The sequence below is a fragment of the Thamnophis elegans genome, unplaced genomic scaffold (genome assembly GCF_009769535.1).
Source record: "Thamnophis elegans isolate rThaEle1 unplaced genomic scaffold, rThaEle1.pri scaffold_72_arrow_ctg1, whole genome shotgun sequence".
NCBI classification, from domain to species: Eukaryota; Metazoa; Chordata; class Lepidosauria; order Squamata; family Colubridae; genus Thamnophis; species Thamnophis elegans.
The window spans coordinates 1-53,934 of NW_022473904.1; the positions used below are offsets into that span (position 1 = coordinate 1).

The following is a 53,934-nucleotide window of genomic DNA, read 5'->3' on the forward strand; positions in this document are numbered from 1 at the left end:
CTTTTCTCTCTCTTTTTCTTATTTTTATATTATTTTTCCTCTCTCTCTCTCTCCTTCCTTTTGTCTCTCTGTCCCTTTTTCTTTTTTTTTCAATCTCCATCTTTTTTTTCTTTTCTTATTTATATTTTCCCCCTCGTCTCTCTCATTCTTTGTCTCTCTGTCCCTATTTATCTCTCACTCTTTTCTTTCTTTTATTTATTCTCTTCTCTCTCTCTCCTCCTTTGTCTCTGTCCCTTTTTTCATCTCTCTTCTTTTTCTTCTTTCTTATTTATTATTTCTTCCTCTCTCTCTCTCCTTCCTTTTGTCTCTCTGTCCCTTTTTTCTTTTTTTTCCATCTCTCAATCTTTTTTCTTTCTTTTTTCTTATTTATTATTTCTTCCCCCCTCTCTCTCTCTCTCCTTCCTTTTGTCTCTCTGTCCCTTATTTCATCTCTCACTCTTTTTCTTTCTTTTTTCTTATTTATTTATTTCTTCCTCTCTCTCTCTCTCTCTCTCTCTCTCCCCTTCCTTTTGTCTCTCTGTCCCTTTTTTCTTTTTTTCATCTCTCACTCTTTTTCTTTCTTTTTTCTTATTTATTTATCTCTCTCTCTCTCTCTCTCTCTCTGTGTATGTGTGTGTGTGTAGCAGTGGTGGGTTTCAAAAATTTTTGGAACCTCTTCTGTAGGTGTGGCTTGCTTTCCGGGTCCACTGGTGGAACCTCTTCTAACCGGTAGATTTGACGAACCGGGAATAGGTGCGAACTGGTAGGAACCCACCTCTGCTCTGTTCCTATCCCCTCTGTTCTCCATCCTTCTAGTACCACCACCACTACCGCTCTTTGTTGCTAAGCCCAGCCCGCCCTCCTCCTCCTCCTTTTCTTGAGGAGAGAAGCGGGGCGCTTTGGGGAGCGTGCGCGTCCTCGCGCGCTTCCCCCCCCCGCCTGCGCGCGGGAACCTTTTCCAGCGTCTCCTTTCCTCTTTCTCTCTTTTCCCCCCCTCCCCTCCCCCTCAATCGGGCCTTTCGTTCCCCCCCCCTCCCCCTTACTCCTTTTGTCCTCGCGACAGGAAGTCCGCGAGGGGAGGGTGTGTGTGTGTGGGGGGGGGGCAAGCGGCTGGGGGAGCCAGCCAACCCGCCAGCCTGGGCGAGCGCGAGGAGGAGGAGGAGGAGGAGGCGGCTGAGGCGAGCGCGAGGCGAGCATCCCCCCCAAAACGCTCGGCGCGCGCCGCCGTCACCACACCTCTCTCGCCCCCTCCTCCTCCTCTTCCCCTCCGCCGCCGCTTTTTCTCCCCGCCTCGTCCTCCCCACGCCCCATTTCCTCGCCCGCCGGGCGCAAGGATGGGCGGCCGAGGGGAACCGCCGCCGCCGCCGCCGCTGTCCCTCTAAAGCGAGGGGCGGCTATAATAGAGACCGGGGGTGGGGGGTGGGGAAGCCCCATTGCTTCAGCCCGCTGCCCTTAGGAAGTCGAAGGCCAGGCAGGCGGCCGCCCGCCCGCCCGGCTCTTGCATCTTCTTCCTCGGCGTCGTCGGCAGCAGCATCATCCGCAGCATCCTCGGAAGCCGTCTCGCCGTGAAGTCGGCGGCGCCGGCAGCCGCGCGGGGCCGTCCGTCCCTGCATGGGGGGTCTGGGGTCGCCCGCCTTCCTTCCCGCCGGCCCTTGGAAGAGGAGGCGGCGGCGCCGGCGGCGGCGGTGTCTCCCGCCCTCGGCCTCCCCGGGACTGACGACTCGGCGAGCGGAGGATGGCGCTGGGCTTGGCGCTCTGCAAAGGGCCGCGGGCGTCGCGGCTGCCGGTGGGCGCCAGCGCTTTGGGCTTCCTGGTGCTTTACTGGCTCTACATCTTCCCGGTCTACCGGCTGCCGGACGAGAAGGAGATCGTGCCCGAGGTGCTCCGGCAGCAGGGCAGGGCTTGGCGGAGGAACCACAGCGCCGCGGCCGAGTTCAGGTGGGCTCTCCTCGCCGCCGCCGCCTCCTCTTCCTCCTTCCGAGGCGAAGGGTGGGCAGCCGGGATGGGGACATTCGTGGCATTGGGTCTTCCCTGTTTACAGTCAATGAAATGGGAATATCCCCCACACACACACAAAAAAAAATCAAAGACCCGTTAAACAATATTAATGAATTGCATGCGAAACTCCTGTTTTTGCAAGCTATGGAACTGGATGTAGTGAGGGTTGAGTTTTCAATGTGATTCTCCACTGGGGAATAAGGTGACAGGCTGCCTCATTTGGCTGAAAAATACATCCGTTAACCCCAGAACAAGCAGTCGTAAATTGGGTGCAAAGCTCACCCAACAAATGTCTTGCTTAATTAACAACAGAAATGTTGGTTGAGGTCGTAACTTGAGGATCACCTGTATTTGGTCTTGAATCTAGAGGGAATTTGTTCTTCAAACTCATAAGCTTGTCCAAGCGATCGCAGAACTGAGAAATAGTTTAACAGGTATAACAACAAGGAGCTAATGATTGACTTTTAATGCAGGAAACCCTATACCGTTCCAGACAAATGACTATCCAATTGTCCAATTTTATACTCTTAGCCTGTAATGAAACGTGTCTACTTTAACCCTGCAGTTTTGTATCAGGATTTTTTCAAAGGCATTTTTGTAGGAGTGCACCAAATTTGGGCAGAAGGAACGTTGTGGATCTTATTTTTTATGAAGAGACTGGACAAGTCCCTTGTCTGAAATGGTATAAGACCTCCTGCTCGAGCAGGGGGCTGGACTAGAAGACCTCCAAGGTCCCTTCCAGCTCTATTCTGATTGTAATTGTAATAATTGTTATTGAGCCCTGGGCCGCCCGGATCATTGATATGACCACGCAGGGGGGGGGGGGGTTAGTCCTCAAGACAGAGCACGCCCCCCTGGCCAGTGTGCGGCGTGCGCGTTCGGAACCAGACAAAGAGCCTCGAGTTGCGCAGTGAATCTTGAATGGCACCGCTGCTTTGGGTACTTTAAAATGCGTGTCTCTGTCATGAAAACTAGGAGCGCCCGTTTTAGGAAGATCCAGCTCCCCCCTCTTTGAAAATCTTTCATCCCCTTGGGGAAGGAGCTTGCCAGCAGGATTTTTTTAAAAAGTTGTGTCCTTGCTGATAAAATGCAGGGAGGATGAAGGTCCCCTTTGCCTAACCAAGGCTTAAAGATCTTTTCTTAATGACTATACATACTTTTTTTTAAAGGTCTAGGAAAAAATATTCTCTCTTTCAAGAGTGGGTCTGTTTCAACCCTTTTACTCTACCGAGGTTTTAATTTCACCTTTTTTTAAATTATTGGGCTGCTCAGATAATGCGCACCGGCTGGTTGAATGCAATGTTGCATAAACCTTCTAAGCAGATCACACCCATCCCAGTTAAACATGACACCTATGAGGGCAGTGTATTTGAACAGGAGGGGGTTCACTTAAGCTGAAGGTAAAAACCCTGGTGATCTTAATACATGGAATTAAACACCATTAATGCAAAGGTGGGGTTACTTTAAAGCGATTCATCCAAATGTGTTTTTTTTTCAAAAGGCAACTGCACTTCCTTTGTTTCTTTTTTAATTAAAATTTTTATTTTCAAAACAAACATACAAATCCTCCTCCTTTACATACTGTAGAAAGTATATCAGTTGGTTACAAAAGGCTTTTGTGCATCTCTTCCACCGTCCTCAAATATAATTCATATTAATTCTAATATCTTAACTCGGATATTTATTATATTACCATCATCATACCTCCACTTTTATTTGACTATATTTAAAAGTCCTTCATCATAAAATATACCAAGAGTTAATATATAACCACATACTGGCATTTCATTTACTTATTTATAAAATCCTCCATTAACATTAAATCCTCACATCCTATTCTAGCTAAATTGTTTTTTCTTGAAGGCATTTCACTTCTCATTAAAGAAGCTTCTTCGATCCCAAAGGTGTTTGTTTTTTTTTCAAAAGGCAGATGGACTTTCTTTGTTTTTCCTTGGAAAATGTTGAAGAAGCTTCTTGGATGAGAAATGAAACGTCTCCAAAGGAAAACCAGAAAGTCCAGTTGCCTCTTGAAAAAGCACCCTTGTGTTATAGAGGGAAGGAGGTACAAAGGGGACAAAATTAAGGGTTTAGATATAGACAGACACTTAGATAAAGAGATAATACCCCTAGTTAGAGAAGAGTACAGGCAAAAGTTGAACTCACAAATAACTTCTGGGGAAATCCTGCAGGTAATCAAACAACTAAGATTAGGAACAATGTAAACTGCTTAAAGTTTGTGTAATGGCAAGAAGCTGAGTTCAACGCAGAGATTTTATTGACCTTTTTTTTTCTTTTTTCTTTTCTTTTCTTTTTTTAATTTCCTTGGTTTCAATATATCTTAGACTGTGTTTGATAAAAAGCTATACCGTGTACAGGCTCTGGGAAGTCGGGGGGGGGGAGGGAGGTGGGGTCATAGGGGGGAGGGGGGAAATATAGTATGTGCTAGATTTTAAAGTAACATGATTGCACTTGTATACTGTTGCCTTTTTAATTCTAGTGTAAAAATAAGAAGCTGAATATATTGATAGATAGTAGAAATACACCGAAGGGAGGAGCAGAGGGAAAGAAGAAAGAGGGGTAGAGAGGGTGGGAGAGAGGATCAGAAGGAGGGTGAGGTGGAAGGGAGGGAGTGTATTGGGAGAAAGGAGTGATAGAGGGGGAGGGGAAGTAGGAGAGGGGAATGTTGGAGGGGAGAAAGGAAAGTTGGAGGGGGGTGAAAGAAAGGGTGTATGGAGGGTTGAAGTGGTATGTTGGGTTTGTATTTTGGGGAGTATTTTTGACAAGGATGGCTGTGTTTATTGCTCAATGTTATATGGCCCCGGTTATGCACAGTATATAAGTGACTGTATGAAATGAAAATGAAAAATGAAAATAAAACATATTTGATTGAAAAAGCACCCTTGGGACAACCGTCACCTGCATGATTAAGGATCTCCGTAGACATTTAGCTAAGCTTCTTGGATGAGAAGCAAAACGTCTTCAAGGAAAAACAAAGTCCAGTTGCCTTTTGGGGAGGAAAAGAAAAACACGTTTGGGACAACCATGACCTGGATGACTTAAAAATCTCTATAAACATTAAATTCAGGTGTTCTGCAAGACTCTTATACAAGATTGCAGGAAGTGCCTGCTTTAGCTTTTAACATGCTCTTGCTTCTCTTAGTCTGTATTTAAACAGTTAAAATCTCACTTCCTTTCTGAGACACGGCTAAATTAGCGGTGTCTTGGGGCAGTGAAATCTGTGCTTAAAAAGCATCCTTCCCTTTATGCTTTCTTTTGAAAGAAAGCTTACCTCAGCAATCCTTTTTCTAGGTGAAGCAACGCACTGTTTAGATAGCTGGTTTAGTTGGCGAGATAAAAACACCCTCTTTGTTTTTTTCAAAGAATTTTTTTATTTTTTATTCTCTTACATGCCATTTTAAGTATCCATTCACATTGTTGTTATTCTTTACATTTATCATTCTTATATATTTATTATTTCATTTAATAGATTATAATATGTAGTTTGGGTTGCTTTATTTACCATCCCTTCCTCCTGTTGTATCATCACCTTCTTTTCCCTTTCTTTTCCCCACCCATCCTTTCCTTCTCTATTTTCTTTCTTTCTTTCTTTCTCCTCTCCTTCCCCTTCCTTCCTCCCTTCCCTTTCTCCTACTCCTACTTTTCCCCTTCCTACCCTCTCCTTCTTTCTCTCCCTTCCATCCTCCTCTCCTTACCTCTTCTTTTCCTCCTCTCTTTACCTCTTCCTTCTTCTCTTACCTCTTCCCTACTCCCACTCTTCCTCTTCCCCTTCCTACCCTCTCTCCTTCTCTTTTTGTCCTTCCCACCTTCCTCTCTTTACCTTTTTCTTCTTTCCTCTGTCTTTCTTTCATTCTCTCCTCCTCTCTCCCTTTCTTTTTCTATTGTTATTAGTGTATATTTCAAAAAAAGTGTTTCCTTGGGATGGTATTTCCTCCAACCCAAATATAATTTAGTATCATTTCTTATTCCCTTATCTTCGCTAGTCTACCCTAGTTATGTTCCCCCCCCTTTAGATCTTGCTCTCGAATATATACTTACATATTTAATATTTTCTTTTCTGTTTCCCCTTCTCCTGCCTCCCCTTTTCCATTTAATAGTGTGTCATCTGGGGTACTTTATCTTCTCCCTACTTTCTTTAACACCATCTTTAAGAAGAGAATCTGTAGCTCAGGATTGATGCTCTCTGAACTTGATTGTTTGTTTGCCTTTTCATTTGTTTGGCAAGCAAATAACTGAGCACAAAGAGCACCACAAATGGACTCCACAAATATTTTCCTTGCATTCTCTCCACACTCGCCACAGCCTTCAGAGAGCACCAGGAACTCCACAAATAGTTTTTTCCCTGCGTTCTTTCTCTGCTAGGCACAGTCCTGAACTTTTAGGATTGAGTCCATGTTGAATAGGAAAACCCGGAAATCTAGACCCATAGATCCTTTCTGTTCAAATGTCGAGACAAATGTTTACTTTAAGATTATTGAATCGACCCTTTGCTGAACACAATATGTTGAATCATAGATTAAGCAAACAGACTTGAGTTCTTACAGCGTGCTAATTCCCACTTTTTTTATTGAAAAAAAATCCACTTTAAAATTTCTTACGCATTGTGTAGTTTCTTCAACAGTGTAGTTTCTTACACACTGTGCTCGCAGCAAATCCCTTTGGACCAGCTCTTTTCCGATTTAGGATATCCTGTGAGACCTTTAATTGACGTAATTTAAGCTTCATCCCTAATGATGTGTTTAGGGTTAAAAAGAGTTCAGCCAAATACTGATTAAAATCGCTGCATTTCACTTTTGCTTCTGTTAATTTGTTAGAGCGTAATCTGTGCTTAGACTCTGGCGTGGGAAAGGTAGTTGTAAAATAATTATATAACATGCAACTATCATCATGTCTGCATCTGTCTCTTTGGATGTTGGTACACATGTTCGCTTTTGAATTCAGCTTTTTGTTTTCATTCATTCCACATAGAATACAGATGATGCATTTGGGGACAGTTACCTCTCTAGGCAGCCTGTATGGGCGGTCCTCGACTTACAACCACAATGAAGCCCAACATTTCTGTTGCTAAGCAAAACATTTGTTAAGTGAATTTTGCCCCATTTTATGACCTTTCTTGCCAGAGTTGTTAAGTCAATCGCTTCAGTTGTTAAGTTAGTACAGGTAGTCCTCAACTTACGACCACAATTGAGTCCAACATTTATGCTGCTAAGTGAGAAATTTGTTAAGTGAGTTTTGCCCCCTTTTTGCAACTTCTCCCACCACATTTGTTAAGTGAGTCACTGCAATTCTTAAATTGGTAACATGGTTGTTAAATGAATCTGGTTTTCCCATTGACTTTGCTTGTCAGAAGGTCGAATAAGGGGATCCCATGATTTCAGAACACTGCAACTGTCATAAATGTGAGTCAATTTAGGCATCTAAATGTAAATCACGGGACCATGGGAATGCTGCAACAGTCATAAGTGTGAAAATTGGCCCTAGGTTACTTTTTTCAGTGCCATTGTAACTTTGAACCATCACTGAATGAACTGTTGTAAGTTGAGGACTACCTGTAACATGGTTGTTAAGTGAATCTGGTTTTCCCATTGACTTTACTTGTCAGAAAGTCACAAATAATGATCATGTGACCTGGGACACTGCAACTTTCGTAAATATGAACCAGTTGCCAAGCATCTGAATTTTGATCAATTTTGACCTGCAACTATTGCAATTGTGAAAAACGGTCACGTTGCTTTTTTCAGTTCTGTTGTAACTTGGAACAGTCACTAAATGAACTGTTGTAAGCCGAGGACTACCTTTACCATGCTAGTTGTAGTATGCACCGCAGCATTCCATACCCCGGAATAATATTTTTCATTGTAAACTTTTTATTTAGGAAACATTGCTTGGATCGCACTGGAATAGAAACATTAGTAGAAAGGTGCAGGCCAGATGTCACAATAAGGATGCACTTGTGAAAAATGGGTAGATTTAAGGTTTGGCTCATTCAATGAATTTTGCAGTCTTACCTTTTAATAATAGTCCCCACATTGTTTTTCATTAAAGAAAATAAATTGTGAAGGTAACCTGATGGAGAGTGAGGGCAGGGGTCAAACGAGTCATCAGTTTGGAATTGCTACACTGCCAGAATAAATTTAAGTCCAGCTCCCTCCCTGTGAAATTTGTTAACTTCACAGATTTCTGTGAATTCAATCGGTTGAATCCAGAGCCATTTTGCCTTGACCATTAGTAGACCGGGTTCTTGTAGGATGAAATAAACTCTTAATACTTTAGAACTCTATTCCATCTCCTGGTTTCTTGCGCCTGACACCTGATCCCAAAAATATATGTGCCAGCTTCCCCAAAAGGAATTTCCAAGGAAAAAATCTGGCTTCAGTTTTGTTATGTCTGGAATCATACATAATTGAAGATTTTGATTAATTTTTTTTACATAGATGAAAGATAAGCATGAAAGTACATAATGATGAAAAGTTAGAAAGAAGAAAAAAGCAGGCAAAAAAATATAATAAAAAGAAAAAGTGCAATTACTTCCAATCTTCTTTGCAGCAGTTATAAATGATCTCTCCTCCCTCTCTCAGATTACTTCACAGAGACATTCCTTCTATCCCACATTCAATTTTTTGTTCGATCACCAAATCCAAAACCCATTTAATTTTTTTTTCTGTTTTCAGAAAAAAGGTCCACAAAAGCCCATTAGCCAGTTCTGCTAATGTTGCCATCTTTATAATCCATTGCCATATGTACCATCCACAGTCCTCCATTGTCGGTATTTCATTATTTCTCCATTGTTATGCATTTAATAATGCTGGAGTTACCATATAGAAAATCAGCCTTTCATAAATCATTTCCATTTGGCTACCTGTATGTCCCAATAAAAACAGTTCCTATTTCATCCCAATATTAATCTTTAAAGAGATTGTGCATACTTCTAGCCATTGGGGTGTCCAAAAGGAATTGTCGGGTGGAAATAATGTAAAAATCGTGGAGTTGATGTTTTGATCTAGAAGGGAAAAAATAATTCCCTTGAAAGCTTAAAAGGGACAATAGCTTTAAGGGACACTGGTAAGAAAATGTCTCAAATTAGCCTTCCATTTCTTAAGTCAGCAGCCTCAATTGGGTATAGCACTGAAAGTTCAAGAGGAAATGTTTTGATGCTTACCTTAAATAAGTCCTGTTTACAGAATGGATTGTGTGAAATCATGTTGACCATCTGTTGCAATAATAGCTTGGAAGAATTTACAGATGGGGTGTGTGTGTGTGTGTGTGTGTGTGTGCGCGCGTGTGGGGGGGGGGCTCGGCAGTTAAAGATGTTGAGCTTGTCAACTAGAAAGCCAACAGCCTAGGTTGAAGACCAGAGTATCACAGGATGGAGTGAGTTCCCAGTTCTTGCCTCAGCTCCTGCTCACATAGCAGTTCGAAAACATGCATATGTGAGTAGATAAATAGGTACCACTTTGTTGTGAAGATGACAGTGTTTTATGTGCCTCGGCATATAGTCATAGCTGACCACGGAAATGTCTTCAGACAATGCTGGTTCCCTCGGCTAAGAAATGGAGATGAGTACTACCCCTAGAGTCGGACACATCTGGACAGGGAAAACCTTTACCTATATGTTCTGACCCCCTCCTCCGTCCAGTAACGAAAGCCGAGACACGCTTAATGAGAATGTCCTTTAATAACAAGACCAGATTCTCGGTGGCTGAAAGCCAAGTAAACAAACAGATAAGGACCTTGGCAGCAAGTCCGTCAAACCTTGGCAGCAGTTCAAACAAACTCTGGCAGCAATCCAGCCTGCCAAGTTAGTTTCTCTTTAGTCCAAGCGTTGACTTCTGCAAGAAGGGCGTGGCACAAGCAGTCTCTTTTATAGTCTGGAGAGGAGCCTAATGACCATCAGCTGAGCGTAATTACCTCCTGTAATTACGTAGTTGTTCTTGATGCCGAGTAGCTCTTCAAAGGCGTGCATCCCGGAACAACTCACTGTTGGTTTCTGGATCACTCTCCCTTGTCTCCTCCCCAATGGTGGCCAACCAGTCTCTGCGCCCTGCTCAGAGTCAGAACCCTGTTCAGGATCCTCCACATCCTCCAGGGCCGACTCATAGGGCCCCTAGCTGTCGGAGTCTGGTGGCAGCTCCATACATACACAGATAGCCCAACTTCCAGTTCCTGGCAAAAATCCACCTCAAAGCAAACAATACATTCACTTAATGACCATGGCATTCATTTAACACCCGCTGCAAACATGTCATCACATAGTGACATGCTTTAAAATTGTGATTACTTATGCCCATTAAACTTAACCCTCATTGGATCATGTGAGTCATCAAAAGCATTGCTGCGCTGAATATGGATAGACGTTACGAAAATGGAATCCTGTCTGAGGAGAGAAAAATATCCATTGGAAAGTTGCAGGTAATAGGCCTAGGAGTGAGCTTGCAGGCCTTGCTGAACCAAAGTTTTAAACTAATATAATTGCAAAATGTATCAGACTAACATTTCCAAATGTGCTGACTTGTGCAAAGTCTGTACTTGACGTAAATATATTTAGTACAGGAAGTATGAGTGGGCGGGAAATGAGGAACTGAAAGTAACAGGTATCTGAGAACTTCAAATCCACATGGGGGTATGTGGAGACTGCAGGGGACAGGACATATCAGATGGGCACATTGACCTTGCAAAAAGAGGAAGTTACTATGGCTATATTCCGGTTCCACCACAAAACTGTGCTCGACGAAACCGCGTAGCTGACGTCATCAACAGCGCGACAACAGCGCGGAGACAGAAGCACGCTGTAAACGCTAAACCTAAAATTAACCCCTAAACCTAACCCCCCTAAACCTAATCTAAACCTAACCCTTAACCTAACCCTAAACCTAATCCTAACCCTTAACCTAAACCTAACCCTTAACCTAAACCTAAACCTAAACCTAACCCTTACCTTAAGTTGAATCGGCTTGCTTTCAAAGCGCTATTTAAAGCGCCCTTCTTTCTCCGCGCTCGCTGTTGTCGCCCTGTTGATGACGTCAGCGACGTGGTTTAATCGGGCGCGGCTTAGTCGAGCGCGGTTTTGTCGTGCCACGGATATTCCATAGGAATAGAGATGTGAAAAAGGTATAAAAATGATGGTTTGGGATCAGGTCGATGCCATTGATGGTAGCTGCTCCTCATTGGACATAGCTGCAATCTCTGGTCCGTATTGGCAATACGCCCAAGTAGGTACAGTCTTACTGAAGTCCTAATATAAAATTCTGGCATTTTTCATGTTTGAACTCACCATGGAAAGATAAACTTTTTGATTCAAAGCAGAATTGTGTTTGCATGTTTGCATTTCTATTTTTAGTGTTTTTGAATTCTTCTAACGTGTGAGCAAAGAAAATATTTTTTTTCTAGAATCAATTTTTATTAAGTAAAATGTTCTACAGTTTAAAAGAAATTTGAATTGGGGGAGGGGCAAGAGAACAAAAATGGAGAAAAGGGCTGAGTAAATAAGGCAGAAAGAGTGAAGACAGAGTTAACGTGGTTCTTACACATGATTTACGCTGGGGATGTTGATAACATGTAATCAGGCAACTGTGTGTACATCCTTCAGCTGCCTTCCTCTGCCTGCCAGAGAATTGCAAAATTTCATGGGAAAACTTCCTCTTTAAGCTGCTTTCAAAATAAAATCCTTAATTGCTCTGTTCTCCCCTTCTCTAAAAGCAGCTTCTTCTTCCTCTTCTCCTCCTCCTCCTCCTCCTCCTCCTCCTCCTCCTCCTCCTCCTCCTCCTCCTCCTAATTCATTTACTTTATTGCATTATTTCTCCCCCCTCTCTTCAAGGCAATAATAAAACATTCCTATTTTTTTTTTAACTAAGAAAGAAACCAGTTGGATATAAAATATAAAATGATAGCTGATAGTTTGGAGAACACTGGATTGTAGTGTAGTAACATGTTACGTATCTCTCGATCTTAACTATAAGAAGTTAACTTCTTCTATAGTTATAGTCCTTGGCTTACAACCACAGTTGAGCCCAAAATTTCTATTGCTAATCAAGGCAGCTGTTCAGCAAATTCTGTCCTATTTTACATCTTTTTCTTGCCAAGCTGTTAAATGACTCCCAGCAGTTGTTAAGTTAGTAACATGGATGTTAAGCGAATCTGGGTTCCCTTTTACTTGCCAGAAGGCCACAAAACGTGACCACATGATCCCTGGACACTGGAACTGTCATAAGTACATGCCAGTCGCCAAGCTGGGGATGCTGCAACAGCGGTAATTGTGAAGAGTGGTTATAATCACTTCTTTTAGTGCCATTGTAACTTCGGTCGCTAAATAAATGGATGTAAGTCAAGGGCAACCTTTACTTGATTTACCTTTGCCATTGCCACATCTGGGGTGGTTCTCCCAAGCTCCGTTCTCGCTGGTTGCAGGAAACTGTCCCAGCCCATAACAGAGTTCGGGACTCGTCTGCCTCACTGATGTCAGACTCTGAAGGCAGCTGATAACTGGCATACAGCCCTGGCCCCCTCTCTGCCTCTGATGCAGAGCCCTCATCAGAGCCTTCCCCAGACTCCAGGACTGGCCCATGTTCCTCCCCAACCTCCTCACTGTCCGACTCGGCTGCCAGCTCTGCTGGCGGGCCACAACAGGAGTATCGCTGCCTTCCGAGGTGGTGTCAGAAAATTCTTCCTGATGTCCACTCTGATTAAATCTGCTGTTCTTTATCCTGTTTTCTGGAACCGTTCTGAACAATTCTGCCTTGTCTTTTAATGACAGCCCTTCACATATTTGAAAATAGCTACCTTGTCTCCTAGCAAAGTTCCCATCTCTGGGCTAAGCACACCCAGTGCATCCAACTTTTCATTGTGCATTTTTTGCTGCAGGCCCCTGATCCTCTGAAATGTTCTCCTTTTATGCGTGTTCAGGTTGAAGTCTTGCCAAAATGCAGTGCCCATAATTGGATGCAATCGCATAGGCGCAGCCTAACCAGTACAGAAAAGGGAGAAATTATGAGTTATATATCTGCAAGGAATTACGGGGTTATAAAAACTATCCTTTCATTACCTCTAACCCCAGCTCATTGCATTTCTCTGGAATCCTTTGATTGGCCGCTGTTGGAAATTTAATGGAATTGGAAATACCTTCATTCTCAACTGCCAAGGCTGGTATAGGCAGTTAATATTTGGCTAAGCAGGAAGAGGGGAATAGATAAGTTGCTATTGGCAATCCTCAGAATATATAAGGAGTTTTGACTTTTAATTATGGAGGTAAAATTGAAACAAGGGCTTCTTTAGCTTAGAGAACTTTCACAGTGGATGTTTGTGTGTGTGAGGGTGAAAGAGGGGGGAAGGAGAGGGAGAGAGGGAGGGAGAGAGAGAGAGGGAGGGGGGGAATATAAAATTCTATGTTCAGCTTGCTGAATTCTAGGCAACCCGATTATTAACTAATCAACAATAGTGCTCAGATTGTGAATCTGGGCACCTATTGCATAGCTACATTCATACCTCATGCTTAACTTATTTATTAAATACATCTGGTTTTGCTTAATACCTCAAGAGTAAACCAGATCTGGACAAAACACTAACCCATAAAAATGCACCAACCTTTTGCATGTTCAAATGCACTTCATCATTCCTCAATATGGTTACATGAATCTAAATACTATCTTGAAGGATTCAGATGCAGGGAAGAAGGGCATCTAGGGTCCACTTAAACAAAGAGTCAGTCCCATTGAAGTCAGTGGGTCTTTCTTTCGGGAAAAATGCTGCTGAGAGCGTAAATCAGCATTAGCTAGGACTCATCTTCTGCCCTGTAACACTACAAGGTTGGATCATTTTGCAATTCTCCCCACCTTTCCCCTAAGTCAGGGGTCGGCAACCTTAAACACTCAAAAGAGCCACAAAAGTCCTAACCAGAAGCCCCCCGTTCAGTTTTGGAGCCAACCAGAAGTCTGGTTCCCCCACCATAGAGTTTCCTCCTAGTGTGGCATCCTTTTTCCTCTACCTGTCCTAACTGAAAGCCCTATCAATTGTGGAGCCGATTGGTGACAGGGAGCTGCAGCAGAGGGATAAAAGAGCCACATGCGGCTCCAGAGCCGTGGGTTGCCTACCACTGCCCTAAATCCACATGGTCCAAATTTCTGCTTGTGAATCTCCTTTTTCTGCATTATTTTTGTGATGATCCCCAGGTGCTTTAATGCAATCCATTTTTAGCAAACATATGATGCTAAGAAGGCTCAGAAGCAAAAAGCAAAAGAAAGAAGGGAAGGACTTATCAGCTGTCTGATGAATTAATCATCCCATTAGTCACAGATGGCAGGAAATGGCTAAGGTCGTTGGAGGCATCGTTTCCAAGTTGCTTAGAGTTCCAGGGCCCAACCTCTGGAATTATTTTAGATCAGAACAGAATGAGTCCCAAGGGGTTCTCCTTTTGCATTTCTATTTCAAAGCAGGGTCACCTTTATTTACCAGAAGGTGTCAGCTTCATAAGTCTCATCTTAAAATGGAGACTAGCTGTTGCAGGAAGTGAGTCCATCTGCTCAGGAAGAAGAGACAGATGGAAGCTTACCATTTAGAGTAGAATAGAATAACAGAGTTGGAATGGACCTTGGAGGTCTTCTAGTCCAACCCCCTGCTCAGGCAGGGAACCTTACACCACTTCAGACAAATGGTTATCCAACATCTTAAAAACTTCCACTGTTGGAGCATTCACAACTTCTGGAGGCATCTTCTGTTCCACTGATTAATTGTTCTAACTGTCAATTAGAAATTTCTATTCCAAGTGTGGCCTTACCAGGCGTTATAAAGTGGTATTAACACTTCACGTGATCTTCATTCTATCCCTCTGTTTATGCCGCCTAGAACTGTGTTGCACTGTTCCCTCTAAGGTGCGCGCCTGCGCGGCCGCGCACGTCGCAAAAAAATCCCGCGCAGCAGTTTCTATCTGCCGCGCAGAGATTTCTGTAAAGGAAACGTGGGGAAGTCCTTTGCAGGCGGCTACAACTGGCCGCCTGCAAAGGACCTCCCCAGACTTGTTTTGAAGAGCACGGCTCTTCAAGTCCATGTTCGGGGCGGGGGATCCCTTGGAGAGGGGATTCCTTCCTGCGAGACCCCGCCCAGAAAATGCGGAGAGCGGCAGTGGAGACCCGGGGCTGCTTCTGCTGCGACTGCTGGACTCTGTGGGGCTGGGAAGGGGGGGGAAGAGCGGCGGGGCTGGCGGTGGCCGGCGGTGGCAGGCTGGTTGGCTGCCTTTCCACCGCTGCCCCCTCTGTGTGGCGGCTTTCAACCTGCTCCCCCGACTCGTAACTCCTCCTGTTTTCCCCCTCCCTCTTACATGCCCCCTTGGTGCAGCGGGCTACTGCCGGCGAAAGGAGTGGGGCAGGCGACATTGCACAACCGGGTAAATTATAAACCACAGATTTTAATCCTATTTAATTTTTAATGGTATCAAATTTAGCTATAAAGTGGCCTTACCTACTTTTTTTTCCCTGGGCCTGCTAAATTCTGGTCCCTGGTGATACAATGAGTTAAATGCATTCTGGCCTGGATTTCCTATTGTGCAATTTGTGTCATGGACTTAATCATTTTAAATTCCATAAAATGCCAGTACACATCCTTTCTGCCAAGAGATCAGAAAAAACAATGCTCGAATCTTCTGATATTTAAATGATTTATAATGTTGTTTAGATATATAATTTGGATTACATTTGAAAGCTATGCATTGATTAAATACTACAGAATACAAGCAGTTCTTTCTTTTTTGGTTTTAGAAAAGGATAATTCCCCTTTTAGCCAGGCTTTTTGAATTAGATTATGGTGATGTTAACATCAGTTTTTAAGTAGATTTCAAATTTTTTTAAAAAAATCTTTTAGCTGCTTTGAATACCTTGGAGATGAAAAGATGGCGTACAAACTCAAATAACAAAAAAATAGTACTTTCATTTTGAAAAATAAATGCAAGACTTGATTAATTTCATATCTTTATTTAAAATAGTTTTGGCATGGCATATGGTTTTATTGATTCAGTTGGAAATGATGTGGATGTTGTATCTGATTCTGAGGTATATATATTGTTAAGTAACATAACATATAGCATATAGTCCAAACTTGCTAGACTATTTAATTGATCTTACTACTTTAAAGGGGGAGAGTTTCATGATAAATTATTTTATTACATTTATGTTGCATTTATATATTATATTTATTACATTTATATTTCACATTATATATTTGTATTTATTTTAGTGTTTATTGTCAATTTTGATAGATATTATATTGATATATCAATACTGATTTTAATCATACTAAATAACAATTACTGCTATTATTTATCAGGATTAAATATTTACAGTTTTTAATATTGAATTAGTCGTATTTTAGAATAATAGGATTATCTTTTAATAGGATAATTGGCAAAATCTAATTCAAATGTGATGGGTTGCATTCCAAAGAATGTGAGAGGACAGGTTGCCTGCAAAATGCCAGGACCCTGTTGGTGCCATGTCTCTCTCTAGCCAGTCTAACAATGTAAAAGCTGAGCAGAAGTCTTTTTTTTTTCAGGGTGAGCGGAAAAGTATAGTGTTTGAGTAGCACATTTTCATGCCTGGCATTCATCAGGCTGAAACCTCGCTCGCAATCGGCGCTTGACGCTTGGAATGTTGCGCAAATGTCCAGCAGACGTGACAGCAGTTAAAACTGTGGCTCTCTTAGGTGCTCAGGCATGAAACTGTGCCGCTCAAACACTATACTTTCCCGCTCACACTGAAAAAAAATTAGAGGGAACATTGCTGTGTTGGCTTAGAACTGTGTAGGATAGGGGTGTCCAACCTTAGCAACTTGTGGACTTCAACTCCCAGAATTCCATCTACTTGGAGTCCGGAAGATAAAACGGATACTGCAGTCGACTTCCATTATAATATCCATATGTAACTGGGCAATGTTGGGCAGCTAAAGACAATCTCAAGAGCAGAAATCCAGGAACCTTTAGATCACTGGTCACCAACTGGTGGTCCGTGAGAAAACTTTGTGGTCTGCAGAAAAATTATGTGCATTTTTTATATTGTACGAAATACTATTTATCTTTTTTTTAAAATCATGTTGGTGGTCCATGGGAATTAAAATTATGAATTTAGTGGTCCCTGAGCTCCAAAAAGTTGCCAACCCCTGCTTTAGATCATCATTTCTCATTTTTAGCAGCTTTAAGATGTGTGGACATCAGCTCCCAGAATTCCTCAGCCAGCATGCTGAGAAACACTGTTTTACCAATAAAGAAGAATGCTTGTAGCTCAGGGTTGAAATGAGTGGTCCTCGGTGCTCTCCGAACTTGGCTGTTTCCTTGTAGACATTTCACGCTAGCCCTGATGATGTTACCTAGTTCGAGTAATGAAATGTCTGCAAGAAAACAAGCTCAGAGAGCACCAAGGACCCCTCAAACACTGCTTTAGATGAGAAAACAGAGGCAGAAGTAACTCCTCATACAGCTCTGGATTAGTTTTAGTGTCCACAGACTATCCTATAAAAAGAACATATCTGGATCATGGTCCTACCACCAGTTTTGGGTTGAGAATTTGCCTGATTCTGCTCCGGAAAGCTTAGAAATGCCTCTTACCAGTGGTAGGATTCAACGGTGTAACAACTGGTTCACAGAGCATGTGCTTTGCTCACACTGGGCTTCAAACAAAGGAAATATAGGACAGACTAGTGGAGGGGCAAATGGACAGGACCGACTGATCACCGGAAATACTGGTTTGCGCAAACTGGTTGAATCCCGTCCCTGCCTCTTACCATAATATCTACCGTGGTTGTTTTACCGTATCTCCTTCCTCTTTTCTATCAGGAAACTTCTCAAAGATTGTTGCGATCCGAGCCATCTCTTTGCAATGACGAAACAAAATTCACCGGTGGGAAAGAGCATCTGGTACGATGGCGAATTTCTATACTACTTCACAATTGACAACAAAACCTTCTCACTGTTTCCAAAGGTTAGTGACCTTAGATGTACTCTTGTTGTAGAAGGCTAGTTTGCTTTTCCCAATATGTTCTGTGAACATATAATGATAGTTTGCTGAACACATCACCATTGTCAGGATTGCACATCATGCCTTATTTAAATTGCTGAGTATTAAGATTACATTACATTACATTACATTAAATAGAGTTGGAAGGTCATCTTTTAGGTCATCTAGTCCAACCCTCCAGCCAAGCAGGAGACCCTACACCATTCCTGACAGATGGCAGTCCAGTCCCTTCTTGAAAGCCTCCAATGATGAAGCTCGCATAACTTCCGAAGGCAACTTCTGTTCCATGGGTCGATTGTTCTCAGTATCAGAAAATGTCTCCTTATTTCTAGCTTGAATGGCTCCTTGATCAGTTTCCATCCATTATTTCTCATCTAGCCTTTCGGTGCCTTGGAAAATAGCTTGACCCCTTCCTTTCTGTGGCAGAGTAATTATGAGTAAATCATAATTGGTATCACACTGTACTTAATAAATCATCCCCTTTGGATATTGTAGCTGCCACCTCACTGGAGGCTTTTAAGAAGAGATTGGATAACCATTTGTCTGTACTGGTGTAGGTTTTCCTGCCTGAGCAGGGGGTTGGACTAGAAGACCTCTAAGGTCCCTTCCAACTCTGTTATTCTATTCTATAAGCAGTTTATTAGGGTACCCTGATAAAGTGGGATTTCTCTATGGAAAAGGAGTTTGAGAACAGTACATAGATGACTTACTCTCTGGAGAAAAATGTAAGACACCCTTAACACCCCTCGGGGGTGTTTTATTAAGATATAGCCTGTTGTGCCTTAAAATGTCTTCTACTGTATGCCTTAAAATGGCTTCTATTGTACAGTGCTATGGAGTTGCCTTGGTAATGACTTCACAGTACTCCACATGGGGGCTCCCTCTGGTAAAGGAGAAAACCCATCATTAGAAATTACGTTTCGTCCGGACATTTTCCTCCTATAAATAAATACACAGGCAATGTCGGAACTCCTAAGGAAGAGCTTCTTAACTCTCTTCCTCTCAACCAACTATCTAAATTTTACTGTTTTGTGCTCCTCTGGAATTCAGCCCTTCACCCCTGGGAATCCAGAGTACATTTCACCACACCGAAATTAGTAAATAAATACAGGTACTCAATGTCACTCGTGTCCGGGGTGGCTGTGGTGGCCAGAGCACTCTGCCAGTGAAAACGGGCTTCTGAGCTCCGTTTTTGGCTGTGGCAGCCTCCTGCAACCCTCTGCCAGTGAAAATATGCAGCTCTCCCAAGCTCCATTTTCACGGGCAGAGGCACCGCAGGCCGATCTTTTACTGTTTCCAGGGTGGCCCTGTGGGGCAGATCTAAGCACTCCATGGGCCGTATCTGGCCCCCTGGGCCTTGAGTTTGCCACCCCTGCCATAAAAGTTTGGTAGAATAAAAGTTACCAAAGCATGAAAACATTAAGTGTAAGTTAAGTGGACAAGGGACCATTTTAATGAATACAAAGAGATGGAAGAATGGCAGTCTTCTCTATGTAGCAAACATGCACATAAAGAAAGCACACAAACACACACACATTCTGTTCTACCCTCCATCTTTTCTTCCCAATGTGTCACTGACCACATCGTTCTGCCCCATTCAGCTGACTATGTAGGGTTAATCATCCACAGCAGTAGGACATTATGAAGGACTCTGCCAAGTAGTGATTAATAGTGAGTGATTCATGATTGTGTTCTCACAAAGTCAGTACAATACTGTTTCAGAATCCCGAGTGCTGTTGTAGTTATTTTCCTTAAGTACTGGAGGGGGGGAATATCCGGGTTGTGTGAGAAGGTTTCATGGGACCATGAGAAATTTCTAGTCTCAGTTTAGAGAAGGCTAAAATTTTATCAGTCCCACAGTGTAGGCCAAACCAAGAAATCTATTACAACAGAAGGCTAAAATTTGTTAATATTGACTATAGTATTTAGCACTAGCACTTAGAGAATTATACAGCACTTTATAGTGCAGTGGTAGTCAACCTGGGCCCTACCACCCACTAGTGGGCGTTCCAGCTTTCAGGGTGGGCAATAGGGTTTTTGTCCAATACTGAAGCACTTCCCTTTTTTTAAATTTAATTGACTTAAAAAAAAATCATAACATTATTTAAAAACATTAGGTTTTCATAAAATCACCATTACTGTGGAACCGGTGGGCGGTTAGAAAATTTTACTACTAACAGAGATACAAAAGTGGGCAATAGGTATAAAAAGTTTGACTACCCCTGTTATAGTGTGTTATAACCAGAGGTGGGTTACTGCTGGTTCAGCCCGGTTCGGCCGAACTGGTAGTGGAATTCAGGCCTGGGTCGCAGAACCGGCAGCAATCCAGGCCTGACATGCCCCCGAACCGGTTCCCTAGCAACCGCTGATGTCGCCCCCATGTTAGATTTTAGTGACTGCGCGTGCACAGTTCACTTGTAAATTGTTCTGCGCATGCATGCAGAACAATTTCCATTGAACAGCGTGCGTGTATTGCGCGCGGGTTGCAAATCGGCAGCAACCCACCCCTGGTTATAACCCTCTCTAACGGTTTACAGAGTGGCTTTCAAATGGAATTTGAAAGCCATGGAATTTGCAGTGGCTTTCAAATGGAATTTATTATATTCCTAGTTCTCTTACTTCATTTTCTAAAATGAAAAAGTCGATTAAGGCTGTTGAAACCTGCTGCTGACAAATAAACACCCATCCACACGCCATCCTACTCTAAGTAGGTATTTGGGGGAAGATAAGTATTGCTTTCCAAAACTGGTCCAGAGTTTCTTTTGTAAAAATAACTCCTATTTTAAAAGTTTCAAATGATGTACCATCTTTTTTTGAGCATAAGACACACCTTTTTCCCCTCAAAAAAGAGGGTGAAAATCTGGGTGCGTCTTGTACACTGAATACAGCGTTTTTGGATTCCCAAAACCCCCTTTGCAAAAATGGCTGTGTATAGCCTTTAGGAGGCTTCCAGAGTGCTCCTGGGGGCTGGGAAGGGCAAAAATGAGCGAAAAATGGGCCAATTTATGCTCATTTTTGCCCCACAGCCCCCAGGAGCACTCTACAAGCCTCCTAAAGGCTATGCATGCCCTTTTTTTTTGACAAAAATGGGCCCATTTTCACGAAAAATGGGTCATTTTTTGCGGGGTTTGCAGAGTGCAAAAACTTTTTTTAAAATTTGCCTCTTCAAAATCTTGGTGCCTCTTATACTCCCAGTGGGTCTTATACTCCGAAAAATACGGTAGTACTGATGCAGATGGACCCAAGGGTCCTAATTTGATTTCAAACCTTAAGTAGATTGACCCTTATTTGCTTCTATCTCTGTTGCAATATTAGGAAAGTATTGAAATTCTTGTCAAATGTATTTGTATGTTTACTGACCTATGTACCACAATATTTTGTAGCGCAAGGCACATGAAAAGTTCCCCAAACTAGCAGATGGTGTAAGATACGTTAGCCCTAACTTTATATGGAATATATGCTATAGTATAACATCTTCTTTTTGTATCCTGTTTTGATGTATTGTACCTTGATGTATGTAAAGGAAGTTCTAATTGTAAACCTATAAAAACTTTGGGCGTTGCCCGGAGTTCGGACTTTATCAAGTTATTACTCTGAACCATTGCTAGCAATAAACCTGTGTTCTCCACTCTCGTGGTCCTGTCTCCTGACTTTGGGAAGCAGGTTTTCCCGCATCAGTACATTTTTTTTCAAATAACCATAGCTTTATTGACCCTAATCCTTGGTATACCATATTTTTTGGCATATAAGACACCAAGATTTTGAAGAGGCAGATTTAAAAAAAAAGTAGGTAGGTAGATAGAGGGATAGAGAGGGAGAGAAAGAGAGAGAAATACAATAGGTGGGTAGGGAGAGAGAGAGAAATACAGTAGGTAGGTGGGTAGATAAAGGTGCTGCTGGGGACGGGGGGGGCAAAAAAATGGCCTGTTTTTTGCTCATTTCTGCCCTCCCCAGCCCCCAGGAGCTGTCTGAAAACCTCCATAAGGCTATGCATGGGCATTTTGGTGAAGGGGTGGGGCTTCAGGAGGCAAAAAATGCTGTATTCAGTGTATAAGACGCACCCAGATTTTCAGCCTCTTTTTAGAGGAAAAAAGGTACGTCTTATACTCCGAACAATACGGTATTTCTTCCTGGATAAAGAGCCTTCTTGAAAAATTATTATTTTTTATTATTTGCCATTGCTGTCGAGCTGATTTTTGCCTGCTTTTAAGATAGAGGATCACTTCACTTGCTCCTAGCACAGCATTCCATCATGTCTCTATAGAGACCACCACAAAACTGAGTTATTGCCAACTTGATGGCACATAATCGGGCTTAATGTGTAAACTTAATCTAAACTTTTGAAGGGAGGACTTTGGGGAGACATTTCTGGTTTACAGTGCCAGGAGCAGCTTTCCAGCAGGAGAAATCATGACTTTCTCATGCTTTCAAAACTGAAATTGTGTCTGCATCACGAGGCTGAAAGCAGAGTCCTTCGCGGCTAAATCTATCCCAGCAGCAAAGCAGTGGTGGGTTCCGGATCCCTTTCCAACTGGTACGGTTGGAACGGGCCTGGCGTCGCTCACATGGACGCACGCGGCGCATGCATGCGTTATACTTGCCTGCGATGCCTCCGCAAACCTTCAGAGTCCTTCAGGATTGGGCGGCATATAAATTTTATAAATAAATAAATAAACCTCCGCAATGCTCCAGCTGCTCGGCGGAGCATCGCGCAGAAGCTGTACAAGCCATGCACGTGTGCAGAAGCGCCAAAGGCTTAAAGGACAGGTAAAGAGCTCAGGTGGGCCCTCCAGAGCACCGTACTGGAATGGTACCCGGTGCTCCAGGCAGGCTCTGGTACCCCCGTACTGGGGCGTACCGCCTGCAACCCACCACTGCAGCAAAGGGTCCCGCATGGAGTTCTTACAAAGACATACAAGAACCAATATCCATCCTTAACATGTCCCCGGTGATAACAGGTAGTCCTCCACTTAACAACAGTTCATTGAGTGACCATTGGGAGTTACAGCGTCACTGAAAAAAGTGACTTATGGCCATTTTTCACACAATCATTGCAACCTCACATGAACAAGGTTTGGGTGGCAACTGGTTCATATTTATGACGATTGCAGAATCCCCAGATCATCATGTGACCCTCTTTTGCGACCTTCTGATAAGCAGAGTCAATGGGGGAAGCGGGATTCACTTAACAACCAGGTTCTGAACTCTAACCACTGCGATCATTTACTTGACCACTGTGACAGGAAAATGGGGCAAAAGTCACTTAACAAATGTCTCACTTGGCAACATAAATTTTGGGCTCAAATATGGCCATAAGTCGAGGACTACCTGTACTGTCTATTGCAGCCCCCTCATATTTTTTTAACGCTGCCTTAACACTACTACTACTTCTTCCCTTCCTCCTCGTCTGCTTCTGCTTCTTCTGCTTCTCCTCCCCCCCCCCCCCCGCCTCTCTCCTCAAGCCAATAATAAACCACTCCTTTATTTCTTTTTAACCAAGAAAGCCAGTTGGATTGAAAATACAAAATGATAGACGATATATTGCTGGATGACTGCCCCTCTGAAAGCATGCCACATATTGCTAGAGACAAGTATGGATCTTTCAGAGAATTAATGGTGTTTACGATGTGGCTAGACTGAATGGGATGATGTCTAATTGGTGATGTTACCAGGCAGGGGGAGAAAAATCTGAAGCTACAAAAAATTACAGTACGAACAAGAAATGTAAGAAGCATGAAGAGAGGAAAGCTGAACAAAATGAAAGATGAAATGATTATCAATTGGCACCTAAGAATCAGCAACAACTTGATAGTATGCAAACAATCACTCAATCGATTATGTGATGCCAGAAAATAGATAAATTCAGTTAACTTAATTAAATGTAGGTAGTCCTCAACTTACTAACGCTAACCAACCTAACCAACTTACTCACCTTACTAACCCTAACCCTAAACCACAATTGAGCCCAAATCCTTCTTGCCAAAGTTGTTAAGTAAATCGCTGGGGTTGTTCATTAGTAACACGGTTGTAAAGTGAATCTGGCTTCCCATTACTGTATTTTTCAAAGTATAAGACACAACTTTTTCCTCCCAAAAAGGAAGGTGAAAATCTGGGTGCATCTTATACACCGAATACAGCATTTTTTGCCTCCCAAAACCCCGCCTCCTTTGCAAAAATGGATGGGCAGAGGGTTTGGGAGGTCTGCAAAGTGCAAAAAACTTTTTTTTTTAGTTTACCTCTTCAAAATCTTAGTGTGTCTTATACATCGAAAAATACGGTAACTTTGCTGGTCAGAAGTTTGCAAAAGGTGATCACATGACACACACACACACAAACACACACACACACACACACACGGGACACTACAATTGTCATGAAAATGATCCAGTTGCCAGTTGTCTAAATTTTGATCACCTGGCCATGGGGATGCTGCAAGGGTGAAAGTGCCATTCTAACTTTGAACAGTCATTAAATGAATGGTTATAAGTCAAGGACTACCTCTATTTAGTTGGAATATGACCGTGGCATAGTACAGGACTTGTACTTTTTCCACTGTTTCTCAAACTTAGCAATTTTAAGACATGTGGACTTCTACTCCCAGAATTCCCCAGCCAGTTGATTTCTAATCATCGTTTCAAAATGTATGCCTTTTATTATACAAGAAATCTAAGCATCTAAAGGGATGCGGTGGCTCGGTGGCTAAGATGCTGACCTTGTCAATCAGAAAGATTGGCAGTTCAGCAGTTCAAATCCCTAGTGCCGCATAACGGAGTGAGCTCCCGTTACTTGTTCCAGATTCTGCCAACCTAGCAGTTCGAAAGCATGCCAAAATGCAAGTAGAAAAATAGGAACTACCTTTGGTGGGAAGGGAACCGCGTTCCGTGCACCTTCGACGTTTAGTCATGCCGGCCACATGACCACGGAGACATCTTCGGACAGTGTGTGGCTCTTCGGCTTTGAAACAGAGATGAGCACCGCCCCCTAGTGTCAGGAACGACTAGCACATAACGTATATGTGAGGGGAACCTTTACCCAAGCATCTAAGAAGAAAGGATTTTGAATTCCTGCACTTGTGCCCCCTTATAAATTAATCCTATGAGGAAAATGACTTTATTCCAAGCCAAGGCAATTTTGAAGGGTTATTGTTTGCATTAGAAAAACAGAAAAAAAAATCTCATATGTTTCCTAACTATTAAACAAACACAAAGGGCATTATCCTTCCCCAATATATTACTGTAGATAATTTAGAAAGCATTTCCCCGGGCTTCTTCTTGAAACAGAAAATAGGTTTACAAAAAATGGCTCTGAAATCACCATGGATACCAATCTTAGTGCCCGCTAGGCCTCTTATCTCTCTTTTTTTCCTAAGTAAAATAAAATGATCAAATAAGTACAACAGTCCTGATTTATTTTTATTTTTTACAAAGAGAAGCACCAGCCCTGATTTTATTGCAAAATTACATTATCTAACCAGGACAGCAACTCTCTCTGGGAGGTTTGCTGCAAATAATTTCTTTGATGTTATGGCAGGGAAATTTATAGACTCAACCTCCAAAAGGTAACAAAGATGGGACAACTCTATTTGTTTGCTTGCTTGTTAATTTAGATTTAGATATGTTCTCCCGATTCTGGGCAACTAACAACAAATAACATAATAGCAGTGACAACATAACACAGGCAGCCCTCGACTTGCGACATCAATTGAGCCTAAAATTGATGTTGCGAAGTGAGGCATTTGTTATGTGAAATTTGCCCCATTCTACGACCATTTTTTTTACACAGTAGTTAAATAAATCACTGCAAGCTGGAAACATAGCTGTCTGTTGTGGCCCAGCAGGAGCCGTTGGAGCTGCCACCAGATTCCAACAGTGAGGGGCCCTATGAGTCAGCTCTGGAGGATGTGGAAGACCCTGGACAGGGTTCCTACTCCGAGCAGGGCGCAGAGAGGCTGGTTGTCCACCAGGAGGCACCTGAGCCTTGGACCAGTGGGGAGGAGACAAGGGAGAGTGATCCAGAAGCCAGTAGTGAGTTGTTCCTGGATGCACGCCATCGAAGAGCTAATAGGCATCAGGAACAATTACGCAATTACGGGAGGTGATTGCACTCAGCTGGTGGTCATTAGGCTCCTCTCCAGACTATAAAAAGCTACTTGTGCATATGCCCCTCTTTGTAGAAGTCAACACAGAATCGAATGTCGGAGAACTTTGTATGAGCTTGGCAGGCTGGATTGCTGCCAAGCCTTATCTGTGTTTATTGCTGCCCAAGCTTGTCTGTGCTGGGTTGCTGCCAAGGACCTGTCTGTCTGTTAATTAAATGCAGTAATTTATCTCTGGCTCGGAGTGTGCTTTGGTGTGGAATGAGGGGGGTCAGAACAGTTGTCTATGGAGATTCTTGGTCATCCCGATCATGGTTGTCCCCAAGGTGCTTTTTCAAGAGGCAACTGGACTTTCCTGTTTTTTTCCTTTGAAGACATTTTTACTTGAGAAGCAAAAAATCTTCAAAGAAAAAAACAGAGTGTCCAGTTGCCTCTTCAAAAAAGCACCTTTAGAAAGACGGTTGTTAAGTGAATCTGGCTTTCCCATTGATTTTTCTTCTCAGAAGGTTGCAAAAGGTGATCACATGACCCCCCCCCCAGGACACTGCAATTGCCGTAAATATGAGTATGAACCAGTTGCCAAGCACCTGACTTTCGATCATGTGCCCATGGAGATGCCACAACAGCCATAACTCTGAAAAATGATCTTGAGACACTTTTTCAGTGCCACGGTCACTAAATGAACTGTTGCAACTCGAAGACGACTACTACTGATGATGATGATGATGATGATGATCCACTGGAATTCCACTGGAATTTGTGCAAATATTAATATTAAAACAGCAACAAACTGGTGGGAACATAAGCCTGAAAAAGTCACCGAAAATCAGATGGTCAAGATCTTGTGGGATTTTCGCATACAAACGGACAAAATACTGGCTCATAATACACCAGACATCACACTGGTTGAGAAAAATAAGGTTACAATCATAGACATCGCAATATCAGGTGATAGCAGGGTCGCCAAGAAGGAATATGAAAAAAATCGCAAAATACCAGGACTTAAAAATTGAAATTCAACGATTATGACACAAACCAGCAGTGGTAATTCCAGTGATGATCGGCACACTGGGTGCTATTCCAAAAGCACTGGAATTACATTTTAAACAGTTAAAAATTGACAAAATCACCATCAGTCAAATGCAAAAAGCTGCACTGCTTGGATCTGCATGCATATTACAAAAATACGTTATGACGTCCTAGGCCCCTGGGTGGGGCCCGACTAGTAATCAGTGCCAAATCCAGCGAAACAACTGGCCACTGTGATACAATTCTATTGTTGCAATGATAAGAATAATAATAATTCCCCAGGAAAGCACTAACTTGATGTATTTGTGGGGCTTGTGTTATCCGAGGAGGATGAGCACCAGGCCAGATGTTCAGCTATTCAGGTCAAGTATGTCATACAAAATATCCCAATAAAAAACAAAGGGAAATCGCAAGAAATAAACCTTACTTCAAGATCAGAGGTTTATTAATTCATGAGCAATTTGGAACATGAATAGCCAACACAGCAATGCAATTGCACAACAAGCCTGTTTTGACCGAGACTTCCTGAGAAAGCATAACTCACAAACTTAGACCAAAAAAACCTCCTTTTATTTAAACGACTGTGAATTATGTTCATTCACAGCCCATAATGATTCACAAACACTCTGTAAAGAGTCCCAAATGTCTGCTCATAGGTGCCACCATCTTTTAGGGTAAGGCTGATAAGCACCCACCTTTATCTCCCTTGAAGTGCTGCCAGAGACCTAATTGCCAATTAGTTTTGCAAGACCGAACGGAGCACAGAGTCAAAATGGAGCTTCAGAGCTTGAATTGACTATATGAACCAATTGCTTCCTGCAAAGGCTCATGTCTGTTTGCTTCTCTTTTACGTCTTATGGGAGGAGCCAATCATCCCCAAGCCTTACTCCCGAGTCACCCCTTTTGTCTTAACCTTTCTTGCCTTCTGGCAGCTCGGTGCATGCGCACACTAGGAACAGGCTCACACTGTTCTTCTGCCTTGCTGATGTCAGATTCCAGAGGCAGCACGTCACTACCAGATGGCCCTGGCCCCCTCTCTGCCCCCTCTCTGCCTCCGATGCAGAGCCCTCGTCCGAGCCTTCCCCAGACCCCAGGACTTGCCCATGTTCCTCCCCAAACTCCTCATTATCTGAATCAACAACACGTGACAGATAGCAAGTCGCACAAGGACTGCTATTTGGCAAAGGACACCATTCTCATCTCAAGCCACGTTTCTTATACCTTCTTTTTTTACCGACCTACACATTCCATAGTTTCACTTCCTTGTTCTTTCTTATATTCCTACTGACTGTCACTCTCTGCAAACACCCATGTACATTTGAAGTTCTCAGCCATGTATTACTTTCAGTTTCTCATTTCCCACCATCTTAATTCTCCCTGCTCTAAATATATCCGTTTCAAGTACAAACTTTGCAGAAAAGGCAGCTGACACCAAGCCAGCACATTAGAAATGCGCCTGGTACATTTTGCAATTAGATTAGTTTAAAACTTTGGTTCAGTGTGGCCTGCAAGCTCACTCCTAAATCTTATTATCTACAACTTTCTCTTCTCACAAGTGTTATTATCCGAGGAGCCAGACAAACAGTGTCTCTCTCTCCCATCAATAATGTGGGACGATATAGATGCAATTTGTAGAAACCCACCCTGGATCAGTAAATGTCTGGGTAAACAAAGGCAAATCCAAATCAGCCACAGAGCCAACCAGAGGGAGCACCGACCTTCAACCAGTCCACATAACTTCCCCCTCCCCAAGCAGTTCACCTCCCAATGATGTTGACCTGATGTAATCTTGCCACAAAACTCTCACCTGACCCATAACAAGACCCTCCCTTGACACACCCACACCTGAATCCCTTATAAACAGAAGAACACAGATATCCCTAAACTCCCCGGAAGAGGTTTCCTAGCCTGGTAACCAAATGTTTGGAAACGTGGCACGACAAAACCGCGGTCCACTAAAGGGTGCCCGATTAAAGCGCGTCGCTGACGTCATCAGCAGCGCGACAACAACGACCGCGGAGAAAAAAGGGCGCTTTAAAAAGCGCTTTTAAAGCAAGCCGATTCACGTAAAGGTAAGGGTTAGGGTTAGGTTAAGGGTTAGGGTTAGGTTTAGGGTTACGTTAAGCGTTAGGGTTAGGTTTAGGGTTAGGTTAATAGCAATAGCAATAGCAGTAGACTTATATACCGCTTCATAGGCCTTCAGGCCTCTCTAAGCGGTTTACAGAGAGTCAGCATATTGCCCCCAACAATCTGGGTCCTCATTTTACCCACCTCGGAAGGATGGAAGGCTGAGTCAACCCTGAGCCGGTGAGATTTGAACCGCTGACCTGCTGATCTAGCAGTAGCCTGCAGTTAAGGGTTAGCATTAGGTTTAGCATTAGGTTAAGGGTTAGGTTTAGGGTTAAGTTTAGGGTTAGGTTAAGGGTTAGGGTTAGGGTTAGGTTTAGGGTTAGGTTTGGGGGGGTTAGGTTTAGGTTTACGCGTTAATTTTAGCTTTACCACTCACAGCGTGCTTTTTTCGTCGCGCTGTGATGACGTCAGGTACGCGGTTTCGTCGAGCATGCTTTAGTCGACCGCGGTTTTGTGGTGGAACCGTTTGGAAACCAACCCACAAGCTCGGAGAGAAAACCTTCCCCCTCGAACGAAGACCAGCCTAAGCGTTTGAAGTTCCTGGACAAAGTCTGGAACGACTAGCACATACGTGCGAGGAGAACCTTGTGCCTTACTAAACACATTCAGGAAGGACCTAATTGTGCTTCAGCTGGTAAAGCTGCTATGAAGTCTAGCAAATGAGTTAGTGCACGATGGCTGTTTTTCTAGGACATCCTCCCCGTGATAAACCTCTTGTCCTTGGTTTACTGCCGAAATTGGATGGTAGGTTTTGAGGCCGAATCCCTCAGGCAGCAGACTAAAAGCTGTGGACACCACTGTAAGGATAACCTGTGATAGCTCCAGATTCACACAGAGCTCAGCAGGGAGGCGAAACTGGAAGGCTAAGAGAAAAACTTGCAGAGCTAAATTATTGAGCCAAATTATCTTTATACGAGCAAAGGGAGGAAAAGTCACGTAATGGGAAGTTTGGAAGCAATTTTTTTTTTAAAAAAAAAGCAGGGCTGTAGATGATTTAGTTCTTTCATAAGTATTTAATAGGGATGCAGACTTTTTTTTAAATGATTTGTTTGTATTTTACAAGCAGCTGTGATTTTTTTTGGTGCGGGGAGCATGGGGGGGAAAGATGTGCTCTGCATAGAAAAGGTTTTAGTTTAATCGATAGATCCCTTGTTAAGGGGCCTGGGAAATTACAAGATTGTGCTTTATGGGTCACACCAGAGGTGGCATTCAGCCAGTTCTGGAGAACCGGTAGCGGAAATTTTGAGTAGTGCGTAGAACCGGCAAACACCACCTCTGGCTGGCTCCACCCCCATCTATTCACTGCTTCCCGAGTCCCAGCTGATCGGAGTCCCATCTGAATGGCTGGGTCTTCTTCTGTTGCCCTGCACAGGAGAACAGAGCTGGAAAGCAGGTTAGTGGAATGGGGATTTTACAGTAGCCTTCCCCTGCCACGCCCACCAAGCCATGCCACGCCCACAGAACCGGTAGTAAAAAAAATTGAACCTCACCACTGGATCACACAGAGCTAGAATTAAAGTATGAAATTGTGGGTTTTGGAAGAAGGTTGGGGGGGGGCGTGTTAGTCTTTCAAAAAATGGCAGTGTTTTTCAAACTTGGCAACTTTAAGATGCTGGCTGGGGAATTCTGGGAGTTGAGGTCCCAAAATATCTTAAAAGTTGCTAAGTTTTAAAAACACTGCATTAGGGCCATTGAATGAATGTAATTGAAAGAGAACAAAACGAAGAAAGCATTACTTTTGAAAACACATCCTTTGTCCCTAGAATTCATTATCAAATGCAGTAATAGCCACTACATTGGGTGGCTTTAAAGGGAGATCAGATAACACATCCTTTGTCCCTAGAATTCATTATCAGAAAGAGCCAAGGTGGCGCAGTGGTTAAATGCAGCACTGCAGGCTACTGCTAGATCAGCAGGTCAGCGGTTCAAATCTCACCGGCTCAGGGTTGACTCAGCCTTCCATCCTTCCGAGGTGGGTAAAATGAGGACCCAGATTGTTGGGGGCAATATGCTGACTCTCTGTAAACCGCTTAGAGAGGCCTGAAAGGCCTATGAAGCGGTATATAAGTCTACTGCTATTGCTATTATCAAATGCAGTAATAGCCACTACATTGGGTGGCTTTAAAGGGAGATCAGATAAACTCATGGTGGACAGGTGTGTTGACAGCTATCAATCTTGAACATTTGATGTTGTTTCTGAGTTGGAGCAGCATGCTAGCAAGGACAACGTAGAAAACACCATCGTTTTTGTTACCGTAAAAAGGAATGGAGAGAGCAAATGATGGTTGGCGTATCAGAGTCAAATATTTAGTGGTTTTTCTTCTATTTAAACATGATGGAATGATGGAGAGAACAGCAGGGATCTGAAGTATTAACATCAGAAAAATAAATTTATGGCCCCAATTACACAGTGGATTAAAGATGTGATGGTATTTGAGACTCATAAACAAGTTGTTTACAGACAGATTATAAATGGATAATTATAATGAAATATGTTTGAACAAACTTGTGTAAAGATAGATAGATAGATAGATAGATAGATAGATAGATTTATTGATTTATAGCTACATAGTATTGATTGTATTGTTTTTTTCCCCATTTTGGTTACTTTTTAAATCTTTTTCTTTTCTTTTTAAATAAACAGTCAAGAATGGAGTGGTATTTCAGGGGTATCCCCATGGTAATTTTTCTGCCTTTCAGAACATTTTCTTTGGAATATGTCTTAGCTTTCTTCAAAGGATATGAGCTTTTCAACCTGAAAATATTTTATTTTGCATTTAAAATAGTTCCTTTATTTAAAATGAATAGTTCTATCCCCTGATTTACGGTAATCCCAATCTGAAAGGATCTAAGAAACATAAAATATGAGTCTACCTTGTAAAATTGATCCATAAATGTGACAGAAATCTCCAATCATGTGTATGAGAAATTTGTGACTTCTGTATTTTTCTAAATTAATTGTTTGAGTTGAGCAAAACAGAACAGAATAATTGAGTTGGAAAGAACCTTGGAGATCTTCTAGTCCAACCCCTACTCAAGCAGGGGACCCTATACCATTCCAGATAGTTGTCTAATCTCTTCTTTAAAACCTCCAGTGATGGAGCATCTACAACTTCTTTTTTTAAAACATGTTTTATTTGCAGTTTTCTTTTCACACCATACATATTTTATGGACAGCGTATTGACTGGGTCAAGTCTTTTTTAAACAACATTAAAAATAATAATACAAATAGGTACGTGTAATCCTAATCTTCCAACTTCAACAGCTCTTTTTATAATCCTTTATCATTTCCCCATTGATTCATTTAAATATACATAACATTTCTATACGCCTTGTATTTGTTATCCCCCTACTAAATACTATTATTTAATGTTTTACGGATTACTCATTTTTCCACCACAACTCCAATGTTCCAAATGTGTAGGATTACTAATAATGCCAAATATTAACAATATTTAATAAATCCTGGGTGTGTATCTCAAAATCCCCACAATTTCCAACCCTTAATATTTTAAATTCACAATATACTTGAACACCTACAGCTTCTGAAGGCAAGCAGGGCCTCTGATGAGGATTGCTTGGAACTGTGATTAGGAAACATCTGGAGGATTGCCAGTTGCCCACATCCACCACAAAAGAAGAATAGGCATGTCAAATCAATCTTCGCATTTGGCTATTCACCTTCTCAGTGGTTCCAGGTCCACTGTATTGGGTTGATATTTAAGTATAGTTTAACTCACTACATGTGGTTTTGCTGTTATGCCACAAGTTCAGTTGTTTTCCTGCTACTGGGAAAGAGGAAGGAAATCATGTAAAATGTGTGTATCCAGCTGCAAGTGTCACCTTTCCCATTGCCTCCAAAATGGGCATCCTGTGCAATCCATGAGGTCTATTTTCTGACCTTCAAAGGCTGCTTGTGGTTCAAATCCTACTCCGGTTGTGATTTTAGGAAAAGTTGATGTTCAGAAGCCCACAGACAACATAAGAATATAAGTGGTGCCCTGCTGGATCACCCTCGTCCCATCTTTACCTGAAATGTATAAGGTTTCCTGCCTAAGCAGGGGGTTTGTTGCCGGGCTGGGATAGGGAATGATTTTATATTACTAGCCAATAACCCAGCGTTGCCCGGGTATTTATTTATAGAGGGAAAATGTCCGGACCAAACGTAATTTCTAATTTTGGATTTTCCCTCTTACCAGAGGGAGCCCCCTTGTGGAGTACTGTGAAGCCGTTACCATGGCAACTCCACTGCCCTGTACAGTAGAAGTCATTTAAAGGCACAACAGGCTGCATCTTAACAGAATAAACACACACCGAGCGGTGTTAGGGGTGTCCTACCCCCTACAGTATTTTTTTCCAGAGAGTAAGTCATCTGTATACCAAGTTTGGTTGAAATTGCTCCAGGCCTTCCAGAGTTATGCTGGAACACACGCGCGCGCACAGAGAGAGAGAGAGGAAGGGAGAATTATAGATAGATAGATAGATAGATAGATGATAGACAGACAGACAGACAGACAGATAGATAGATTAGATATTCATTTGATTCTTTTTATTAGTTTTCTTGTTTTAAATGAGGTTTTACATTCTGTAAGCCGCCTTGAGTCGCCATGGGCGAATAGGCGGCAATATAAATAAATAAAATAAAGAAACAAAGTGTTATTCTATTCTAGTCCAGCAGTCCACAACTGCACAAGGTCTCCCAAGAGGTAGTCTTCAGAGGCCGTCCTATAGCCATTGAACCCAGGACTTCTTGAATTGAATTGGTCCAATCAACCACCGTTCATCTTGCGTTGATGAACTCCAAAATTTAACAGCTTTAAGTTAGATACAAAAGCATGTCTCTTGAAGACCGAAAGTCTGTTGTCCGGCAATACTGTGCTCCCACCACCCTCCGTCCAAAATCACCACATGCATCACTGCTTTTCGGGTGTGATGGTGTCCCCTGTTTTCTCTTTCCAGGTGATTCCATTCCAGCTGCCATTGAAGAGGTGCTCTGTGGTGGGCAACGGAGGGATTCTGAAGAACAGCCGCTGCGGCAAGCAAATCGATCAAGCGGACTTTGTCATGAGGTAAGTCGCCATTTTGGCTACGCTTGCCTCTTCTCCCTTCCACTGTTTTTTCACAGTACAGGTAGTCCTCAACTTATAACCATTAATTTAGTTATCTTCGAAGTTATGACGGCACTGAAAAAGGTGACAAGACCATTTTTCACAGTCATAACTGCTGCAGAATCCCCGTGGTCATGTGATTTACATTTGAATGCATGAAAACTGGCTCACATTTATGATGGTTGCAATGTCAGGGGAAGGATACTGTAAAATCTCCATTCCCTCCTCCCTCCAGGGGAAGGATATTGCAAAATCCCCATTCCCTCCCCACTCCAGGGGAAGGATACTGTAAAATCCCCATTTCCTCCCCACTCCAAGGGAAGGATACTGCAAAATCCCCATTCCCTCCCCACTCCAGGGGAAGGATATTGCAAAATCCCCATTTCCTCCCCACTCCAGGGGAAGGATACTGCAAAATCCCCATTCCCTCCCCACTCCAGGGGAAGGATACTGCAAAATCCCCATTCCCTCCCCACTCCAGGGGAAGGATATTGCAAAATCCCCATTTCCTCCCCACTCCAGGGGAAAGATGCTGCAAAACCACCATTCCCACCCCGCTCCAGGGGAAGGATACTGCAAAATCCCCATTCCCTCCCCACTCCAGGGGAAGGATATTGCAAAATCCCCATTTCCTCCCCACTCCAGGGGAAGGATACTGCAAAATCCCCATTCCCTCCCCACTCCAGGGAAAGGATACTGCAAAAAACCCTCTCCTCCTGATCAGCTGGGACTTGGGAGGCAGAGAACAGATGGGGATGGGGTCAGTCAGAGATGGTATTTACCAATTCTCTGAACTATTCAAAATTTTCGCTACTGGTTCTCCAGAACGGGTCAGAACCTGCTGAATAGCACCTCTGCCAAGGACCCCTCAAATGTATGAATATATAATTATTATGTATGAAGTATAATTTATTATAATATGGTTTTCTTTTTTTTCTTCCCTTCAGATGTAACCTCCCTCCCCTAAGCAAGGCATACAGCAAGGACGTAGGATCAAAAACTCAACTGGTAACAGCGAATCCAAGCATAATTAATAAAAGGTAAGAAGCAGATTGTCTGTTTCTTTTTCAATTCCTTGCTAAGTACAGAAGGAAAAAAGTGAGTCATCGTGGGGTCTTTTTAAAAGAAAAGAAAAAAAGAGAAAGAAACTTTAATGTCAGACTGTTGTGAGCAGAATTATCTTTCTAGTCGCCTGTGTACAATCAACAACAATCTTAAAAGGTGGGTTAAGAAATGAAAAGACTCAGAGCTGGCAGCAGATTAGGACAGTGAGGAGGTTTGGGGAGGAACCTGGGCCAGCCCTGGAGTCTGGGGAAGGCTCTGAGGAGGGCCCTGTGTCGGAGGCAGAGAGGGGGCCAGAGCTGTATGTCAGTTATCAGCTGCCTTCAGAGTCAGACATCAGTGAGGCAGAAGAACAGCTGGAGCCTGTTCCCAGTGTGTGCATGCACAGAGTTGCCAGATGAAAGGAACAGCTAAAGAATAGGGGTCGACTTGGGAGTAAGGCCACAGGTGGACGATGAATGGCCCTTCCCAGAGGAAATAAAAGAGGAGTTTGTAGGAGACAATTAGTTCGCTTCATTGGTTTGTGACTCTCCGAGACTCCTTGCCAAGTTTTGCAGATATCGGCCTGTCAGCTCTCCAAGCCAGATAAGGTCTGTGACTGTAAATCCTCCCTTGAAAGACTTTGCTGGATGTGAATGAGCAGAATCCACAGTCAATTGATAAAATTGGTTTTTGTTAGGACAAGGAGTTTGCTTCATGTTCTTGGGAAGCGTAGGACAGAACAGAAAAGTTGTAAAATAGGGCAAACTCACTCAACAAATGTTTCACTGAGCAACATAAATTTTGGGTTCCATTGTGGTCGTAACTCGAAGACTACTTGCACTACATATTTCTGGTCCCCCAACCTTTCCAGCTCTGCAGACCTGCAGCGGGGGCAAGGGGATGGTTGTCAAGAGCTGAGGTGGCGCAGTGGTTAAATGCAGCACTGCAGGCTACTGCTAGATCAGCAGTTCAGCGGTTCAAATCTCACCGGCTCAGGGTTGACTCAGCCTTCCATCCTTCCAAGGTGGGTAAAATGAGGACCCGGATTGTTGGGGGCAATATGCTGACTCTCTGTAAACTGCTTAGAGAGGGCTGAAAGCCCTATGAAGCGGTATATAAGTCTACTGCTATTGCTATTGCTATATTCTTACATGCGCCTGCCACTTGTGCAAATGGAGCGTTGCACGCTTGCCTGGCCCAGTTCCTGATGGGCTGCAGCCTGAAAGTTGGGGACCCCAGTTATATTCTGTATATAATACTAGATGCCTTCACATCTCTGAATTATGGAATAATTTCCCCGCCTAAACAAACAAGAACTCAAAGCACCCAAATTCACTATCAAAAAAATGACTTTGGAGGAGTGAAATACAAGGAAGTAGCTGAAATTCTGGACTTCTAAGCACTGAAACGATTTGAGACCACACCAATATTTAGATTCCTCCCTTAAAAACAAAACCAAGGTGAAACCATCATTTGTACTCACAACGTGTTACCTGTGTGTAAGAAATGAAGTCATCTTTTATATTTGAAAACCGTTCATTTCGTGTCTGTGCATAACTTGGTTATAGTGTTTATGAAATTACCGGCCCTTTGCTTTTATTATTGTCTGGAATCGGAGGTTTTTTTTCAGCACCAGTGTCTAAAAATTATGTAAACTGCCTGGGTGTGATTTTCCAAAAGTCTCACAGGCTTTGGTGAGCTCACAGACAGAGTACCTAGATTTATTTCCTGCAGAAAGATTTATGCCCACCTCCCATACAGCAGAGCATGGACATTTCCTTCAGAATTCAAAGGTGTTGTGGCCTTTCAGCCGTCGGCTCCTGCAGCCAAATCGGATGAGGAGGCAGCGTGGAGTCAGGGTCAGCATCAAAGCAAGCTGGGAGCTCTGAGGGGGAAGAGGGAATCGAGCCTTCAGAGATAGAGACAGAGGCGGAGCCTGAGCCGTCAGAGATAGAGACAGAGGCAGAGCCTGAGCCATCAGAGATAGAGATAGAGACAGAGGCGGAGCCTGAGCCGTCAGAGATAGAGATAGAGACAGAGGCAGAGCCTGAGCCATCAGAGATAGAGACAGAGGCGGAGCCTGAGCCGTCAGAGATAGAGACAGAGGCAGAGCCTGAGCCATCAGAGATAGAGACAGAGGCAGAGCCTGAGCCGTCAGAGATAGAGACAGAGGCAGAGCCTGAGCCATCAGAGATAGAGACAGAGGCAGAGCCTGAGCCATCAGAGATAGAGATAGAGACAGAGGCGGAGCCTGAGCCGTCAGAGATAGAGACAGAGGCAGAGCCTGAGCCATCAGAGATAGAGATAGAGACAGAGGCGGAGCCTGAGCCGTCAGAGATAGAGATAGAGACAGAGGCAGAGCCTGAGCCATCAGAGATAGAGACAGAGGCGGAGCCTGAGCCGTCAGAGATAGAGACAGAGGCAGAGCCTGAGCCATCAGAGATAGAGATAGAGACAGAGGCGGAGCCTGAGCCGTCAGAGATAGAGATAGAGACAGAGGCAGAGCCTGAGCCATCAGAGATAGAGACAGAGGCAGAGCCTGAGCCATCAGAGATAGAGATAGAGACAGAGGCGGAGCCTGAGCCGTCAGAGATAGAGACAGAGGCAGAGCCTGAGCCATCAGAGATAGAGACAGAGGCAGAGCCTGAGCCATCAGAGATAGAGATAGAGACAGAGGCGGAGCCTGAGCCGTCAGAGATAGAGATAGAGACAGAGGCAGAGCCTGAGCCATCAGAGATAGAGACAGAGGCAGAGCCTGAGCCATCAGAGATAGAGATAGAGACAGAGGCGGAGCCTGAGCCGTCAGAGATAGAGACAGAGGCAGAGCCTGAGCCATCAGAGATAGAGATAGAGACAGAGCCTGAGCCATCAGAGATAGAGATAGAGACAGAGGCGGAGCCTGAGCCGTCAGAGATAGAGATAGAGACAGAGGCAGAGCCTGAGCCATCAGAGATAGAGATAGAGACAGAGCCTGAGCCATCAGAGATAGAGATAGAGACAGAGGCGGAGCCTGAGCCGTCAGAGATAGAGATAGAGACAGAGGCAGAGCCTGAGCCATCAGAGATAGAATAGAGACAGAGCCTGAGCCATCAGAGATAGAGATAGAGACAGAGGCGGAGCCTGAGCCGTCAGAGATAGAGACAGAGGCAGAGCCTGAGCCATCAGAGATAGAGATAGAGACAGAGGCAGAGCCTGAGCCATCAGAGATAGAGACAGAGGCGGAGCCTGAGCCGTCAGAGATAGAGATAGAGACAGAGGCAGAGCCTGAGCCATCAGAGATAGAGATAGAGACAGAGCCTGAGCCATCAGAGATAGAGATAGAGACAGAGGCGGAGCCTGAGCCGTCAGAGATAGAGACAGAGGCGGAGCCTGAGCTGTCAGAGATAGAGACAGAGGCGGAGCCTGAGCCGTCAGAGATAGAGATAGAGACAGAGGCAGAGCCTGAGCCATCAGAGATAGAGATAGAGACAGAGCCTGAGCCATCAGAGATAGAGATAGAGACAGAGGCAGAGCCTGAGCCATCAGAGATAGAGACAGAGGCAGAGCCTGAGCCGTCAGAGATAGAGACAGAGGCAGAGCCTGAGCCGTCAGAGATAGAGACAGAGGCGGAGCCTGAGCTGTCAGAGATAGAGAGAGAGGCAGAGCCTGAGCCATCAGAGATAGAGATAGAGACAGAGGCGGAGCCTGAGCCGTCAGAGATAGAGACAGAGGCAGAGCCTGAGCCGTCAGAGATAGAGACAGAGGCAGAGCCTGAGCCATCAGAGATAGAGATAGAGACAGAGGCAGAGCCTGAGCCATCAGAGATAGAGACAGAGGCGGAGCCTGAGCCGTCAGAGATAGAGATAGAGACAGAGGCAGAGCCTGAGCCATCAGAGATAGAGACAGAGCCTGAGCCATCAGAGATAGAGATAGAGACAGAGGCGGAGCCTGAGCCGTCAGAGATAGAGACAGAGGCAGAGCCTGAGCCGTCAGAGATAGAGACAGAGGCGGAGCCTGAGCTGTCAGAGATAGAGACAGAGGCAGAGCCTGAGCCATCAGAGATAGAGACAGAGGCGGAGCCTGAGCTGTCAGAGATAGAGACAGAGGCAGAGCCTGAGCCATCAGAGATAGAGACAGAGGCGGAGCCTGAGCTGTCAGAGATAGAGACAGAGGCAGAGCCTGAGCCGTCAGAGATAGAGACAGAGGCGGAGCCTGAGCTGTCAGAGATAGAGACAGAGGCAGAGCCTGAGCCATCAGAGATAGAGACAGAGGCAGAGCCTGAGCCGTCAGAGATAGAGACAGAGGCAGAGCCTGAGCCGTCAGAGATAGAGACAGAGGCGGAGCCTGAGCTGTCAGAGATAGAGAGAGAGGCAGAGCCTGAGCCATCAGAGATAGAGACAGAGGCGGAGCCTGGGCCATCCATCAGTCCTCAGATGATGAGTCAACAGCCCCCAAGTCTGGACGTGGCTGATTAGGAAGAGAAGGAACAGCTGAGTCCAGTGCCTGATGCGCAGAGGAGCGGAGAGCAGTGGAAATCTATGGGCTGATCCTTGGGACGGAAGAGCTACTGCTGATAGCGAAGCCCCACCCTAGCTCTGGGGATAAAAGACAGGGGGCAGAGATGAATAGTTGTGGCAGACAACTATTCATCTCACTGAGAGAGAGGGAGGGAGGGAATGAGAGAGAGAGAGAGAGAGAGAGAGAGAGAGAGAGAGACTTTTTGCTGGAACTGCTGGCTCTCCTACTAAATGAATCATTTATTTAACTAACGAGGGTTTGTCGTGTTTGGGAGCTGGGTCAGAACAAAAGGAGTCCCTTTCAGATTTTATTCCGTTAGTCATTGCCGATTATAGGGATATTGCTTATCTTCATTTCAAGGCCATTGAGCCAATGCTGTCCGGAGACATTTCCACAGTCCACAGCATGACACCACAGAGTGCTGTTACCTTCCCACCAAAGTTGTACCTATTTATCTACTTGCATTTCATTCTTTTGAACTGCTAGTTTCGCAGGAGCTGGGGCAAGAACCTGGGCTGCTGGCTTTCCAAATGACAAGCCCAGCGTCTTAACCACTGAGCCACTCTCTCGCTCGGAATTCAAATACCCTGCAGGACAGATTGAAACCCACCAGGTTTAATGAAAGATGAGATGGGACTGGAACCAGCATTGCCAAATTTCAACTTCCCCTGAAATCCTCAAAATATCCAGCCCATCCTTTGATTACCCAACTCGGCATCTACTTTTAGTTGTAAGCAAGTACAGCAGTACCCCCCCTCCCCCCCAAAAAAAACTTGGAGAAGGAATTTTAATAGTCTGTAATGTGTGAATTACAGGGGACATGGTGGCTCAGTAGCTAAGATGCTGAGCTTGTCAATCAGAAAGGTTGGCGGTTCGAATCCCTAGTGCCGCATAACGGAGTGAGCTCCCATGACTTGTCCCAGCTTCTGCCAATCTAGCAGTTCGAAAGCACGTAAAAAATGCAAGTAGAAAAATAGGAACCACCTTTGGTGGGAAGGTAATAGCGTTCCGTGCACCTTCGGTGTTTAGTCATGCCGGCCACATGACCACGGAGATGTCGTTTGACAGCGCTGGCTCTTCGGCTTTGAAACGGAGATGAGCACTGCCCCCTAGAGTCGGGAATGACTAGCACATATGTGCAGTGGGGGAGACCTTTACCTTTAATGTGTGAATGAACCCTTAAAATGTGTTAGAAAGAGACCACAGGGCGACTCCGCATTGATTCGCTTTGAGAAGTGGGATGAAGGGAAAACTTTTGAGATACTTTTGCATCAGTGCAACTGTGGGATTTCTCGTGAAGCTCTCCCTGGAAGGGTTGACCTCAAGCCTTGAGAGCCATTTTCTCTTCCCAGTCCTCAAACTGAGGCTGCGAACCTCAGAATATCTCCAGGGTTGCTACCGGTGTTAAGTCTTTCATTGGACTGAAGGGGAAAACTATCCAATGTGAAGAGAAAGATATATTAATTGTACTGAGCTAAGTAACTTTCTTCTTCTTCCATATCTAGATCAAACTTTAAACTGCCAGAATGAGGTCACTTTCCTGGCTTTGTCCTTGGCCAAAAATAAGTCCTTATCGGTACATGTTTCTGGTAGTAGCCAACATACCAGCAGATAAGCCCTGCGTCTCTCCACATTTACACATGTTGTTATCTGCCAAGAGCTTCTTACTTCAGCATATGGTCTTACATTTAGGCATTCCCAACTCTTAACCTATTCAGAGTCCTCCAGGTAGAATAAGGGAGGTCAGATCCTTCAGCCAGATCTTCCTTTAATGTTATTTCTTGCTCGATGTTCTCCTTCCCCCTGTTCTGACCAAGGCTTCCTCAGAGCATTGAAGCAAACTCCTTGTCCCAACAAAAAACCCTTTTATTAATTGACTGTGAATTCTGCTCATTCACATCCAACAAATTCTTTCAAGGGAGGATTTACAGTCACAGACCTTATCTGGCTTGGAGAGCTGCCAGGCTGATGTCTCCTGCAAAATCCACTCCCCTTTCGCTCCTCTTTTATTTCCTTTGGGCCATTCACTGTCCACCTGTGGCCTTCCTCCCAAGTCGACCTCTGTTCTTTAGCTGTTCCCTTCATCTGGCAACTCTGCACATGCACACACTGGGAACAAGCTCCAGCTGTTTGTCTGCCTCACTGATGTCTGAGTCTGAAGGCAGCTGATAACTGGTGTATGGCTCTGGACCCCTCTCTGCCTCCGACACAGAGCCCTCATCAGAGCCTTCCTCAGACTCCAGGACTGGCCGTGTCCTTCCCCAACCTCCTCACTATCCGAATTTGCTGCCAGCTCCGCTGGCCACTGGTGGGCCACAACACCTCCATCTTTTAATTCGGTTTTGTTCTTCTTGTACCCTCAAAAATATTTGTTCCTTGCCAAAAAGTGTTTGTTTGTGCTATAAATTAAGTGAATTGGAATGATTTTAAAATGCAAATTAAAACAAAGCTTGTCCTTTCCTCTTCATTCTTTCTCCTCTCCTCAGCTGTTTTTTTCCCCAGAGTATCTTGGAGATACCATTAGAACAGTCAGAGTGTGGGCTTTGGTCCAAAGAGATCGAAATATGCTATTTTTTAGCACTGTAAAAAAAGATAATGCAGTCCTTGTTGATATTACAGCACATTAAAAATGTAAGCACTCTCCCCCCTGATCACACTGATTAACATATTAACATCTGAGCTAGGTACACCCACCTATTTTCTTCTTTTGTCCTCATTCTGTTTTTTTTTACTTAACTTTTTTAACTGCAAGCACCCCATGTGTGCATTTATACTTATTTCCTAAATAAATGTTAATGGTTTTCTTGCAAAAGAAGAAGAATTTCTTGGCAGGCCCCAGACTGCTTCTGTTTCTATAAATATTCCCCCCTGTACTTAAGTACTTCATCTTTTCATCATCATCATCTATGTCTATTTCAGGATAAGCTTATAATTTTGTAATTGAAGAGTAACCCTTCCTGAACATCTGGCTGTCTTGCTTTCTCTTTGGGTGATTTTTTTTCTATGATCTATTTTTTTTCTTTTGTCTATTTTCCGTTATAGTGATCTCTGTTTTGTTAAGATAAATTTTGTCTTAGTGTAATATCTCTGAAATTCCCAACAAGCAATAAAGCATTCACGTCCTGGTACAGGATGGCCCTCCAAGGAGGTGGGTTCATTATTAAAATATTACAGCTCTCTGCCTTCAGTCCCCAAAAGATAAGGCTGATATCAACTTTCTAGCTAATTTATCTGCAACAGGAAACCCAGAGTTAACCCAGAATCAACTGCTAGCTGACATGAGTATCTTGACAAGGAGCTCGATTTTAGGACTAGGATGTGAGGCATAGAGGGAAATCCTCTAAAAACTAGCTATACCAATGCTACAGTTAGCTGGTAGAGGATTTGACATATGCAGTATGTCCATGGAAGGTGCCAATGAAGTGATGTATCATGGCATTTATTGATATTGATTGATTTTTATCGTGTCTTTATTACTTTATAAGTAACTCAAGGCTGTGAACATGCATAACATTCTTTCCTCTTCCCCTCAACAACAATCCTCCAAAGTGTGATGGGCTAAGAGAGAGAGAGAGAGTGATTGGCCCAAAGCCACCCAGCTGCAGTGGTGGGTTCTGGGCGGTAGACCCCGGTACAGGCATACCGGTGGTAGCTGGGAGCAGCGGCCACCGTACCGGAACAGTGGCTCGTTGGGCCCACCTGCCCGCCTGCGTTCCTTACTGCTTTTTGAGGGAAACGGGCCAATTGCGCACACGTGCACAATGTATGGCGCCTGCGTGACCTCCACCAAGCAGCTGGGGCATCGCAGTGCGGTGGCGTGCACACGGCACATGCCCAAGGAGGACGCCCGTCCCCATCGCAGCATCCCGGTTGCGACGGGATCCAGTACCCACCTCTGCCCAGCTGGCTTTCATGCCTAAAATGGAACTAGAACTCACCGTCTCCTGGTGATTAGCTCAAAGGGGGTGGGGGAAGTCTTCTGCTGATTGGCCCAGTCAACCAGTTGACTTTCAGGACTAGACCTCACAGTCTCCTGGTTTGAGAATCTGCCTTGATGGGGTGCATCAGTCACAGGCATTATGTCCCAGCTGTAGCATGCACAAGAATATGCATTTTATTGTGTCGGTTCTGTGGCTTGGGTGGCTTACCAGGTGCAATCTAGATTGTCCATGGGATTCTGTCCTAATGGTTGTGTCATAAAGTTTGGCTTAAACTTGATTTAATGAACAAAATAGCTCTTAACAATGGATGTTCAGTGCGAGGCCGTCGACCGGGGCTGCTGTTTCTCACCACAGCTGTACTCAAGGGTCAAGGGCCAAGTTGTCTTTATTAAGCCACAACCCTGTCCACCGGCATTTCCTCAACACAAGTCATTTTACACACAGCTAAGTCTTTGTATTGTTTTTTTGTGCTGCAGCAATTTTTGTGGGATAGCATTCATGCCACATGCTAGGTTTATTTCCGCCTAAGATTCTCTCTCTCCTGTCTTGAATCTGCGGTTACTTTAATGTGTCTTCCTGGCATCTCTGCGGCTTCTTTAAGGAAAAGTCTGTGAGCCACAGAAATGCCACATTTTGATTCTGCAGTATGACCTAGATTGACTCTGGGACTTGACTGGTTGGCAAAGAGAAGGGAATGCAGGAGAGGAGACTTCTGCCTGCCAGCTGCTCTTCTCTGCAGCAAATGAGTCTTTCTCTTCTTCACCTTCCTGAGGAGGCCAGGCCATCTAAGGTGACTTTTCCCACCAAGGTGCTTTGAAGGAGATGCTTTTGTAGATCTCCGTTATTTTCCTCTGAAATATCCTGAGAAACTTCAGATAGGAATGTAACGATAGGGCAGAGGATAGATTTTGGAAGGCGTTTTATCGTGTAAGAAGTAGAGCAGTGATTTGATGGTTGAATCGGGGACGTTTAGTAGAGTTTAGTACAAGGAGTTAGTCTGTGCTTGTGCTTGGAGGGCAGAATTTTCACTTTGGCAATTGCAAGCCCTTACGAACAGGAATTGCAATTTTAATCTACAATGACTTAGAATTATTGTCACTTTAAAAGTACCCTAATTGGCATACATTAAAACGAAATTTCATTGCATATAATGTACAAGTAGTCCTTGGCTTACAACAGTTCATTTAGTTAGAATAATAGAGTTGGAAGGGGCCTTGGAGGTCTTCTAGTCCCACCCCTTGCTCAAGCAGGAGACCTTATACCATTTTAGACAATTGGTTATCCAATCTGTTCTTTAAAAACTACCAGTGGTGGAACACCCACAACTTTTGAAGGTAAGCCATTCGGCGACTTCCTGGGAGGAGCCTACTGGTGAAGGCAGCAAAAAATCAGCTGCCTCCGAATTCCTGGCTACGTACCTGTTTAGAGGATCTTCCATCTGACGTCTTATCAGGTTTTCTTATCCTTCAGGCAAGAGGGAAAGAAGAAACTGTTTTGCTGGCAAATGCTCTTCGATTTTTGCAGCTTTTGTGCTTGCAAGGAAAGGGGGGCTAGCCCAAGGCAGAACGGCTGTCCGTGCTGGGAACTTCAAACTGCCTTGTGCAGGACAAAGTAGGTCTCTCCCACTCTGCTCTAAGTTTTGTTTGATTTAATCTTATCACGAGCTGAATCCGTTTACTGCGAGGACAATAATTGCTTATCAACATTTTAGCTTCTTCTCTTTTTCTCCTCCGAAAAATTATTTACTCAGAGGCTTTTAAAATGGCGCCGAGCAGGCTGGTTTCTCCGGTAATAACGAACACTTTTTGCTAATTCTCACAAGACTTCAAAAGAATTCAAAACAAAAGAGATAGCTTATCATATGTTTTGGTTTCACAATAGAAGAATTTTACTCCTTCATTAACTTTGCTTATTTGGAAGTTAAATGGTGACGAATCTGTTGAACGGTCTTGTTACAATGTTTACTCACTGAAACTTTTGCCAAGCCTTAAACTTCAAAATAAAAGCCTCTTTACTTAAAGCTGCATATTTAGGCGATAGAGTTTTATTAACTGCAGGCAGACAAATTTTGAAATGGCCTCAAAACCAAATATTAACTTGAAGTCGTCACCCTCCACTTCCAGGGGCACATCCTCAGTGCCTGGCACAAAGCTGCAGCCTCCGCTTCCTACGCCCTCTGCTGGGGATGTGTTAACGAAAGAATTTTTTCTGAGTAATTTAAGCGAGGCTCTTAATGCACAGACAATTAAAATGGAAGATAAATTTAGAGATAATAGAGAGGAGGGAAAAGAGGAAATAAAAGAAATGAAAGAAGAAATTAAAAGTGAAATTAAAAGTGAAATAAAAGGACTTAAACAGGAGTTGTATGAGAAATTTGAGGCTACCCATTTCATTACTGAATGTAGATTATAAAATTTTTACTAAAATATTAGCAAATAGGTTAATGTTGGTCATTCAACAATTGATACATACGGACCAAACAGGTTTTATACAAGGGAGACAGATGAAAAGTAATGTTAGATTAATTATTAATGCATTAGAATATTTGGGAAAGAACAACCAGATCCCTGCTGCGTTTATATTTTTGGATGCTGAGAAGGCCTTTGATCGAGTTAATTGGCAATTTCTGTTGAAGATACTGCAAAAAATGCAGATAGGAGATAATTTTTTACAGTCAATTAAAGCAATATACCAACAGCAAACAGCACAAATCATAGTCAATGGAAGTCTGACAGACTCTTTTCAAATTGGAAAAGGTACAAGACAGGGCTGTCCTTTGTCCCCATTATTGTTTATTATAACTTTGGAAGTATTGTTGAATAAAATACGGGGCTTGGATGGTTTAAAAGGGATCAAGATTAGGCAGCAAGAATATAGAGTCCGCGCTTTTGCGGATGATTTGGTCATAATATTGGAACAACCGCAGGAATCCAGTATGGTTTTAATGAATATGATTAATCAATATGGTCAAGTGTCGGGCTTTAAAATAAACTTAGGAAAAACGAAAATATTAGCTATAAATATGAATATTAAACAAAAGGAAGAATTAGGAGTGATGCTAGGATGTGAGGTAGTTAAAAAAGTCAAATATTTTGGAGTTAACATTTTAACTTCAAATGGGAAATTATATAAGCATAATTATGAACCACTTTGGTATAGCATACAGACAGAGATGAAAAAATGGGAGAAATTGCACTTATCTTTGCTGGGTAGGATAGCGGCAGTGAAAATGAACATTTTACCAAAATTTTTATTTCTCTTCCAAATGTTACCTATACTTAAAAAAGATGCGAACCTTTTAGAATGGCAGAAGGGTATCAACAAATTTGTGTGGGCAGGAAAGAAGCCGAGGGTAAAGATGAAAATAATGCAAGATGTACGTGAGAGAGGAGGATTGAAACTACCTAATTTAAAACTATATTATGATGCAGTGGCATTATCTGTAATTAGTGATTGGATTCATTTAACTAATGATAGAATATTGAACATTGAGGGACACGATCTGGTATTTGGTTGGCATGCTTACCTGTTATTCAACAAAAAATTGGATAAGACCTTTAAAAGTCATATTTTAAGAAATGCTTTATTGCGGGTCTGGAAGAAATATCAATATAAATTAAATGACAAGATACCCATGTGGGCAATTCCTAGACACGCAATTGAAAATATGAATACAGCACAAAAACAGGACAGAATTACTTACAGACAGCTTCTTACCTCGGAAAGGGGGGTATTACAATTAAAATGTTTAGAGGTATTAAAAGAGGAGAAGGTAGTTCAAACATGGTTCCAGTATGGGCAATTACAGGCTAGGTGGAAAATAGATCAAAAAATTGGTTTTATTCAAGTTGAGGATAATCTGTTTAAACAAATAAGAGATCAAAGCTTAATGCATATAAAGAGGATATACAATGTATTAATACAGATGGATTCGGAAACAGAATTAGTTAAAGATTGTATGATAAAATGGGCTCAAAATATTGAGGAACCAATAATGTTGGATACATGGGAAAGAATCTGGGTAAGAAATGTGAAATTTACACAAGCTCAAAATCTGAGAGAAAATTTTTACAAGATGTTCTATAGATGGCATTTAGATCCTAAAAAGTTGGCTTCTATGTATCCGAATGTACAGCCTAAATGTTGGAGGTGTGGTTCTCTCGATGCTACATATTATCATATATGGTGGACCTGCCAAAAGGTTAAGGCATTTTGGATAAAAATATGGTGGGTCTTGCAAAATGTTTTTAAAAGAAGGATAAAGTTTAGTCCTCAGTTATTTTTACTAGGTATATGTACTGATTTTACAGTGGTAGAGACCAATTTGACTCTGCACCTGATAACTGCAGCAAGACTGTTGGTGGCGCAATATTGGAAGAAGGAAGACTTGCCTACAATCCAAGAATGGACATTGAAAGTAACAAACTTAGCTGAAATGGCTAAAATATCGGCATATCTCAAAGATCATTCAAATGAGAGATATAAACGAGACTGGAAAAATGGATTGACTATATACAAAATAAATACGGGACTAAGAAATTCCAGTTAGCCTATGCTTAAGATCAGAAATGATTTAAACTGTTAAAAGTCAGTTCAGTAAGAAGAAGCTAAGGTCAATCTAGAATGTCATTAATTTCTTTATTTCTTTTTTCTCAATAGATTTTAGACTGTGTTAGTTAAAATCCATACCGTGTACGGGTTCTGGGAAGTCGGGGGGGGGGGGGAAGGAGGAGGGGGGGTGGGGGGGTGGAGGGAGGGAGGGATACACACAACAAAAAAAAAATTGTACTTCAATGTCTTAATGATTGACAAATGATGACATATTTGTGTTTGTTTTTTTTAAAGAAAAATAAAAAAGTTGACAATGAAGGTAAGCCATTCCACTGATTAATTGTCTCACTATCAGGAAATTTCTCCTTAGGTTGCTTCTCTCCTTGATTAGTTTCCACCCATTGCTTTTTGTCCTGCCCTCAGGTGCTTTGGAGAATAGTTTGACTCCCTCTTCTTTGTGGCAACCCCTGAGATATCGGAACACTACTAGAGTGTCTCCCCTAGTCCTTCTTTTCATCAAACTAGACATACACAGTTCCTACAACGTTCTTCATATGTTTTAGCCTCCAGTCCCCTAATCATCTTTGTTGCGCTTCTCTGCACTCTTTCTGGAGTCTCAACATCTTTTCTACATCGTGGTGACCAAAACTGAATGTAGTATTCCAAGTGTGGCCTTACCAAGGCATTATAAAGTGGTATTAACACTTCAAGTGATGTTGATTCTTTCCCTCTGTTTATGCAGCCTAGAACTGTGTTGGCTTTTTTGGCAGCTGCTGCACACGGCTGGCTCCTATTTAAATGGTTGTCCACTAGGACTCCAAGATCCCTCTCACAGTTACTACTGTTGAGCAAGGTGCCACCTATACTGTACCTGTGCATTTCGTTTTTCTTGCCTAAATGTAGAACCTTACTCTCTTCACCATTGAATTTCATTTTGTTAGATAGTGCCCAATGTTCAAGTCTGTCAAGATCCTTCTGTGTCTTAAGCCTGTCTTCTGGAGTGTTGGCTATTCCTGCCAGCTTGGTGTCATCTGCAAATTTGATGAGTTCCCCATCTATCCCCTTGTCAGAATAGAGTAGAGTAGAATAGAATAGAATAGAATTCTTTATTGGCCAATGTGATTGGATACACAAGGAGCATATGTCTTTGGTGCATATGCTCTCAGTGTACATAAAAAAAATAGAATACATTCATCACAAATCATAAGGTACAGCACTACATGATAGTACAAATAAGCAATCAAATCATACTGGAAACAAAGAAAACAATATAAATTTTAAAGATACATGCAACATGGTTATAGTCATAAGTGGAAAGAGATAGGTACTAGGAAGGAAGAGAAGAATAATAGTAATACAATCTTAGTAGGCAATTTGACAGTGTTGTAGGGATTAGTTGTTTAGCACAGTGATGGCATTCAGGGGAAAACTGTCCTTCTGTCTAGTTGTTTTGGTTGCAGTGCCCTATAGTGTCGTTTTGAGGGTAGGAGTTGAAACAATTTATATCCAGGATGTGAGGGGTCTGTAGATATTTTCATGGTCCTCTTTTTGACTCGTGGGGTAGACAGGTCCTCAATGGAAGGCAGGTTGGTAGCCATTGTTTTGTCTACAGTTCTAATTATCCTCTGACGTCCGTGTCTGTCTTGTTGGGTTGCAGAGCCAAAACAGAAAGTTGTAGAGATGCTGATGAGAGACCCAATAATTCCTCTGTAGATATCAAAAGCTCCTTCAGTGCCCTGTAGGTTTTTGTGCATCCATCTCTTCCAGATCTCTGAGAGAAGACAGGATAGGAAGAAGAGTTTATTTCTTGGAGCCAACAGTCCCAGAATTGAGCTAGATAAATTCTATTGCAATATTAAAATGCAATCAAAGATGATTAGATAATGAGGAGCAGCTGACGATATCTCTGCTTCTCCCAACCCTTCCAGAGGTAACCAGATAGTGATAGAGGACCAGTCTAGTGATCAAGGCGCCAGGCTAGAAAACAGGAGTTTGTGAGTTCTAGTCCTACCTTAGGCATGAAAGCCAGCTGGGTGATTTTGGGCCAATCACCCACTCTGTCCAAACTCATCTGACAGGGTTGTCATTGAGGGAAGCATAGGAGGAGGAAGGTGTATCGGATATGTTTACTACCTTGAGTTTATTTTTAAAAATAATAATGGTGCGATAAAAATAACTAAAGAAACTCAGTATCATCCAGAAGCTTGGATGTGATGGCTGTGTCTAACCCACACAGGTAGTCCTCGACTTACGACCACAATTGGAAACCCAATTTCCATTGCTAAGAGTTGGGAATCACGCATGATTTGATGAACTTTTTCCCCCCATGGTTGTTAAGTGAATCACATGGTCATTAAGCAAACCTGATTCTCCCCTCCCCCCCTCCAATTGACTTTGCTTGTCGGAAGCTGGCTGGGAAAGTCACAAATGGCAAATCACATAACTCGAGGATGCAGCGACTGTCGTAAATATATGTTAGTTGCCAGGCGCCTGAATTTTGATCACGTGACTTTGGGGATGCTGCAAGGGCTGGTTGTTGGTCACCTGATTGAGTGCCGTTACAAAACAGTTGCTAAATGAATGGCTATAAGTCAAGGATCACTGGTAGTATGATTTATTTGGGTACAGTAAACCTTACTTCAAAATGAAAAAGGTCTTTTGTAGTCACGACATAAGCCTAAGGCTGAAAATCAGGCTTGTCAGATGCTACAACTTTTCTCTGTCAGAAAGCCCCTTTATAGCAATAGCAATAGCAGTAGACTTATATACCGCTTCATAGGCCTTTCAGGCCTCTCTAAGCGGTTTACAGAGAGTCAGCATATTGCCCCCAACAATCTGGGTCCTCATTTTACCCACCTCGGAAGGATGGAAGGCTGAGTCAACCCTGAGCCGGTGAGATTTGAACCGCTGACCTGCTGATCTAGCAGTAGCCTGCAGTGCTGCATTTAACCACTGCGCCACCTTGGCTCTTTAAGAGACTAGAAGCATTTGAAATATAGCAATAGCCATAGCAGTTAGACTTATATACCGCTTCATAGGGCTTTCAGCCCTCTCTAAGCGGCTTACAGAGTCAGCATATCGCTCCCACAGTCTAGGTCCTCATTTCACCCATCTCGGAAGGATGGAAGGCTGAGTCAACCTTGAGCCAGTGAGATTAGAACCGCTGAACTGCAGATAACAGTCAGCTGAAGTGGCCTGCAGTACTGCACCCTAACCACTGCGGATTAGGATTAGCCCTATAAAGTGGAAAAAAACAAAATGAGATTTCTTCCAACAACCAATATTTGGTTTTTCTTTTTTAGCAATAGCAGTTAGACTTATATACCGCTTCATAGGGCTTTCAGCCCTCTCTAAGCGGTTTACAGAGTCAGCATATTGCCCCCAACAACAATCCGGGTCCTCATTTTACCCACCTCGGAAGGATGGAAGGCTGAGTCAACCCTGAGCCGGTGAGATTTGAACAGCCGAACTGCAGAACTGCAGTCAGCTGAAGTAGCCTGCAGTCCTGCATTTAACCACTGTGCCACCTCGGCTCTTTAAGAGACTAGAAGCATTTGAAATGTGGATTGACAGGTGGCCATTACGTATCAGCTGGGTTGACAAAATCAGAAAGGAGGAGGTGGTGATAAGCCGTCTGGGAAAGCCAAGGGAAATCATCAAAGCCATTAAAAAGCAAAAGTTAAAATATTTCAGACATGGGATGCGACGCCCTGAAAAATACGCCATCCTTCCCTTAATCCTCCTGGGAAAGTTTGGAGGCAAACGAGGTCCAGGCAGAAGAACAACATCATGGCTTCAAAATCTGAGGGACTGGTTTGGACAAAACTCAGCAGCACTTTTTCGTGCCTCTGTTGATAAAAATAGGATCACCAACATTACTTGGCAATATCTTAATAAAAGTGTTGTGGCCCGCTGGAGTCGGACAGTGAGGAGGTTGGGGAGGAAGATAGGCCAGTCCTGGGGACTGAGGAAAGCTCAGATGATGGCTCTGCGTCAGAGGCAGGGAGGGAGTTAGACAGCAGTGAGGCAGAAGAACAGCTGGAGCCTGTTCCCTGTGTGCGCATGCGCAGAGCTGCCAGAAGACAAGAACAACTAAGACAGCAGGGTCGACTTAAGAGTAAAGCCAGACCTTGGAGGTGATTGCCCCTCCCCCCCCAATGGGAGACAAAAGAGGAACGAACGGGGAAGGGGCTTTTGCAGGAAACAATTCGTTCATCCAGTCGGTTCAAGTGTGGAAAGTTCTGTGTGTGACTTTAACAGACTCTGTGCCAAGTTTTCACTTAATAACCGTGTTACCAACTTAACAACTGCAGTGATTCACTGAACAACTGTGGCAAGAGAGGTCGTAAAATGGGACAAAATTCACTTAACTTTCTTGCTTAGCAATGGAAATTTGGGGCTCAATTGTGGTCGTAAGTCGAGGACTACCTGTTAGTTTGCCATTTTATGAGTTGCTTATGACAATCTCTCAGGAATCCACAAGTTAACCACCAGCATTGATTTAAATTAGCCTGTTTGCTTATTTCAGGGTTTATCAACCGTGGCCACTCTAAGATGTGTGGACTTCAACTCCCAGAATTCTTGGAGCCCAGGCATCTGAAAGTGGCCATAGTTGGGAAACCCTAGCTTATTTCTTTGATCCTAGGTGCAGCGAGACCCTAAATCTTCACTAACTTTGACGAGTTACTCTTATCAATATTTTGTTGCCCTTTTTATAATATGCTTTGAGTAAAAGTAATATGTAATATATATGTAATATATTGAGTAATATGCTTTGAGCAAAGCATGAACTTGCCATCTAACATTTCTCCTCTACCCTACTCTCCTCTCTGCATGCTTTCCTTCTTTCCTCCCTCCCTTCTTTCCTCCACTCCTCTCCCTTCCACATGCTTTCCTTCTTTCCTATCTTCCTCCCTCCCTCCTTTCCTCCTCTCCTCTCCGCATGCTTTCCTTCTTTCCTCCCTTCCTTCTTTCCTTCTCTTCTCTCCTCTCTGCATGCTTTCCTTCTTTCCTCCCTTCCTTCTTTCCTTCTCTTCTCTCCTCTCTACATGCTTTCCTTCTTTCCTATCTTCCCTCCTTCCTTCTTCTCTTCTATCCATCCGTCTGTCTTTCCTTTCTCCTCTTCCCTTGCCTTCTCCTCTCTGCATGCTATTCTTCTTTCCTATCTCCCTCCCTCCTTCGTTCCTTGCTTAAATCTTTCTCCTTCCTTCCTTCCTTTCCTTCCTTCATCCATCTATCCATCTATCTTTCCTTTCTCCCCCTCCCCTCTCCTCTTTTTCCTTTTCTTTCCCAGGTTCCAGAACCTTCTTGGTCCCCGAAAAGCATTCGTGGACAAGGTTAAGTCTACAACCAGAGCTACATCTACATGCCAGCTTTCTCCATGAAAGCAGGGACCGAGCCTTCCCTCCGAGTCTACTACACCCTCACCGACGTCGGAGCCAAGCAAAAGGTCATCTTCGCCAACCCTAACTTCCTACGGGACAGCGGCAAGTTTTGGAAAAGCAAGGGATTCACGCCAAACGGCTTTCCACCGGCCTCTTCTTGGTCAGCGCGG

The 53,934-nt window shown here is 43.3% G+C and overlaps 1 protein-coding gene across 1 annotated transcript; it reads left to right on the plus strand.

Annotated features, from left to right (window-relative positions):
- Positions 1 to 1,255: 1,255 nt before the first annotated feature.
- Positions 1,256 to 51,722, plus strand: LOC116523628 (alpha-N-acetylneuraminide alpha-2,8-sialyltransferase-like). Its single transcript, XM_032238742.1, has 5 exons — positions 1,256 to 1,917; positions 17,804 to 17,948; positions 34,199 to 34,308; positions 35,295 to 35,387; positions 51,683 to 51,722. The coding sequence occupies exons 1-5, from the start codon at positions 1,715 to 1,717 to the stop codon at positions 51,693 to 51,695; spliced, it is 564 nt and encodes a 187-aa protein (XP_032094633.1). The 5' UTR covers positions 1,256 to 1,714; the 3' UTR covers positions 51,696 to 51,722.
- Positions 51,723 to 53,934: the final 2,212 nt, after the last annotated feature.

Bases quoted from the DNA above. Each gene is read 5' to 3' on its own strand.
- LOC116523628 (XM_032238742.1), top strand. From the start codon at position 1,715: ATGGCGCTGGGCTTGGCGCTCTGCAAAGGGCCGCGGGCGTCGCGGCTG. The intron at 1,918-17,803 runs GTGGGCTCTCCT...CTTTTCTATCAG, and splicing joins AGCGCCGCGGCCGAGTTCAG to GAAACTTCTCAAAGATTGTT. The intron at 34,309-35,294 runs GTAAGTCGCCAT...TCTTCCCTTCAG, and splicing joins CAAGCGGACTTTGTCATGAG to ATGTAACCTCCCTCCCCTAA.